Source organism: Sturnus vulgaris, chromosome 5 (assembly GCF_052056855.1).
Source record: "Sturnus vulgaris isolate bStuVul1 chromosome 5, bStuVul1.hap1, whole genome shotgun sequence".
Lineage (NCBI taxonomy): Eukaryota > Metazoa > Chordata > Aves > Passeriformes > Sturnidae > Sturnus > Sturnus vulgaris.
In genome coordinates, this window is record NC_142247.1 from 38,265,860 (window position 1) to 38,337,948 (window position 72,089).

Below are 72,089 nucleotides of genomic sequence, written 5' to 3' on the forward strand. Positions count from 1 at the left end.
CTTTTAAACAAAGTCCACCTTTGGCACACTAGTATAAATTAGGGTGAAAGCCCCAGAAAATATTAAGACACACTATTAAAATCTGCTGCAAAATACAGTAAAATATGACTTAGAGTCGTGGGAGAATGCAGCAATAGCAGTTCTTTCATATGTATTAGATATTTTGGCAGGCTAACATTAATTGGTGTAACTTCTTGCGTTCCCACAAATCTTCAGAGAGGTGTTTGAAAGTTCTTTATTCTGCTATGCAAGCTATGACAGAAAAGAAAAATAATAGTAAGAAACATGTACACAGTCTATATTTGAGTCTGTGTAATGGTAGATCCCAATGTGGAGTGTGTGTGATGCATGAGAAGCACACGGCTTCATGCCAGATTTAGGTTCTCTTGGAATTAGGGTTGACCCAAACATCAAGTTAAAATAACTTGTCCTTTATGTAAGTTGCATTTGGTCTAGCTACAAGTCAAAATGAAACTAAGGAAGCATTGCTTTCTGAGCAAAATATGTTGTACTTATTTTTATCTACCTCCCCAATATGTATTTTTTTGGTAATCTATGTTGCAAATATCCGAGAATGTCAGATGACCTCAGGCTTTTCTAAAGAGGTAAATCCTGGGGTAGCAGTGTCTTGTGATTAGAACAAGTAATCACTTGAAAGACCAGTGTAAAGTCCATAGAAATCAAAAGAAATCTATTGACTTCAGGGAATTTTAGATCAAACTCTGGAAGAACTCGGGCATATAACTCCTCTTGCTCATCACTTCATTCATCTACTCAACAACTACAACTACCTACACATTTTGTGACAAGTGAGAGTCTGTCAAGTAACTCCCACGGCATTTTCCCTTTTCATCTTGTAAACTCCTTCATTAGTGATAAGCCTCTGTGCCCTGGCATCCATGTACCAGCTGAAGGGAGGAACCTGTTTGTAAACCAGATGCTTTGACATAGTTGGAACTTGGAAGGGAGGCAGCAGTACTTGGCAAACAAACTTGTAATAAGTGCACTTTGCTTGAAATGTTTATAATTTGTTCTTGAAAAATATGCTGAGACGATGGGCACTAGACATCCTGCTCAACTTTGAAGTTCAAGTTTGAAGGTGGGGATCCTGAATACCTCCCAAAGAACATTTGAAAAAAAAATAGCCTGGTGCTCTATAAAGTAAAGAATATACTTGAGGAGAGGCAGCAGAGAATGCTAAGTCCCACTGTCATGCCCCAGCAGAGAAATTACCAAGGTCCAGTGAAAGGCAGCTTCATTTATGAAGCAACAGATTCATACAAAACTCTCCTAATTTGCTGGTAGATCTTTAATAGGAAGCACACAGGTACACCAAACACCCCTTCCAATCCATATGAATACTTTAAAGCTAGTAATACACTTTAAAGTTAGGCAAATTTGTAAACAGAAAAGCAGTCTCATTTTCTGCCTTTTGCTCTCTTAAAACTGGATATATAAAGAAGGAGTTACTTGGCTCACCTGAGATGTATGTGATGCCCACTTATGATCCACAAAATGCAATTAACAAGGAAAGATCAGCATCTGGAGGTCCTCCAGGACATGTCTGATCAAGGAGGATATAAACTTCAGGTGCTCAAAATGTGAAGACCTGAAGGTTTCTTCCCTTTTACAGTGTCCTTTGTTCTGTGGACAGAGAAGATCTGCAAGTATGGAGGGTAACCCGAACAATTTTCTGAAATCAGGCTCAGCAAACTTACTGACGTTTAGAATTTGGGTAAATAAAAAGGGGGAAAGGCACGGCACTTTTATAGCTTTTATCTTCATGAACAAAGGAATTCAGCTCAATATCTAAAGCTGGCAGGGGACTCTACCACATGAAGGGGAGTTGAGGGAAGTTCAAAATCCTCAGGAGTATTAAATCCTCATTACAGCTCAATTTATTTTCCCTCTGTACCTACCTTTACTGCTTTGCACTATTTTAATGGCAGAAGACCTGCCTTTCCTGTAAGTCTGTAACAATCAGTGTGAACCAGAAAAGACAGAGGGACACGGAACTTGTATAGCAAGTGGCTATCCAGACAGGAGATACCTCCTCAACACAAAAGCTGGTTGGTTGTGCAGGCATCTGTCTTTGAAGATGCTGTGAAGCCCTGAAGACGGGTGGAAGGCAGGAACCTGGCATGAGCAAGGTGATTTGACTGAGGGTGACTTGATGGGCAAAGCAATAAAGAGGTCCAGAGGGCTTCTCTTGGGAGGTAACTGGAAGGATCTGGGGTAGGGCAAAATTGGAAAGCTGGACTGAGGCATGTTAGCTGGACCTTGAAATGAAGTTTCATCAAGGAGAAACAGATTCTTGTACTCCAGGCATGGTCAGCGTGGCTGAAGGTTGGGGACCTAAAATCCTACAGAAAAAGTAAAGAGCTGAACTGCAGTGACTCAGGATTCACTGCCTTCGAGTCTAAGTCAAAAGATAGATAAGATGCAAAGAGCCAAGGAAAAGGATACCTAGGGATTAACAGTTGCATAAAAACCAAAATAATAATATCACAAAAAAATTCTGTGTTAAATTAAGCATGTGACTAGTTTCACTAACACCTAGTGGGACTACATGAGTAAAAACAAATGCACTAAAAACCTAAAATGGGAAATGGAGCATAAAACTGGGAAGAATGAATACAAAATAGGAAGGGTTGAGGAAAACAAAAGTGGAGAGAGAAGAGCAAACACAATTTTTAAAGAAAACAGATGCAGAAAAAGAAGACACTTTATTATTTTCTACTGATGGTTTAAATATACAAAAATATATTTGATACTGATAATGCTTTTAAAGGCTCAACGTAAAATATGTTAAAGAAAGTATATTCGGCTTCCCTGGATTAGTAAATCAGCAAGACTTGCATTGATCATAAGTGTCCAGATCATGCACTGTCTCAGGCAGGGTTAAACCAAACCAGAAAAAATGTCAGGGTCAGGGCCAAGGCAGCTGCCTGCACGCCTGTTCTGTCTTTCATTGTTTGCTTTGTCTTTCTGGACTTGTAAGCCCCTCAGGCCTGGAGCACTCCCCATTGGGCCTGGGCAACCTCCACTGCCTTTGGTGGGCACCGAGGAAAGCTTTGTTTGTCCAGTGTTTGGCTCAGGAGAGTCAGGGCCTGGCTGAGACTTAAAAGTTAATGATGTAATAGCAGCAAAGTATCATATACATACTGAGATATGGCTGTGCTTGAATGTGTTTTCTTATATGGGAACTCCATGCAGCCATGAAGTTGCATCCATGTAAAGCAAGTCGGTATTGGGTTCTTTGACACTATTGTGATTGGTGTGATTTCACTCAGGACAGGTGAAAAGGCAGTTTAAAATCTGCTTATTTTCTCTCAGTTGTGGTGACAGAAGCTCTGCTGCCACTGGCACCATGGAGCAGCACTCAGAAGAGGAGGGTGTCTGGTGACTCTCGGTGGGTGCAGATGAATTCCTGTCCTGTTTCCACGTGCCAAGAGAAACTCTGCCAACACCCACACCCGCAGCCTGCCGCTGGTAAACGCTCCATTCACACTTGACCGAAGGCTTAATGAACGCATCTCGCCCGCGGCACCCTTCAGACAGCTGTTCCCTTCATTCACTGACTTGCTGACGGGTTAGGGTGGAGCGGAGATGCGACCCTCGACCGCGGGGCCCTCAAGGCTCCGCCGGGCCCGCAGGACTGCGCTGGGCCCTCAGAGCTCCGCCAGGTCCCCAGGGTTCCGACGGGTCCCCAGGGCTACTCCGGGCCCGCAGGGATGCGCCGAGCCCCGCTGAGCTGAGCCCTCAGAGCTCCGCCGGGCCCCCAGGGCTGCTCCGGGCCCCGCTGAGCCGGGCAGCGCGGGCAGCGCGGGCAGCGCGGCGCTCTGGTGCCCCCGCGTGGCCGGCGGCGGAGCAGGGCGGGAGAGAGGGCGAGAGCCGCCCCGGGCCCTTCCCCGGTCCCGTTACCCCGCGCCGTGTTAGCGCAGCGGGGCCGTGTATCCAGGTTGGGCCTGTGCGAGGCGTGCAGAGAACCGTTCCGGGATTCAAGAGCACTTAAAAGAAGGATTCCTGTTTGTGTTTCCCCGAGGGACGAGGCTGGGCGGGGTGGCGGCTGTGCCGCAGCCATGGTCCCCGCGCAGCCCTGGACAGAGGCGCAGTTTCGGCTGGAGGAGGTTCGGGGCAGCCCGTGGTGCCCGGAGTGCAGCAGCCGAACTCAGGACATCTTTTAGAGTCCTTGGTTGCAACATTTCTTTTAACATTGTTCCTGAGATCAGGAATTGCTTCTAAAATGTTGCCAATCTAGAGAATAAATCTCAAGGTAAATTTTTACTTCTGGAATTGGAAGAGTGTTGATGTGAATCAGATCTGTGCCACCTAATTGGGTGTTTTATCTGGAAGCCATGGACATAATGTGTGGTTTGGACCGTTTCTCTCCATTCTGTTTATTGGAGTAACTTGTATCCGAATAAAGTGTGTCAGAGAAACTAAGAGTAAGCACAATGCTTGCTGGAAGTGTGACCCGTTATTTTATGATGCATCTGCAAAAAGAGTAGCAAAATCTTCTCATAGTGCAACCATTCACCTTTTTGGCCCAGCTTTCCCTCTTCGTTTGTGGCAATTACCATCTGAGACGCAGTATCAACCTCCTTTTCACAATTAGGGCATGCAGACGATCCTGTGGACAGCTGGTTAAAGGACCAGAGCGCCCAGAATAGTCTTCATTGAGTCTCTATTCTTGGACCTCTAGAGTTGAAACTTAAAGTCTGAATTCCTACTGCTGGAAGTGATATTTCAAGTGTTAATCCCTGTGTGCAAATACGTATAATGTTAAGTGTAATTCAAGGTTGCCTTTACTGGTGTTTTCTAGGCTTAGTTTTTTCTTTTTTCTTTGGTTTTTTTTTCCTATTTCTAAAGTATACTTTGTGGCTGTGTGCAAAATTTATGCTCTGAATTTAAGAAAGCACACTGCAATGCTAGAACCAACAGTACAGTGTACTGCTTGAGTATTCGGACAATGCTGTCAGGCACTTGGACTGATTCTTGGGTGCCCTACACAGGGGCAGGAGTTGTACTCGATCCTGATGTATCCCCTCCAACTCAGCATGTTTCTATGATTCTATGATTCTATGGTTCTATGATTCTGTGATTCTATGAAAGTAAAACTTGTTGGGAGTTCAGTGATAAATTTCCTCTGCACCCAGGAAATTCTGATCCCATTGAAGGCAATGGCAGAAATTGTAGTGTTTTCAAGAGTACAAGAATTTCCTGCTATCCTTTGTTTAAAAGAAAGTGCTCAGCGAGAGTGACAAACACTGTAGAGTTTTAGAGCTGTTCTTGGAAATAAATTGTTCAGAAACCCACGGGTATGTTATGTGGTCCTTTGTATTATTTCAACTAATGAATCAGCTTTGGGACTGCAGAAAAAGGCTTTATATGCTTGATCCTAAGGTTAAAGTCAATGTATAATACTATACAGTAGTATAAAGGCCATATACATCTAATTTATGAACAAAGTCACTTTTTCATAGCAATGGAAAAATGCATTAAAAGTTTCATATTGGAAAAAAATTCAAACATTGCAAGCCAAGAGAGAAAGAACCAATACCATGTTTTGCCTCCAAGTGGAAGACTAGGACCTGTCATGTTCTGGAATTTAGTGATGACCCATCTTGCATATCTGAACATCTGCACACTGCTTAGAGCTGGCATTAGCTGAGTCACTTGCTACTTTCAGTTATAACTCCCTCATAGAGAAGGTATATTAGAAAAATCAATAGAGAAATCAATACATTTTACCCAAGTTATCAGATGTGCTCTGGATGCTTAAGTTGCTAAATAGTATTTGATTCAAACAAAACGGATCTCACATCCTTTCTATTAAACTGAGAGTTGGCATATATTTCTCTTCCCTGCCTTTGCCATTCCCAGTTGAGAAGCATTTGCACTCTGGCACCAATTTATGTGGAATTTCAATGTGATTTTGAAATAAAATTGGTTAACGTTTTCTCTTCTGAAAACCTGTCTTAACATCATCCCAACAATTATGGGAAATTAGATTGTATAAAAAAATACTTTCAGTTTATTTCCCAAGTAAAGTAATAACGCAGCATAATGAGGGGTTGCGCAAGGGATCTCTAGGAGTACTTGGAAAAAGCAACAGTCAGTGAAGTAGAAAAATGAGGGAACAAAGACTGGATTTCACAGCAAACTGTTTTCATTGGATTTCATCTCTAGATATTACATTGATATTTTATGTGCATACAAATTATGTTTCGTGGGAACACTATGGGGTGAATTAACAGTGCATTGCACATGGATTCAGGCATGCAAATGACAAAAATAGGGGAAAAATATGAAGAAATTGTGTCCCTAAACCACCATGTACTTAACTGACTGACAAACAGAAACATCAGTGAAGAATTTCAGGGCATACTACATTTTGCAGGAAGACACATAGCTTTTGCTAAAGGTGCTGGTAATGCTGTTATTTTTGGTAATGCCCTTATTCTTCAATTCTCTTACAATAGCATTAACCTTTAGTGTAAGACTCAAAAGCTTTTTTTTTTTTTTTTTTTTGAATTTTTTTTTTTTTTTTTTTGCGGGGGGGGTGCCAAACCAATTCTTATGGCAGATATATGAAAAAAGCTAAATCCAGGGACTGCATGGTTTCAGGGTGGTAATGGGACAAAGTGCCTCTCATGTAGGTTAGAATCATACCCTGGCACCCTATCAGTGAACTTCCAGTGAAGTGACAATTGCAGTTATTTCCAAAGCTTCATAACCACGTCACCAAAGAAGCCCACTGCTACAGTTTGCAATGAAGACAACCTTTATCGACAGTTCTAAGCAAGTCACCAACATTTGAAGGAATAGAAGCACTAATGCTATGAAACTCTGGGGAAAGGTTGAGGTTATTACACTGCATGTGCAGTTTTCCCATGCAATATGAATTACATCTGTTTACACAGATTTGCAAGAGAGCAGGAGAAGGATTATTTACAAGGGCATGTAGTGACAGGACAAGGGGTAATAGCTTTAAACTGAAAGAGGATAGGTTTAGATTTGATATTAGGAAGAAATTCTTTAGTACGAGGGTGGTGAGACACTGGAACAAGTTGCCCACAGAAGTTGTGAATTCCCCATCCCTAGAAGCATTCAAGACCAGGTTGGATAGGGCTTTGAGCAACTTGGTCTAGTGAAAGGTATTCCCTTCCCTGACAGGAATGTAGGAACTAAATTATCTTTAATACTCCTTCCAAATCAGATAGTTCTATGATTCTGTGAGGTCTCACAGAGTAAGCTCTGATTTAGGCTGCTGTTGACATAGATTGCCAACATCGCCCACTATCTTGTTTCAGGCACCGTCAATGCACAAAAGGGTTTCATCTTTCATCTCAGTCTCTTGTGTCAGTCTTGTGTCACTTGCCTCTATGAAGAAGACTGATATAAGGCACAACTTGAGATAGCAGGATGCTACTAATTCACTAGACCCAATCAGAACCACAGAAAGATTGACCTAGCATCCCCTCTTCAAACCTATTGCCAACCAACCTTCTGCCTCTGAAAATATCTCATTTTGAGCTGAGTATCACTGCTGAGAGGACTGAAAAGCATGATTGTACATGCTTTAATTAAAGGTCACAGGTCTGACAGGCTGTGACGTTATCTAATATATAGCTTTTCCTTTAGAGTTGCAGATCACCCTTTTGTGAGGCTGTGCTTTTTTTGAGCTCTGAGCACTGCTCCCAGTTCACTGACTCACGCCATTGACGTGACGGATCCAAAGTAGTGCTGAAACTTTGTGAGAATGCAGTAGCTCAGCTCCTGCTTGTACCAGGTCACTGCCACTCTTTTTTTTTCATTTCCTCCTGACTGAACCAGGTTTTTGAGAGGCAGCTGGAGTCTGTGATAAGTCAGAGTGAGAAATCTCTCTGATTCAGGAATAAACAGACTTTATGTCAGAGCCTATCACTCTTCACCCCATTGTCTGTCTTCTCCTTGTTTGAACAAGTGGCCCTGTCCCTTCCACATACTCATTGTGGTGACTTCATCTGTGTAAAATCGTGTTTTTCAGAAGTCCTTATTTTTCAGTCTACAGTTTTCCTTGTACTGGTATGAAAACTGCATATTAAAAACCAACAAACTGTAGAAGCTTGTGGAGCCTTCCAAATCCAAGTCCAAAGTAAAGAGAATTCTCAAAGATACCAATTCAAAAGATACAGAAGAAAGGGGAAAGGCTCTTCCCCTTCTCAGGGCCTCTTTGGACAGGTAGCTTCCAGAGAAAGGAGGCAGAACTGGAGTCCTGCCATGGCACAGGAAAAGGCCAGAACAGGACAGGAAGATTCTAAGTCAGATGATGAGATAAAATAGAGGAAAACTTTAGTGAGGAATATGTAACCACATGCTGCTGTTGTCTTCTCTATCTCTTCACTTCAGCATACCTGGAAAGTCACATTAACCTGATCCTTACTGGCTCCCGTTCTACAAATTTGGGAGCATTTCTTTTGTTATCAGCCTTCAATATACATGCTGTTCTTACTTCTACTTCCCTTGTTATGTGTCCTTTTGACTCCTCCAATCAATCAGTGTCATTTGATGCTATTAAAAGATTCTGACCTGATCTAAAATACCTCTAAGAGGCTGGGATAATAAACGGCTGTTGGATGATCTGCACTGAACCAGAGCTAATACATTTTGAATTCTTATTTTATTCAAAAGTATGGTATTGACATATTTAGGAACATGGAGATGGTGTGTTTCACTTGTCAAATGAAGTATTTGTCAAAAAGCCAGGTATATTGGATGTGTTGGACAAATTTCTGCCACTTAGTTAAGAAAATAGGCAGTTTGACGTGGCAGGTACAGGAAGCCCTGCGTTTAGTCTGTTTCTCTTGTAAATCACAGAACATAAAAATTCATAAAAGTATATTTGAGGCTGTTGTCTTCACTCATATAGGCACAGAGGGCTATATTTTTTGTCCGTACTGGCTTGCACTCTTCAGTAAATCCTGGACGCCATTGTTTTGCAATAGGTGTGCATAGGTACTTTGCCTGGAAGAGTCAATCATTAATGTGGAAAAGTCTTAGGTATTTTGTTAAGATACTACAGAGAAGTTTTCCCTTCTGCAGACAAAAGGATAGTTTTCTTTTCAGAGTAGTTGCTGTAATAGTTTTCTGGAATAAAGTTACTTTTAAAAAAATTCTGCTTTCCAGTAGAATTAAAATTTTGTTTCTTCTTTCAGTATTTGCCTCTTGTAGGGTACTAACTAAATCACAGCATAAATTCACAGTAACATCCACTGGCCATGTTAGGGCATATTTCTTCCTTGGTCTTTCAAGTGACAGTATTCTGTTGAAGTGCAGTTAGAAAAATTAGCCATTCCCATTGCTTTTCATGTGCATACATCAAACTGCCATTCTAGGAAACAATTCACTGGCGTGCTGGATGCTGGAAACTTGCCTTTGCTTTTGTTTGCTAATAGATTACTTTATTAATTCCAAAGGTTTAGTGAGCACCTTTTTTTCTTTTTCCAGCAGAGTTTAATTAATCTGTTCTCATTCTACATGATAGACGTCTTCTGGTCACTGAAACATAGGACTGTGCTTTTACATTCATTGCCCATACTAATTATTTTAAATGTTTGATACCCCAAATGTAGAAACTGTCATTGGTCTCTGTGGAGTTTGTCAGATTGTGCACTGATGGTGGATTTTAAAAAAGCATTTGGGCATGTTCTGAGTCTGTAAAACAATGTATTTATTCACTGTAACACATTGAGCCTGTTTTCTACTGCCTTTCACAGTCATTTACATTGGCACGAAAGGTATAGCTGATGGCCATAAGTTAAGAGTCATGCTATTAAGGAAAAAATAAATCAAAGTATGAATTTGACAAATGAAATTCCAGTAACACTCAAACATTCAGAAGTCAGGTGCCTAGAGGACCAAAATATTGTCCTGAATTTGATTATATTTTGAAACAAAGAGGAAAGAAAATTGGAGAAAGGAGGAGTGAGAGTCTGTCTTTGTGGGTGTGTTTATGAAATCCATTTGAGAGGCAGAAGATCTCTTATCTGGCCCCTGACATACCATGTATTTGGAGTGAATAGAGAAGGATGTGCTGCAGCAGGGACTGCATTTTCAAACATCCCTCCTTGCAGGAATCTGCCATGTGCTACTGGGCTGTAGGAACACACAGCTCACAGTCAGTAAATGTTTAGCTTTTACTGACTGTGAGTTCCAGACCTTTGCAGAGGGAACAGCTTCTGCAGGAAGATCAGCATGCCTGGGAAATATCCCATGACCTGCTGGGTGGTGCATCTTCCTTAAACTGAGGTTTAAATCTTTTGGATATAATAGGAATACAGTTAAATGCTTTGAAATTGGTGGAAAACAGTTTTGAATTTTAATTTAAATGTATAGACACCAGAAAATTGCACTGTTTTTTTATCTTACCTTAAGGTACAACAGGTATACCAAAGTCTTACTATCTCTATGCTTGTGATGCACAGTACTCATCAAGCTGGCTGCTGAATTATTTCCTTATAAGATCATTTAACTTCAAAACTTCATATTATACAGGTCACGTGCTCTGGTGATATTCAGAAGGGAATTGTCACTCTCAGACAACTAATATCAGTCATTCTTCTATCTATATTTGGATTGCAGGCTCAGGAAAGTGTGATGGCAGTTATTAACTGCTCTCAAGAAATCCACTTGCAAGATGGATTTATTTCTTGATTAATGATGGAGATTATTCAAGTATTAATTCCAGTTTTTTATATCACAAACTTGATATCATCCTTGTTCTCTCCACCCTTAAAATTACTATGATTACTCTAATTGTTAGAAAGCTATTATTTGATTCAGATTTGCAAAGTAATTACCAGCTAGTAGCACATCTGCCATTTCTCACTAAATTTTGGTATGTATTGTTGTATCTCAATTAACAAAAGATCTACTAACTGAAGCATTGCTGTATGAATTCTAGTAAAGCTTTCAAGCATGACATAAATTTTGTCCTGATTGATTCTGACTCTTACTGTGTGCTGTTTAATTTGTTGTTTTGCATTTCAGAATTGTCTGTGAACCTGGTGCTTGATGTTTTAAACAATGATTTCTTCATCTGCAGCAATCAGATGTACATCTAGAGGTTTTAACTGATGGAGTATCCTCTATGACATTATTTCTACTTCTGCTTCATGAGTTGTATTCTCTTTATCTTTTCTCTTTGATTGTGTCACAGGCTACACAGATTAAACAGAATTACAGTTTTTAATCTCATCTTTGAGTTAGTACTACTAAGATGATGGGATAATTATCTGTACATATCTAGGTTTTCTGCCATGAATATGAGGAGCAGTGGAGGCAGCCAACGTAGCAGCTATTAATACTGGATCATCATTGTGCTTTTTGCACCACCTGCCGTACTTACTATATAGATTTTTAAGTTGTTGCAAAGTTATGCCATTTAAAGATGAGATTTTGAGCACTCATAAATATGCACAAGTGCTTGTGTGCACACCCAGAGACACACACACATATACTTCAAATGTCTGAAAATGTTTCTGTATTAGATAAACAATCTTAACAGCCTACTATTGAGCTGCTTAAAATATGTATTGTACTGCAAATATACTTAGTTCAGTTCATATGCAACTTGGTTGGTTAACACTGTAAACTCCTCTGGATTACCAAATTCAGTTGACGTATGTTTTCTCTAAAAACACTCTCATAATCTTTTTTAGAAACTATTATTGAGTCAAGTTTACTATAGGTTGAGCTAAGAAATCTGTCAGGCATACAGAAAAATTAGTGCAACATGGTCTTATGATAGAAATAAAGCCTGGAAGCTCAGTCTTATTTACTTTATGATTTGTTGCTTTCCATGAAATTAGTTCTTTTTTTCATGGCTGTTGATAGAATCAGAATCAGTAGCTATAGCTTCTTTCTATATTGTTCTTTCAGGAGTTAAAGTCTTATTCCAGTATGTTGACATAAGCATCATTTTGGCTGTAATGAACTGGGAATACTGGGATCCAAGGTCCTTCTCTGACAGTGTTAGCTGAGCCATACATAAGAAGGGAACACAGTAGAGCAACAGGAAAACTTAAAGTGGGAAATTCAGATTGGAGCTGAGAGACAACAAAGAAACACAGAAGCAAAAAGCAAAAATGCTGAAGGAGCACAAGGAGAATGAAAGGCCGACATATAAAATTCCAATGACCAGATCCTCAGTTGTACTGGGAACAGATAAGACACATAAGAGGAGTCATTCAGGGATATCATACTTAATGTCCTATTAAACATGGTTTAAATACAGACTAAAAGAGTTTTAAAGATCTCAGGAGAGTCTGACCTCCAACTTTTTCAGTCACATCATCTGCGTCAACATATCACAGGAGCAAAGGTGGTCTGTGGCTTCTATGGAGGCTTTCAACCATTTCATAGCCTCTCCCAGGACATTTCTCACATGCTGGGATGCACCTGGTCAGGAGTTGGTATCGGCAAAAAGGTTTGAAACTTGGTCTATGGTACAAACATTCTGTAGTTTGACTCATGTCTGCATGATCCATTTGGCATGACACTACCCCTTACACAGAAAGAATTAAATTTTTAAGTGTTTTTTGCTATTTCATGTGTAATATAGATCAGAAACATTTTTTTCTTTTTTCTTTTATTTTTTCAAATTTTTAACATACTCAGAGCAGATTATACCAATATAGGAAGAATCTAATTAAAATTGCACTTCAAATAAATTAAAAGAATTAGCTACAGGAGGGCACTCTTAAATCAATCAACCACGTCTGTGTCTTTTATTGATCCCAAAGAGTTTGGACATTTTAATTTTCATAATCTTATTTCAGATTACACCATCTCTCAAAGAAGGTTTGAGTGTTTTCTTTTTTTTCTTTTTTTCCCTCATGGTGTCACTACAGGCCAAACCTGACAAATTCTTTATGCATCCATGTACCTGAGCCTCAGCACACTGGATGAGGCATTTCTGTTCTGCTGCCTCCAAAGATCATCTTCAATAACCTGTTCAGGGGGTACAAGAAATGGGTAACTGTTGGATGAGCATAAGTGAGTGGTTGGAAGGCTTGTGGGCTTCCTTTCAACAAAGCTTTCATTAGTGCCCCTGGACAGTGGCTATTTTCGGCATGAAAGAGGACAAGTCTCAGATTCAGAAGTCTTGCTGGGCAGCAAATGTATCAGAAATTAAACTGCATACTAAATGTCTGTGCTTATCAGGCAGAGCTATCTTTAAACATTAGTTTTAGGATAAATGTTTGTATAATCTCGTGAAGGCCAAATGCATAGTTAGTTATTATCTGGCTTAAAATTGTTACCTGTGTATTGTTACCTGAATAAAAAGTTCTCATGTTCAGGCCCTGTTCTCTTACTGCTCCTCATTAAGGCATAGTTTATTTAAAGTGTTAACAAATGTTCAAAATTTTGTTTAGTGCAAAAAGAAGATGAAAGCAATTGACAATTTTTATTTGTGAAAGCATATGTGATCTCCATCTCAGGTATCTATGTCATACACTGGCATTGCATTTGTGGACTCCTAAAGTAGATCTGCTGTAAAAAGATGACCTCTGTCTTATTTACGGGTATAAAGGATTATAGTGAAAATGCTAAAATTCTGGTTTCCTGACATTTTTATCAACCCCAGTAATACATTTCAGCTGGAAAATGCTGAAGTTGTCAACATGCAGTTTTTAGACATTGTGTTCCTGTTGGATTTTCTGTAATTCAGCATCTGTAACTGTTGGTTTTGCTTCTTAAGGAGTCTCTTATACTATAAGTACTGCCTCATAAATTCCTGTACAAGCATGTAATTAATCCGTTTAATTTTCAAGAACATTTCTGTCTTCTCATTAAATGGTAACTTCCTGTATCAGAAATCTGATGTTCTCTCGAATCGAAGGATTATATTTCTAGATTAGAAAATTATTTCTTTTTCTATGCTAAGTGTATTTGGGGGTTTAGATTTCAGGTAAGAATACACAACTTGATTTTTTCTTTTTTTTTTTACAATTTTTACTTCAAGTTCTTTTCAAATAAGTACTTCGACATTTTCATCGCAAAATTACATACTAACCCTACTCCTTCAGCTAAAATAAAAAAACCAACATTATTAAGATTGCAATATTGAGCTTTCAGGCAGTAGGGCAGGGGAAAAATAGCATCTTTTCTCAATAGTGTATTTATAATTTGGCCCTTATCCCAGTTGAAGGCATTAAAATATTGCATCTAGTTGTATGAAAAAATCTGGTATTTTGCCGTATTTCATATCCAAGGTAGGCCTTTTTTCTACATTAATTAAAATCATGCAATGAGGAAATGATGGGTATTGGTTGTTAAATAACTTCAAATTCTATTGAGGTTTACAGGAAGAAATTGTGTTTTCTATGTTATGGCAGTTGCAGCTTGCCTTGGAGATACAGATTTGCCTCTTTCAACTGCTGCAGGACAAGTTACAGAAATTGGATTTATCAAGATGGTCACGTGTTTCCATGTTGCTTTGTGCCTTGGGAAGATTCCAAACACTCAGAGCTGAAAGCCAGGGCAATGGGAGCTCAGCTGCTGGGCTTTGAGAACAAAAAGTGCTACACAGTGATGTCACACACCTGATGTCCAAAGTGAATGTGTACAATTGACCTCAGACTTTTAGGTCTGTGCTTCAGGATGTTCCTCATCTCTCAGGTTATTTTCAAAGTAAATTATATTATGGCTTTGAAGGATAATGATATAATAGTGATTGGGTAATTTTGTTTTCAGGGCAGTATTTGAATTATGCACGGTTAGAAAGCAATGGATACCTACTGAATGATGAGGCAAAATAAATACTTGCATATTACTTTAAAAGAATCCTCCTCCAATATGGCATGAAGCTGCTGTACAAACCAACAAAAATTTAAAACAGATTGTAAAAAAGCATATGGACAGCTACATAATCATAGTGGAAATATCTAAGATGGGAGTTTTCATTTTATGGTATGTATATCACTAGTGGTATGAAAACAATTTCAAAGTGATCTTCAAATAAAATCTGAGCATCTGAGCAGAAGAATGTCTCCTTCATATTGGTTACTATTATTACATTTCCACAGGAAACTGGAACAAACTGGAAGCTTATGTAGGGACTGGTACATGCCACATTTCCACCATCATCACTAATTGGTAAAATACAATTCTTTTTCCCAAGCAAACTAAAATGGTTACTTCAGGCATAAAGGATAACCTGGTAAGAGACAGGTCACAATAGCTCAAGCAGTGCCATGTTATACACTTTAATACCCTTCTCCAACTCTTACTTAGCAGAGAAGATGAAGTTAAATGACATCGTGTCATTTGGGGAATATCCTCAGGTGTACTTCACAAGCTTTTGCCAAGTAAGCCCAGCGAGAACAAACAGGAGTAACTTGTTATCTTGTAAAATTTTAAAGTCATTTGCTGACAGCTAAAGAACTATGAATATTAGTTTTTATCAAATACATAAACTATAAAAGGCAGAGACTTTTCCCACCTACTGCTCATCAAACCTGCCCTGACTCTTATCCCTAGCTTTCATTCTCATATGGTTATAATTGCTGGGCATTCACAATCTGTGTTGCTTAGGCTTCTTACAGCTCCTTGGCCAACATGTCTGAGTTTCTTATCCCAACTCGGGTTATCTCTCTTTCCTCTAGCCCATATCCCCATCCCACCTTCATCCCACCTTCCCCAGCTTTGTCCAGTTCTCAGGTTTTGTCCACACACGAGGGCATTTCATGACTGAGGCACTGCAGTGCCTTCATCTGCATTTTCTGTGAGCAAGCGTTTCAGAGGACGTACTTCTAGTTTTATAACTTAGCACAGCTGTGTTTTTTCACAAAAATGCTTGTTACACTTCCCCGTGTGAAACTTCAAAGTTTCTGATACCATAAGGTTGCTGGATAGATACACACATTTTAAAAATGTATTTAGATGAGCACTTTATAACATCATATACTCTGTAGCTGTGCACATAAGTATGACTATGTAAACTAAAAATATAGATATAAGCCTAAGCAATAGACGAAAATATCAGAAAATGAAAATTTATTAAATGGATTATACCCAGGTAATGGGTAAACTGGTAATTAGCTGTGTTGCCTTTAAGTAATCATTTAAGTAGGTTAATTAATATGTGGCTATGCATTTAAAAAGCAGATTTGAACTTAAAAATATATTTTAGATAATATTGCAATCCTATTTCACTTGAAATATTTATTAATCTGAACAATTATTCAAACAAGAACAAGTAACAACAGTTAAAGATATATAAATCTACTGAGATTTTTTTATCAGTACAGTGCATCAGAATTAATAGTGACAAGTGACTACTAACCAATATATAATATTAAATGAGTAGAAGAATAATTCAGTATTGCCAGCAGTATGGGAGGTGACAAGTATAATTTCAAAGACATTTTCAAATGACAAAGGAAAATTTTATTAATCCTTCCTATTCAATATAATGTAAAAGTAAATACATGGTTGTACATATTTGAATATATGGCTATAAATACACATACATGTGTATTAATTTGAATCCAATAGAGCAGTAGTATACAGTAATACGATTAATACATAACAATTAAAAAATAATGTCATTGGGCAGTCATTGTGAATGCTTTTATACTGAAATAATCTATGCATGGCCATTGGCTAGCAGAATTATTAAAAATTCATTATTATGATTTCAAAGCTAATACACTTAGGTAATAATCGTGGATAATTAGTGTCTTATATAAGTAAGCAAGCTCTTCTTCTGTCATACATATATGAAAGTTCAAAACCTTGCAACATATATATTATATCTTAACAGAGTCTCACACTGCCTGAAGTTATTCAAGCACTTCAAATCTTTCTAGTACTTACAGATGTGTCTGAATGCTTCACTTTGGTCCTGTTTTTGAGAAAAGACTAAAAGGGAGTTAGGGAAACCTGGTTGAATATTTAGGAAAATATTCTGTTGCACAACTGAAGTGGCTGGAGATCCATAAAACCAGTCTCCAGAAGTGCCATGGGGTTTGTCAGTCCGTACTTGAGGTGAAAACTTCCCCATGATTAAATCACTGCTTACATTTTGGTATGCACGCACAAACTGCAGTCTGTCAGCATACAGAAGTTTCCACAGTGGATCCAGAAAATAATGTGTCTGGTAAAGCCAATTTGGTGCTGGGCAGGAAGGATAGTGTCCCCATGGCATGAAATAATTCACAGCAGGGCAGTGCTCTGCCTCCTTTTGGCGCCCTCGCTTTCGTGACCTTCGATGCTGTCTGAAGTCCCCATGAACAAAGTCATTCAAGTTTGATGGGTGGATACTCCAGTAGTTTCCTTTGCCATCCTCACATCTTCCCACCTTGATGAAGCAATCATTTAGTGAAAGGTTGTGCCTTACACTGTTCCTCCAACCTCGACCTTTGTTCCTGTAAAAAGGAAAATTATCTTCAATATACTTGTAGATAGCAGCTAAATTCATTTTATTTGTGGGGGAAGAAAGTATTGCCTTTGCAATCAAAGCTATGTATGAAAGAGGTGGTTTATCCAGAAATTTTCTTTCATCCACAGTCATGGGAAGATGCTTTTTGGCATGTATGTGAGAGCTGGTAATTTGAGGTAGAATCCCTTGAGCCAGTTTTCCTTCTTCTTCTTCTCCTACTGTACAGATGTCTAGACTTCCTTCATTGTTTTCAGAAGAATCTTCACTCATTATAGCAGCCTGAAACCCAGCATTTATTTTAAGCGTTCTGATATTTTACTGCAAGTAGCCAGTTGAATAATTGGTCCACGGAATATAACCAGCAGGCTGCTCTCACGTGCCCAGATTTCTATTTTATACTCTGTTAAGTCAACATCTTTAACAACGAAAACCTAACTGCCTATGTTTACAAAAGTCAAGGTGCAAGTCCTAGCTGAATGAAAAAAAAACCAAAATAATTATACTATGTTAAGTATGAAGATAAACACACTATGACGTTAGCCTCTCACTTAATTACAATCTGAGAAAACACCCTTCAGTGTTCCCCATTGAAACATAATGATTAATGAGAAATTTATGGTGCCTAGATAGGGTTGCGAAAGGATCAGACTCTCCAGTGATATGCAGAACAAACTGAAACCAACATGTTGGTTCCTGTGTTCTACACTAAGTCAAACATGCTGTATTTAGTACAATAAACATTTGTTTTACCTGCTAATAGCAAGTACTGTGTGAAAGGAAACTACCTATCAAATTTTATAGCTGCAGTGTAGCTATTCTTGGTGAAATTGAACTAAAGCAAAAAAAAAAAAAACCCAAACACAAATTGCTCCCCTTTTTTCTTTTATTGCTCCCCTTTTTTTCTTTTTAACTCTCTGACAGCAACTAGCTTTCATGCTGAGTTTGTGAGAGACCAGTTCTGCCAACCCAAGAAATTCCTTGAGAGAGCAATTACCACTCAGAGTGCTCTGTGCTCTGTCACCCCCAAAGCACAAACTGTCACTTGAACTTTGACATGGCCCTCAGCCTCCTGAGGTCTGACACTGTCAAGGAAAAGACAGTCACTTCATCTTGGAAAAAGGTTGCTCTGAGAAGCTGTGGGTACTTCCTCCCCTTAAGTGTTCAAGGCCAGGTTGGACTGGGTTCTGAGCACCTTGGTCTAGTGGAAGGTGTCCCTGCCCATGACAGTGGGGTTGGAACCCCAAACCTTTCCATGATTCAATGATTCTATGATCTCACAAGATTAATCTAGGAAGGTTATTAAATACGCTGAAATACATTCTAAAGCAAAACGAAACAACATGGTAGAAGTTTTGAAAGAGGATGTAACTTCTTTTGGGTCACTTTTGATGCTCAAAATATGTATTAAAAAATGAGGTCTGTGTTTTGAGGTATCAACAGAGATTTAACTTTGCAAGGCTGAAGTTGATGCTGTTGTTTAGGCTCTTTTGGGTTCTGAAAATAACCCTTGGTTGCTCTTTTCAGATGCTAGTTCTGTTAAAGAGAGAGGGACATCAAGATATTTATTAAAATGATCCCTTTCCCCCTGATCTTGAAGTTCATACCCTGACTGATCATCTTGGCTGGGCCCTTGTAAGCCTTGCCTCACGGTTTCAAATTGACCAATTAGTGTTTCAGTTGGTAGCCTGATGTTTTCAGATTAGAAAACAAGACTCATAATGCAACGCTATAGGTCACATGGGTTATCTAAAATTTCTGGGCCAGAGTAGAATTGCCACCTGCTTGCTTGCAAGATTTAATAGAACACTTTTCCAGTTATCATTGTGAATGGGATGTACCTGGTATTTTAACAGCTTTGGCTGTTCAAAAATCCTAGTGATGACATGATGAGTTATCTATCTTTTTTTTTCTTGGTCTTCAGCCTCAGCATCATTTCTTTTGAAAGCATTCATTTGACCTGCCCTATCCCTACTAGAAATTATCTGCCTGGGACATCCTAAAGTTGCCATTATCTTTCTGTTACTGATACTTTTTCATAACTTTCTGATGACTCATTTTCTCAGTTTATTCTCCTCCTCTCTTATTTGCAGCTGAATGGTTGCCAAGTCATAGCAAAAATTACTGAGATTATATCTGAAATGTGTGATCTGGCACTTTAGACTATTTATAACAATCATACAATTTTTGTCGTTTCAACTTTAAGCAGGTTATATCTAAAGGGGTTCCTACAATAACAATATAAAAAACTCGATTTTAATTCACATTACCAGATTCTCTATATTAGATTATTTCTACTGAAATTTGTGTTTTTATGAAACACTGCAGCTGTAGACTGGAGAACAAATGCTGCTCACTGTGGAAAGGACTGTGTGTTCTTTCCACCGTATCTCCAAGAAAGAAACATAGAATCAACCACATGTTCTGATATTTTAGTAGTGACTTTGTAAATTGAAGGATTGTAAAGAAGGACAGGGCACAGAATCCAGATTTTGAGTGCCTACAAATATCCAAATTAAATTTAGACTAAAGAAAGCAATCTTACTAGTGTTTTCAATTTTAAGGAGAGGCTCTCAGAAACTGAAGTTATTAAAAGGAGCCAGTCTGAAGAATTAGAAATTTAAATGCAGTAAATGCCCAAAAGTCAAATGCATGATACTTAAACTCAAATCGTATATAAAAAGAAAAATTGTGTTGAAAGGTCTCCATATCTGAACAGACGAACAGTTCTTTCAATAAGTAAAGGAACATCCTACAGGGAATGAAAGACAAAAGGGTAAGTGAAAACCCCTACATTTGGAAGGGCTGCAAGTCCTGATCTCCAAGATCACAATTTTTGTTTTTCAGATATGCCACCAAGGAAAATATTAGTCCCATACTCCTATTTTGCTTGTTCCTTCTTTCTGCACATTATTTCTGGAGTTAGCTTTTATTTTCCTCTGAGTCTTGTCATTAAAGATGAAAATTCCTCTCTTTGCCCAAAACAAGATTCTGTCTAAAAAAGTAAAACAAGTTCCCTGGTTCATCCTTAGTCTTTGTGGGAACCCTCTTGTCATTGCCTGAAATGTCTGCAAAGCTCTCACATTAGAGGAGCAATCTTCACTGGCTCAATGTCCAGTTTTATTGAAAAGAATGAGAGACAAGGAAAGCATACTGTGTATTCTTACTATGCAGACTTTTTCCAACCCAGGGAAGCATATTCCTCTTCAAATGTCTGCACACACCTTATTAGAAGCATCATTTTTGCTGCCACATTCTCTTCAAGTCTGCTAAAACACTGCATGGTTAGAAGTCTGAGATTTTCCACAAAGCACCATAGAAAGAATGGGTTGGATTTATCAGCCAGACTAGTTAAATAGTTTATCCTGTAAATTTGTCAATAAATATAAATACATTTACAAATAAATGATGTATTGTTGAAAAGATGAATGAGCATAAAAGAGCATTTGGAAATTCTTTTCCAGTAATGTAATCTGTTCTGGATTTTCATTGTACAAGGATTTTTTCCTCTGCCCTTAATTTAGGTTAAAGAGAGCTTTTTAATGTCTTATCTTTGACTGTATGAATCCAGGCTATGCCCTTACAATAATTCTAATGTTTCTTTTTCTAAATATAGATTTAGAAAGCCTGCAATTTTTCTGCTTGGTACTGTGAAAACAAGCACATGTTTTAGGGAGTGGTCTGGTTTCTACTTTGGGTCACAGAGTAGAGCAGTTGCAGTCATAAGACAAAATTTTGTTGAAAAGTCTGACAGTGCATATAATCTGTAACAAAAAGCAGAAAACAATTGAGGGCAGCCTTTGTCTTCACTTAGACTTTATTAGTAGAATTTAACTACAGTCATTTGGAATTTAGAAGGAAAATATTGCTTAGGTGTAATACTGTCTTTTCTTCCTTAGCTCTACATACTTTCAGAATTAATTGCTGTTTCAAAATACTTCTCAAAATATGCCACCAGTGTTTCTCTCTAAAGTTTATAACCTTTAAAATATTTCTTCTACCTCTGGTTCAGCACTTTTGACCATTCAACAGGCAGCTAGAACAGCATTCTCTGAAAGGAGAAAATGTATTTATGCCTTATCCTAATAGATTTATTTAATAGCAGTGCAGAAAGTAATACATCTCATTTATTTGCACTATTTGCTAAAGAAGTGCAGTTGTCTAGGGCACTGAGGAATACAGTGTTAGGAAGCCAAGTGGAACCAGATTTTATACTGCTCATCTTTAGTCCATTGTCAAGATATAATTGTTTTCTACATGATGCAAAGATACAGCCTCTTTTCTTCCAGTTAAGGCAAAGAAAGATCAACTGGTCAGTGCTAATAATAGATATGACAAAAACATTTGACTGTAATTTTTTTTGCTCTGTTGTCTGCTTAATCAGGTCCAAAGACTGCTAATTATATAATGTTTTTCCCTCTAATGTTTACTATGCTGTTCAATAGAAAGGCTAACCCATATAGAGCTGTCTTATTTTTTACATATTTTTAATTCTACCCGTTGTTACTTAAACAGTATTTAAGAACACCTGGAAACTATTTGTCTTGATTCAATATTTGGTTCAAAGGAATGAGGCTTCAGTAAAGAAGTCATTAAAGAAGTTGTCCCATTAAAATGTTCTAAAATGACCTGCTGTTGTTATACTTTGAAAGGAAATAGCTACTCTGTCATCTGATTTAGGTAGTTTAGGACACCATTTTAAAAGATTCAGAGAACAAATGATATTATTTTTCATTATTTTATTTTCACAGTGTTAATGCAATCCTTATTAGCATATGTGTGTTTGATTTGGTGTAACTGTATTTTTTTGATAAAAATATGTGGACTTCTATGAAAAGTTTAACTCAGTGAAAACTGTTCAGACAAGAAATTAAATGGACAACTGACATGAACCTCTTCCCCTCTGCACTGAAGAAGATGAAGCTTGTAGATAGGACATTGTTTTCAACAAGAATGCGGTCTCCCTCTGTTCTCTGTTGTGTTTGTTGGTCTCCCTCTTTATAACCATTGGAATTTCTTTCTTGTACAAAGGCAGAATCTTTTCCCTCTTTCATATTATTTCCTATACAAAATTTTTCTGTTTCCTATTTTAACTGCTCTTACTAAGTATATGCTCACTCTCCAACTAGATAATGGCATGAGACTGAAGATTTTGTCAATCAGTGGAAGCACTTAGACTAAACTAATAAATACACCTTTTCTCACCTTTTCTTCTCATCTCCCATGTTTATTTACACCCCGAATAGAAGTAAAGGATTTGAACTGAGTGGATGGCAAGATGGATAGAGAGGTACAGAATAAAATTAATTAAAGTCACTGACAGTAATTGATTTAAACAAAAATATGTCTTTGAGTATGTCTTTGTTTTCAGAACATTTTGCAACCTATCCTTCCTTCCTAAGCAGTCCTTGTCACAGCATGATGGAATGCAGTGATTTGTTTGTTATCTTGGGCATAATATCTAGTCTAATAGCTGCTGAAGCCTATGGAAAGGTTTTCCCTAACTGAATTAATGCGGGACTGGACCAAGACAAATCACTGTTTGGTTTCAGCAAGCATTAAGAAAAGAAAAGAAAAATGGCAACAACATTAATCAACAAATCAAAGCTCTCCTTAACCAGTTTTTAACATATTTTCATGCAGTCTAGAGGCAAAACTAGTTTCCATGAGTTTTCTTTTTCTATTTTTCTCATTCCGTCTTCCTAGAAATTTATCTATTCTCAAAGTTTGCCTTGGTCCAAGATGCACCCAAGCACAGCAGGTTGGCAGCCCTCCTCTTGCCTGCACCTCTAGCCTCCATGTCCCACCATGCTTAACTGGGGAAGGTACCTTCCCATTTACAATTGTCTGTGTAGCTCTTTGTAAGGAATATACCAAATGCAAAAGAGGAAACAGTTTTTCATAGAAATAGGTGTAACCAATAAGCTAATGGTGTCATAAATACATGATTCTTGTTTGCATAATTACTACAGTAATATTTTCTTAGATTATTTTGACAGAAGAAATTGACTTCCCATTAGAGTAAGAAGTTTCATTGTCCAAGCTGTGCCTAATTCACACAGTACAAAGTCAAAATGGGCATGTAGCAAATTAGCTAAAGCTCTCTGCAGAGCCATATCCAGGAGCAGGTAGACGCCTGGATATTCCACTGAGAAAGACTTTGGACTCTTCTGTGGGGAAGTTCTGGAGATCTCACTCCTCCTTTAGACAGTCATAAACACGACTGGATAGCACTACGATCTATATTTAAACAAGTAGCCTTGAATGTTTTTATAGTTACTCTTGTTAAAAAATGCAGCATTGTAAAGCACTAGCTCAAAGTCAGTAACATCCCTGGAGTGTAGAAGTTATGTAGTTTATGGTAAAAACTATTTTTAAAATCTCTTCTGATATTTTATTGTCTCAAAGTATGATCAGGGAATCAGGAATATTTTTGCAAAGCAGATAGGATGGCTATTGAAGGGTTTTGATGGAGTGTTGGTAAGACTTGGAGATGTTCGTGTGGTGCAGGGGGAGATGCTTCATCAGAAAAGATGATTTGTGGTAAGATGTCATTTACCTTATTTCCTGGAAGTAGACATACCCAGATGAGCTTTAAAGTTACCAGTGGAATATAACAACAGGGAGAAGGATTCAAAGTGTTCTGCTTGAAAAATTAGATTTCTAACCTGTACTGAAGTCTGTGATGATGCTACAAATGCTGTCAGTCTCTGTCATGGTTAATTTCAAGATAGTCTTGCTATATATCTTAACTTGTACTGTACTGTTAGATTACAGTGGAGGCTTACCCTTTGATCTAGGCAAGGGAAATAGGAAACATTGAATGATGTGATAGAAAAAGGTGACATTTTGAGTTCAAGGTCTTTGTTCTATAAAGACTGAATCTTTCCATGCATGGAGTGTCATAAAAGTTAAAGTCAAATGCTATCTGAATTAGTTGATTAAGAAGTCATTGTTTCATTTAATATCATAGGAATCTGTCCTGCACAAGGTTGAACACCCTTTAAGAAGTTTAGTGTCTTTCTTCCTCCTGTTTGTAGCTGTGTGAAACAGGTTTGTGTTTCAGAGTTGGCTGCTAAAGTTAATTATTTCAGTTTCTTTTCTCTCCATTTGGCTGGATGATGCTAAATGCAATTTAGCATAAGATGATTTCATAGTCTAATCAATGGTGAGCTCAGCCATATTTACAATGGTATATTACAAGTTCATTTCCAGTGTACTCACCTCAATGTTTTATTGTATTCCTGGTTCATTGAAGGGGTGATGGCCAGCCCTTAGCTAGTAGAAGCTGGCATAATCCTAGTATCTGGCTCACTGAGTCTGTATGGTATAAAGTCAGGGCAGAATGTGACATTGCATTTAATATCTGGAAATTTTGTAAAAATGGCTTTGAAAATATATATAGGAATATTTTATCAATATAGAAACTATTTGCATGATAAAGTACACATCCTAATCAGAGATTAATAGTTCCTCATTAGTGCAATATGATTAATTTTTTGTGCAACATAAGTTTATCATCTTAAAATAGCTCTGTGTAATTTAACTATGCAAAGAAGACTTTGCAAAGACTCAAAAACTGTCTTCTTTGCATAGTTAACAAATAGATCCACATAAAAATAGGGAATACAATATCTGAAATGTATCACCGAAATTGTAACATCTAATACTGTCAGATGGAGAAAGGCCAACATAGCTTGCACACCATAACATCTATTAATAGACCTGACTCCCTCCTGCAATGTCAACTGTAACATTAATCCTTGTTTTAAATCATAGTATCTCAAATAGCAGCTGGTACTAGTAGTACAGTTCTCTTTCAGTTTATATCAGAGAGCCCAATGGAGTCTTTTGAAGGACCTAGTCAGGTTAACAGGGCTAACTTATTACAAGTCCCCACTGGAAATGATTTCTCTTCAGAGGATGAAGATGCTAACGCTGACGTTAAACTTCGTTTCTCCCCACGTCCCCGAAGACGAAATTCTTCAGCTTCAGAGGAAGAGGAGGCAGAGACTCCCACCAACATCTCAAGAAAAGTTTCATTTGCTGATGCATTTGGGTTTGATCTTGTGTCTGTTAAAGAGTTCAATATCTGGGAATTTCCTAATACAGGAGAAGAAAATTATGTAGAAGATGAAGTTTTCCCTCAGGATGAATATTTTTTGTCCCCACAGTTTACATTACCTGCTTCTCAAGAAGAAGTTTTACAAAAAGTGCGAGAGCAGAAAGTAATGTTGGAGTCAGTCGTGCTGCTGCCTGGGATTGCCTGTATGAACGGCATTATACGAGTCCTGAATGTATCCTTTGAAAAACAGGTGTATGTTCGAATGACACTGAATAACTGGCTCAGTTATTATGACATCCTCGCAGACTTCATGCCTAATGCTTGTGGTGGTGAAACGGATCAGTTTTGCTTTAAGATTTCTTTGGCGCCTCCTTTCCTGAAAGATGGAATTAAGGTGGAATTCTGTATACGCTACGAGACATCAGTTGGTACCTTCTGGGCAAACAATGATGACAAAAATTACACACTAATTTGTCACAAGAAAGAAACTGTTACCAAGGTGGATAATAAACCCCAGAAAGAGGTTACAGATAAGTGTCTTAAAGGATGCTTAAAGACAACACAAAGCAGGTGAGGTTACACCTTAATTTTTGGTAATTTACAATATAGCTGGATAATTCTGACTTTCCATGTGTGCTTACTAAAGTCAAGACTGCCCATGTTATTTTCTTCTATTTTACTTTTTTTTTCTAAATGAAAAATTAGACCAGGACTTGTTTTCAGTAAAGTGTTTTCATATATCAGCCAGTGGTTTTCTGCAGACAGATTAGTTGGGATCATAATTTTATGCATGCCATTCATTTAAAAAAGTAGTGTGAAGCTCAATAAATCCTCTGTGCACTGTGTACCGATTCTGATCTCTGGATATAAACTGACCTGACATCAATGGGATCTTTTTTCCAGACTAAGGTAGCTGTACAGTTAAAATAATTTTCATCCACTTCCTTTGTAAGTCAACAAAAATTTAAAAGCAAAACAAAAGCTGGGTTTTCCCGCAATTTATTTCATGTTTTTTTTTCTCTATACACAATTACTAAATCAGAAATGACACTAGTGGTTCATGAAGCAGAAGCAATTAGAATCCAGCAATTAAAATAGCTGGTACAAACTTTTCTGCAAGTGGTTGGGCTATTCTGCAAGTTGTATATTAGGGCTATAATTCCTTTTCTCTGCCACTGGTTCATACTTCTGTTTTACAAATGGTGAAATGAAGTATGTTTTATTAGGCAGAATCGGCAATATATTAAAGAAAAAAATATATAGAATATATCTTCTATATACTGTTCTGATTAAATATAGACAAGTAATATGCCAAAGTGGGAGTTGTTGACTTATACTTTAATCGCATATAAAGAGAGACATTTATTAGTAGTAACTTCTGGTATCCCACTGTTTTTAACCTGTTAGCAAAAAAAAGTTGCATACAAAAATTTAATTCTCAATTATTTTCCTCCCCAAATTTACTATACATCAGTTGGACTTTTGCAGAATTAAATCTGTATTTCACCTGTAATGTCCTTTGGATGCCAGAACTAAGTTAATGTTGGCGTTTTGAACTTATATTGTGGTTTTAATTTTTATACTCTTTCCAGTGCTGTTTGATTTCACTGGCGCTCTTTTGCTGGACTGAAGTGGTAGGGAACAGAACTGCAGCAGTGGTGGGAGCTTTAGGAAGTGGGAGACAGCCAGGGCTTCCTCTGTGCAGAGCCTTCAGTCCCAAACCAGACTTGCTGTGCTGGGAACTTCTGCCAGCCTTAATCACGCATTAGCCCTGTGAGGGGATATGCACAATATGGATTAGTGCTTGTATTAACACCACAGGGTAGGAGCCACCCCAAGGCTACCCCAAGACCTGGTTCATAGCCAGTCCACAAAGCTCTCCTGATAAGTGTCCCTTGGGCCAACTCTGGAGCCCTCATGATGATATTTCCATGAAGGAACATCCCAGTATGTTAGAGCAGAGGGAACAATGCTTTTGCATGTTCTGTGTTAAATTCCTGACATTTGTGGCTGGTTTTATACATAATTTCTGTATTTTAAGGAGTGTCACATGACCCATTCTGGATAGGAAAGATAACCTGGGATACCCTGCAGAAGGGCTGTGATATCAAACACCATAGGCATGTGCAGGCAGTATTACTCCAGCCCGAGCTGAGGTAGCCCACAAGGAAAAAAACGATGGACATGGAGAGCTGAGTCTCAATTTAGTGAGCCCTGGGCTTCCAGATGGTTTCAGGGACAACCTGAAAATTTAGGTTCCATTGGCATCTAAGGTCAAATAACTCCTATGTGTTTAATTCCCTAAAGTTTCTCATGACATGCATAGTGGTAGCAAAAGCTGTAGAAGCCTTCCTTCTGGTGGATACTCTTTTACATGGATATACTAAATGATTTATGTGTAAGTCAGACAGAGAGCTGTTTTACAAAATGGGAAAGGAAATAATGTGTCTTCTCAGTATAAAATTACTTTGTCTCTAATCAGACTATAAGGTTGTCTCCCTCTATGTCAGACTGAAGAGGAATGCATATGTGTGCATGTGTTTATACATACATGTATATGTATGTATACATTAATGTGTATATTTGTTCTTATACACGCATATGCACATGTGTGTTTAAAATACTTAAACCGAAGTGGTCAGATTCTTGTCTACATTAGGATCTACTACACATTTCTGTCAAACAGTTAACAAGCATGCACTTTCAAGACTCTCTTTAGTGGCAGAAAAATGTACAGAGATCTTAGAGTAAATGCAAAAATGAGTTGAAAGTATCTTTGGAATATTGTTTGAGTGGTCACCAAGGCTTTTGAAAGTTCTGGGAGTATGTAATCCAGGACTAATTTTATGCTACAGGGACTTCTTTGATTTCACAAGAGTCACAGCTTTTGCCAGTGTAAATGAGGTCAGCATCAGGGCCTTTTGTTTCAAAAGAACTAAGATGTCAACTTCCATTGCTCACTTGTTTTTCAAAGTGTCTTTGTACACGTTGCCCCTTTGAGTGAGGAGGAACACCCTGCAGACATCTGCAAAAGTACCTCATTATTCTCCTTCAGACCCTCATTAAAATTCCTTTGCTTTGATATCTCAAAAAAAAGCACAAGAAAAACAAATCCCCCAAAATTGGCAGAGTGAGGCCGCTGATGTGCTGTTACTCCTTCATCTCATGTTGAGCAGTGCTGCCCATTTACCAGCTCTCCTCCTCTAGCCTCTCTCTCTCTCTCTCTTCTTGCTGTTAGTTGGGATGATGAACTCTGCAGCATTTATATGTGCTGTGCTGGGTGTTTATAGAACTTTTAACAAAGTTGGAGGGGGGGGCGTTGTCAAACGTAACTAGCTTGTCCTTGGAGTTGCAGCATTGCAAATAGATAGTAAAAGCAATTTTATCTATGATTCTCACAATAAAGTGACAGGGAAGGAATATTGCTATCCATACCCATGAGTTGGACATCTTAAATAAAAGATTTCTTTATAGCAATCTGAATAGAAGGATAGTTTTAAAGGACACTCATCACTCATCTGTTTCAAATTTAGAAACTTGTAATAACATTTTATTTTTTTTAAACTCTTGGCTCTGAGATATTTATACTTTCTCTTAAAATGTGCAATTTACCTTTGCAGTTAAAAAATAAGACATGAAAGGATCATGTTTTTTTAAGCAGAGAGTCTGATCCACACTATGGCATACTTGTGTGGCTCATTAAATGTCATTAGCAAGGATTGGTTGTGTTAAGTAAAAGGAAGAATGTTCACTTTCAGAGGAAGTTACTGGGGAAACACAATAATTTGACTATTTCAAGTTTCCCTCAAGAAAATGATCCAGGACTAAGAAGAGTGAATGAGGGAAATAGACTGATTTCTGACACCATTATTAAGAAATAAACTTTTAAAATGAACTTAACCTTCAAAAGTTGCACCTGAAAAGAAATTTATAGTAAAAAGCAAAACTACATCAAATAATTAATGCTAAAAACTGTCTATATCTGGATATTCGGGACCACATCACTTAGAAAGCTGCCTCTTCATTTTATGTTTCATTTGCTTTTGCTTCCATGTCCAGGTATGAACAAATAGTCTTCTCTTAAAATTTCATAAAGTATTTGGTGTTAGGTATATTTTAAGAGCCTAAAATTATTTCCTCGTAAGCTTTAACCATTTTTGTGGCTTTCAAAAGTCTTCAAAGGATGCATAGGGACAAAATACAGTTTGGGAAAATAATGTTTAAATTAATTAATTTATGCTTAGGTCTATATGAAAGTGTTTGCTTAACTTGTATATAGTCATAAATATACTTCAGAAGAAAAATTGACTCCTAAAATCTTAAGACTCGACTCACTGGAGATGGAAAAGTTTCTACCAATAAACAGGGCCTAATTTCCATCCTATTTATATAAATATGTGCATGTAAAAATTTTTATTTATATATATATATATAAGTCAGGAAAATGTAAATTAATTGCATTAGCTCCACTCTTTTATCTTTCTTTGACTCTCATGATTTTGGGACATGGATAACAATTCTGAATGTGAATTCTTCCCAGCCCTCAGATTTAGACCACATGATTATATTGTGGACACCAAGCTCCTGCACTGGCCTGATCAGGCAGGAACTGGTTGGGTGTTGCACGAGGCAAACTCCTGCAGATCATGCTGAAAGTGAAAGAGTTATGGAAGCCATGTCCCCTGTCACTGGGGATGCTACATCCCATTTCTGTGCTTGGCCTTGGTTTGCCAAAAAATGGCTGATAAGCATGAGAATCGTTTCACAGAAAGGTATCGTGTGTTTGGACTCCTGTCCTCCAACAAGGAAGAGGAAGGCAGGTATAGCTCTCTGAGCCCATAAATACATCACTCTGAACTGGTACACAGTGTATCACTGTGACCCAGATGATATTGATCTTATGCTTTTTTTTTGGTAATTGTTAAACTGTACCTTTTTTTGAGTAATAGTGCATCAATTCCCTTCCTTCCGTGACTCCACTTTAAAACACAACATAGAATGTGGCAATGGCTCTTACAAGAGCTGCTCCATGTACAATGCACAATGAGAAAGAAGAGATTAAAACCCATGTCTGTGGGCTGCCAATGCCAAATTTGACAGCACATATACTGAATGGTCTCTAAGCAACTGTCAGTGAGAAAATTTCTTCTGTGCATGAGTACCTTTCCTTCTTCAGCTGCTGATCATCTCCTTTCTAATGGGAGGCAAAGGAGGTAAAAGCTGCTGAAGATGCAGCTTGGCAGGACTGCACTGTGCTCAGTCAGTCTTCCCAGGCAGATGGCAGACCAGTGTCTAGGCTGTGCTGAGAAATGCAGTTTTGCTTCAGCTCCTCTTGGCCTTTCCCACAAGCTCATGATGTGATTAAAAAAAGAAATCAAAGGCTTCTGACAAAGATGTTTGGAAATAGTCTCTCATGCTCTTTGCTAGGAGGAACAACTGTATCATTCCCATTTGGTTCATTTAAAATATGGCATTTAAATTACATTCCCTTTTAATCCTTGTTCTTTTGGTTGTGTGTCACCACAACCAGGAAGGGAAAAGAAGAGCAGCAAAGGTGTTGAAACACACATCTTTTTGTGTACTTCTATTTAATCTCAAGGTTGTTTCTGGCATTTTAAGTCATGGGTTACATCTTGATCAGCATATAGATATGGGATTTGACTAAAGTTTAATGCTATTAATAGGAAGTGACTGCAGTCACTGTTTTTACCAGCAGAGCAGCTGCTAGAGAAGCTATCCATTCAAAGGGAGCCAGCTAAGAGGAACACTCTTCTCTCTGTGTTTAATGTGACAGTATTCCCAGACCTTCTCTTGCCTCCTGGTCATTGCCAGTCTTTCTCAGTTTTAGAATCAGGTAGGACTGGCATCAAAATAAGACTTTTCCATGTACTTGACCATGATTATCAGGGACACAGGATAATTATTTAACGTGCTCTAAAATATATTACTCAGACAAGCAGGATAAAAGCAAGCTGTGGAACTGAGTTTGTCTCAGCATTAGGAATGCCTCTTAACAACAACTCTAGGGTTATCTTTTGAGGAAATCGCTGTAGCATTACTCTCCAAATTTAAAACAATTGAAAAATATTCTATAAAGAAAAATCCTACCTGGTCAGAAACTACATTCAATGGGTTTTTTTTCTGTCTGTTTGATCATAATATTTCAAAATCTGGGCTTGTGTACTATTTGAAACTTATTAAAGACCCTAAAGATAGATATTTCGGTTAATGGTTTAAGTCTGAATGCTATCACAGAAGTGTTAAAGAAAGAGATGGAAGATATGGATGAGAATGGCATGCACAGAAAAATACACACATTCTTCCTGAACTTGTGGTCTCCTAATTGGAGAGTACCTGAAAGCTGAAAACCTGTCATATTTTTGCTTTTTTTGTGCCACCCATCTGCCATCCATTTATTGCACTAGAAATATTAAAAGAAGCTTCTAAAATTTAAGGGAGCATCACATGAAAATAACATGTTGCTGTACTAGCAATCCTAGCATAGTATTTAAACTGGAATTTATTAGTATCAGTGGTCTCTCATTTATTTCCATGATCTACTTTAGAAACTGCTCTTACCAATGCTACAGAACAGAAATTTGTGTTCTATTGTGTGAGAAATATTGGTTGCTACAAAGCCTTTTCAGTTGTTTGCATGAAATCATATAAAACCAGTGCTCTGTAATCTGGATGTCATTTCTCAGCCATGATAAGTACTTGTATTATACATGCATTGCTTGGCTTTACACTTGTAAGACTTTTTACAGTTACTACAATTTCATCAGCTTATTTAAATATGCCAATACTGTAACACTGCTATGACTGACTCTTAGAACTTTTTAATTCAACAACTGGCTTGATCCTGCAAATAGACACAATAAATAATTTAATGGACATCAGGAGTCTCACTGAACTTTGTAAAATTCGTCATGTGTAAAACTATCCTTGAATGTTAATATTTACAGGACCAGATGCTCTGTCAGATTGCTGGTTAAAGGCCTTTGGAAAAATAGACATACATTGCTAAATGAACTCCTGTATGTTCAATGATTATTTTGTTTAGGAAGACATCTATTTTGCAAACTGAATGAGGCTGTAAGTAACCATTTCAGTTCTCTCTCCTGTCCACCATTCAGGTACTATAGTTCATAAATGTTCAGTTGGAAAAAAAAAATGTTCCATTACATTAACCTTGACTTTGCTAAATGTTAGTCTTGAAAAGATGTTTAAAGTTAGCGCAACATTAGCTGAGAGCACTGGAGTCATATTTAATCATTGCAATGACTACCAGTGTCATTTGAGCTGTTTATTCTGATTATGAACTTTAAGCTATAATCCAGTCCCAACACCACAACTGAAACAAGTTCTGAAATTGAAGCAATGTATTCACCTGCAGTGTAGGTCCAGAAACCAATTGCCCATGGTATTTTTAATATTAACTATGGATTTTCGTCTCATCTACAAAAGGTGGAAAAAATGGTCCAAACAAATACTTTTAAATTTAAATGAAGTCCCTGCCTTAGGGCAAAGGAGAGGGTAAGACCTTTTAAACACCGTGGGAGAATGTTAGAAGTGGCCATTTGATCCCTAGACCTTCAGTGACACGCACTAGAAGTATTAGTTGACATGCCAAAGCATAATAGGGGGCTTGGTTTTCTGAGTGTCTTTCCACTCTCCTCCTGATTCGTGAAACCAGCTGATACTCTAACACCAAACCTGAAGATTTATTACTGGTGGTTACTAACTGTAGTCCTAAAGGGCACGGGGCTACACAGTTGAATGTGAACTAGGCAAAGCTGGCAGGTTTTTCTTACCTTGCACTTAGGTGCACCGAGTGGATTGGCATTTACATTCTGTTTTGATGCAAAATTGTTGTCCCTGCAATAAATTTATAGATGCTGGGTGATAACCATAAGATATGCTAGGCTGAAACCTGTTATGGTTGTGGTTCATCTTATGGTAGAGGGTTGAGGAGTTTGTCAGTCTATGCAGCTATGCTAGTACATCTGAACCAGTGTCTCCTAGGTTTTTTCCATTACTTCTTGATAGAAATATTGGTACCTATCACACATCTGCCTTCTTGCTATGCAGTAGTAAGCATGTGAAAAATGAAAAAAAATTATAAAAGTCTCTTGCCATGATAACACCTGGAATTTTCATCCTACCGAGACACTTACTGAATTTACAATTGCTTTCCAAGATATAGATCTTAGTTTCCCTCTCTTAAGAACAACTGTCTAAGGTTTTTTCGTGTGGTCACTCTTTCTGTTCTCCTCCCCAGGAGTGGTATCTTAGACTCACCTGACTGCCATCTGTCTCTCTACAGTCTATCTAAGACACTTACCACCTTCTTGAATACATGCCTCAGCACACTACAGGCAGCCACTCACAAAATACTCTCTTTTGACACGCCAGAAAGAGACTGCTCCTTCTCTGTTTTTCCCGTGTGAGATTCAGAAAAAGATAAGAGGCAACATAGGTTAGTGTTTTTCTCCTCTCAGATTTATGCAAAATAGACAAAACTTGGAAGTTTCTCTCCTCCAATATTTTAAAGCAGTGGGAAAAAGAAGTAGGAGAAGACCAAAGGGACACTACCCCAGCTCCTTTCTACAAAACCATTTTGATATTTGATCATGCCTTTTCCAGACAAAATAGTGACATATGAAGCATATCCTCTTACATTAGGCTAAGCCTAGCTCTCAGAAAACTTGACTGCTCACTCATCATTTCCTCTTTATCAACAGCTTGGCCCTGGAGATAGATAGATATCCAAATAGAAAAGTCCTGAAATACTAATTTCACAATGGATCTCTCAATAGACTTTCTAACACTGCCCTGAAGAATCTTTTTCAAAGAGGTTCTCTGTTTATGAAATACTTAGCCCATTCTGTCAAAGTACTCAATAAATTTTCTGACCAATCTGCATATGAAACAGCTGTGTAACACTTCTGAACAGGTACTGCTTCAACATTCCTACATGGACACCACAACAAGGTACAACAATAATGACAGAGCTATGAAAGGATCTGAAAAAAGTGGAGAGTTCCTTTTTACAATTTCTATAGCTTAATTTGAGATATAACTGACTTATTATGCAATGGGCTATTCTGCAGTCTTCATACCTATAGTCATGAGATTTGGGGATAGACAGTGCTATATTAAAGGTTTGCCCCTGGCACCAAACTGGTGTTGGGCTCCTGGTTCAGATTAGATGTCACCAAAATCCTCAAATGGACAGATATATATCTATACTAAAAAAAAAAAAAAGAAAAAAGTATGAATGTTTTGCTATTAAAACTCAAGGTCTTTTTTAATGAGCTAGAAAATAAAGACTAATTTCTTGGGACTTTGTTTGCTTTGAGGCAATGATTATTCTCATCCCAAGTCAGGCCAATGCATTTTGTTCTGTGCCACCCATGTCCCTGCTTCAATCATAAACTAAGACCGAAAAATGAAAATATTAGTAATTGGAAAATATAATCCCCTGGATAACACCAATCCAATAATCTTAATAAAAATAGATTTATTACAAACATTGTCAGAATTCTACTGGGAATTATCTTTGCAGAAAAAATGCTTAAATTCCCTTACAGCTGCTCTCTTGATCAATTGTCCCCCTTGATACTATTAATCATAATGCCATATATTGCTTATTCTGAGCATCTATTTCAACTTCACTTTCCAAACTTCTTTTCTAATTTCTCCATGTGTAGAAGTTACTGACAGTCCTTTATTGTCCTTTTTCAGGCTCGCCTTTTCTCCTCTTCTGGTAACAGCCCCTTTTCTTAGGTGAGAAGACAAAATCTAAGGGGTATTTCCTCAAGGCGGAGAAATACCACAGGTTAATATTATCTTCCTCAAATTTCAAACATTTAAGTAGAGGTTCTTTGTGTCTCTGTTTTCATTCAAAATGCTTGTGAAGTTTGTTTGACTGACTCTCCTGGAAGTGAAGTCCCGTATTCCCAGGGTGGTTTCCAAACAGCAGCCGCAGTGCCAGCCTCCTTTGCCATGCCAGCCAGCAAATGCCCTCACCTCCTGCTCTAATAACGAGTGCACCACCCCATCTCCTGCCTCTGTCCTCTGCTTCCTGACTATCAACAAGGAAGCTAATTAGTGTCAGTCCCATTTATTGGGTGACACCTATTTACTAAGAACTAGGTTGAGCCTTCTCTAACACTGCTGGTAGTTGAAGGTCATACAGGAAAATCAGTCTTGCCTAGATTCATAATCGGAGCTCCTATTTTACATACAGCATCATTTTAATAGGATCAGTTGTAATGTAATATTTCAAAATATTATTCGGTTATTTCTGTTTAGTGTTCACACAGCTCTTCATTTATAGATGTTGATTTTTGTCTGCAGTTTTTGCTTCTGTATCTTTTCCTTTGTGGTCTCAATCAGTTTTGAATCGAACATAATTTTAATTTATGATTTCCTGCATGGTTTACATTAAATTATTTTTCTGTTGTGCTTCTATTTTTTAAAATACCTTCTGAAAGAAAGTAATAGTATAAACAGAAGGCCATGATACTGCCACACATGACATATAATAACAGTGTTATGGTTCAGGCATGTATAACATGATATCTCCACAAGGAGGGATCATTTGAAGCCAAAATGCTTTTAGGTGGGAATTGGCCATATTTCCCGTAAAGCCACCTGAGAAGTCAAAATTCAGGAGTGTGCATTAGAAGCCCAGAAGTGAGGAATGGTGCTGGCTGAGCTTCAGGTGTCCTCTGTTTTGTTGTCAGCATGGGCAGCAGTTCTCCACATGGCACTGGCACTGCTCTGTGCAGCCTTGGTCTGTCTCTAATCGGTGCAGCTGTTGGCTGCTGCTGCACCTAAATTCCAAGGCAGATATTTCAGCCTGGGGATGCAGTCACTGCCCAGGCCCACAGCTCTGCCACCTCCCCAGCTCTGCTGCCCAACACCTCCCTGAACCTCAGTGCAGCTCCATCAAATTCCAACACAGCTCTGACACCCCTACCTCTTACTAAGATCACCCTTTTTAACAGTATGTAAAAGCCTGAAAAACGGCCTAGAGCATTTCCTTGAGAAGTGTTTCAGATGAATACTTAGTTTCCTTGCAACTTGCTTTCAGAGCCACTTTAGAGCTTTTTCCATCTACTCCTGACTAATAGGTTTGGTAGTTTAGAACTCACACAGGCTGCTCACACCGACTGCCCTTTGCTGGTTGCTGCTTTTGCTCTGCTGCTCACTTTATCCTCTCCTTTAAACACTGGGAAGAACCTTTCTTGTTCTGATTTTATGCCTTCTTGGACAGCTGTAATTCTGTGTCCATTTGTTTAGTGCTCTCCCTAAGGTCTAATATTAGAATTTTATTTTCTTTTATCCTTACATCTTGCCTTAAAAAAAACCCAAACAAAAACAAATAGAGGACTGTTTAACATTCTCAGGCAGTAATGTCAATTTTCTTGCATTTTCTTTATATATACCACAGTTTATTGCAACACATCCTCTTGTAGGGTGCACATCTTTTTTTAATGCACCCTAATCTTCATACACTACAAATCTGGTTTGAGTTATTGAAATTCTTTAGCAATAATCGCAATAACCTTTCTCTGTATTTAGATGATTTCTAGGAAAAGAATATATTCCCTTAATTTCTGGCAAATTCTTATCAATACCTTTATATACAAGTTACTATAAAGATTAGCTATTCTTTTCTAATTGTTTCTTGGAGTTTAAGACTGTCTCAGCAGGAGTTGCTGAGGGATGAAACTTCTAATGATGATTTAAAGCAGTGAAGTGTGTAGGCTGAAACTGAAATAATTATTGCTGTAACCCTCTAAGCACTCCACGTTCCTCAAGAGAAAATACTTTGTTCAGAACAGACCCTGAACAACAAAATGCGAAGAAAGTAAAATAATAAAAAAAGCCTCCAACCCTTGGAGCGGGATGATAATTTAGAAATGGAATCAGTATAATGTGAAGATGTTCTCAACAACTGCTCACAAATGCATCAGACATCACAATTAAAAGGAAATAATAATTATGGCCCCATTCTAAAGTATGGAATATTCTATTCCATTCAATAAGTCATGAACACTTTAAAACCATCAGTGTAATCTACAAACCTATATTTACAACATTAAACTGGATGTTCTGCCTTTTCAATAACTGTCATCTCATCTCTATTATTTTCACCTCAGACTCTAATTGTTTCTTTTATAGGAGCTAACCTACCAGTGTCCTTGGCAGTACAGTTTATGGCTCATGCATTTACAGTAATTGTTTGGGCAATTTGCCACACAGTATAACAATCTTCACATCACAATCGGTTTTTATAATAAACAGCATTAGTTGTGAAAAATACAAGTGATGCATGATTCTTATGGTGGATAAAGGGCACTGAAGATGCCCTTTAGAAAAAGAAAGGAAAACGCTCAAGCCTTGAACTACTTGAGAAAAATACTGATGTCACAATAGAGCTAATTAATTTGATGGTACAAACAAGAGGGGGAAAGGGCCTTGCATTCATTAGTGTCAATTCCAAATGAGAGCATACAGTTTATAAAAATATTATTCTGCCTTCATTTAGATGAAATATGCAGGTAAACAAATAAGAAGCACCAGGTCTGACAATAACAATGATTTTTCTCCTTAGCTTCATCAAGGCTCTTTCTTTTCTGTAGACACAGGTAGTTCAAAGCCTGGGCAGATACAGCTTACAGGTAGAGCTCTGGAGGATCCAGATCCTCCTGCCCAGCAGCTGCAGTGAGGCCAGCACTGCCAGGCACCACGGGCCACTGGAGCTGTGCTGGTGTGCTCCTGAGAGCTGAGCGTGTGCCTTACGGCTTCTCTCCATGGCACACAGGTGGTGGCACTTAAATGTGACATGCTGCATGACATGCTGCAGACATCTTGTGGCCTCTCAGTTTTCAAGAGTCCTGACATAGGAGGTCAAGCACTGATCGGTGGTGAGGCCATTGGACACACCTCCTGCAGGCAGTTTTCTATGTTAGAAATTCTCAATTTAAATCACTGGGGAGACTTGTCCCTGTAGTGAGTTTTGAACTGAGCAATATGGAGGCAAGGAATGAGTTTGTCTTTACTCATTGGATATTTAGTTCATATATCCAGTCAGTGAGATAGAATAAAATTAACTATGGATACACAATAACAAATGAAGTCAAAGTCTACACTTTGAAGGTCCACATCAGGATCCATGGTGGCTCCTGAACCAGAATGAAGCTCATGTTTTGACTTGCTTTTTTTTTTTTTTTCTTTTTCCTTCCCCTTTTTGCATTTTCCTCTCAGTGTGAATCAGTTTCGAAAATATTTTCTCCCGTGTCCAATTGGTATTTTAGGGCCAATTAGATTAAAATAGATTAATAATAAAATTTCTCAATTAAAATAGGGCAATATTTTAAAGCAAGAGAACTGTTATGGGGGTTATGTTAGTAAAAAAAATATCTTGAATTCTTATTCTTCTGAGCCTTACAGACAATTGAATAGACCTTTAAAGATCTGCTTAGAGTATTACATATACAAAATCTTCCTTGATTCTTTCCAAAATTTCTTCTTCCTGGGAAATTAATTCTTGTTGCATTTTTGTGGATTTTGAATGACATTGCATACAATACTACTGAATTTTAGAATTACATGTGGAAAACCCTTTCTCTAGTTTCTCACCCAGGTCTTCAATGCATTTTACAAGCTTTCTGCTTTTGATGTATACATAAACATTTTAAAATAACTTTTGTTGTTGCTTGTTTAAATGCAGATATTTCCTTCTCTACTTCCTTCTAAAATTACTGCTGCTAATGATACAAAAATAACCGAAGTAAGCTGCCTGCCCTTCCTCCCCACATTCCCTTTCCCAGCTCTGTGGGGTTACAGTTCTGTGCAAGATTGCCTGTTTGGCTCCAGTGACAGCTCAAACAGGAGTACTTAACTGCACTAATTTACTTTTTGCCCTTCTGCTTCTCAGTAAAACACTTCTGACACATGTAACTACTTCATTCCAGGGATCTCACATGTTGTTTACATCCCAGTGGCATCGTTCTTCGGCAAGGCTGGCTATTTTTGGCACTAGATCCAAAAGCACTAGTTATATTGAAGTCTGCTGCTGTATGAGGTTGCTCTTAGGCTTAGAAATCTGTCCTGAAATGAAAATATAACTATGGTTTGGTTAAGCAACTTCAGTCTTGCCAGCTCTTTTCATGAGGACATTTTAGCTTCACCTCAATTTCAACTTCAACACATTCAATTCTACCTTCAGGATAGAATTTTGATTTGTTTTGATTTTAAATCTACAGTAAAATTCAGAAGCATGAAAGAATCCACAAAACCTAAGACTATTTTTAAATAAAATAGTGTTTAAAACTTTTTTCCATTTTACATATTTTAATCAAATATCTGAGAAATATGTTCTTTGAATACTTTAACATCCTCATACCTCTCTGAATTTCAGACTAAATAATATTATCCCACGTTTTCTTTTAAGTATCAGATGGTGTAAAATTGATCAGGTTGCATTAATTTCAGACTTTTTCAAGTATGTTTTCATCTCTCCATGCTCTATGATCCAATAATTCTAGCCTTTTTCCACATTTAAAAAATAAATATTATATTATTTAGACAGTAAGACTTATCATAAGGGGATATAGCACAGAACAAAGTGAATGGTACCGTGAGTTATACAAACATAGAGACACGACTTTAGTCCAAATTTTGGTGTGTGAATTAAAATCATGACAAGCTATGATAAACCCCACCCATTATGAAGAAGTTTGTTACTCCTGGCTATACTCCCAAACCTATTTCAATCCAAAATATCTCCTGCTCCATAGTGAAAACTCCTGCAAGCATGTATCTTTCAGGGCATATAGCTGCACAGGAGCATTTGAAATAGGGCTGGATTGCAACTATGGGATCCTGAAGTCTTATTCCCTTGGGAAATGTGTGCATAATCTCATTCACAAAAATCTATTCATGCTTCCATACTGAGACCTTCTCAGTTTCTTGTGTCTAATACTTGCACTGATAATCTACAGGATATACTTTTCTAATGCTTACAGATCTTCTTTTAAGTTTTCACAACAAATGTTTTTGTGAACTTTATATTAATGCATAAACAGTCTTGCTGCTTTTTTTACCCCTTTGCTATATCAATAGCAGGGATCCTCTCAGACTTTATTTTGTTATGCTGCAAATAGAACTACTCAATCTGTCTCCTTGGTTAATATAGACTTTTCATCCTGCCAGTCTTCCTCTAGTCCTCTTCTGAATATGTTTCAGTTTGAATCAATCTTTCTTGGACATTGTAGATAAGTGTTCTAGAGGAGTTCTTATTGATGCCTGGTGCCACAACATGAGCATTTCTTGGAAATCTTTCATAACTGGGACTACCTTCCCTGAGACGTTACTGCTGAACTTGGTTTGCCTTTATATCACAGTATCTATCTCATCTCACGCCAGTGGCTTGGAAGTGGTTTCTGGCAAAGAAACCCTCAGATCTTTCTTGTTCACCTGTTTCTTCCAGGTTCTGAGGCCTAATTTTGTGGCAGAAATTCTTTCTAGTCCCTAAATGTATAACCTGACACTTTATAATTTTGAATTCCATCCCTTATCTATTATTCTGATCCTCCAGGCCACCGATTTCTCTCAATCCTCCTCTGTGTTGGTGATGTCTCCCAACTTCCTCTCTGCCACGGATTTAATTTAGCTTTGACTTCTTGTGCTTTGGTCGGTAATAACATGACTGAGTAAGTCTGATTGCATGACTTGTCCTCTCTGATTCCCCAGCGACGCCTGCTAGCTGCACAGCCCAGCTCCAGGGACCCTGCTTGGCACTGAGCCCCTCTGCCACCGCCCAGCTCTTATGCTCAGCTCCCTCTTCTCCCGTTTAATTAATAAATTTCCCATGTGGCTGCACAACAAATGCTTTAATGAAGTCCAGATAACTGATTTTTAGACAAGGGAAATATAGTAATCTTATCAAAGACAGATATTATCAGGTGAGTCTGGCATTTTTATGCCATTTTCCATTTATCTGTATTTCTTCTCTCATTTTTGTTTTAAGTCTATTGTGAAAACTTTTTGAAGACACCTGGGCCTGCAGTTGCCTTGACATGATTTCTCTTATTTTCCTAAATATAGCTCCTACTTTTTCTACTCTTCTGACATTGTTACAGTATAGTACCACTTGAATAGTTCTGAATAGCAAAAGTTTTAAACCAATATGTGTTTTCCTCTGTTGGGTCTCTCATATTTGGGTTGGAGATTATCTGCCTCTCTTAATTGGAGCATATTTAGACAAGTTCTGCTCCCAGACTGTATGAAACAATATAATTTTCTAAATTGCTGCTCCTATGCTCCTATCAGTTATGCCTCGCAAGATTTCTCTTCCTCTAAGAATCTGCCCCACCACTACTATATAGTAGAAGAGTTTATAAGAAGTCTTTTGTTTGTGGAGTTATATATAGAAATTTTGATGAAATCTAACTTCTAAAAAAATTCTTATTTAACTTAAAAGGGCTAGTTCAAAAGCCTTGACATGTCTGAGTTTATTCCAATCCCTCATGAAGTCAAAGAAATATTGTTTATTGGTTAATTTTTTTCTTGTCACTTAGACATTTGCTGTCTACTCTTCACATCTTTAGGGTTCAAGTTTAACATTTCCTCTCTGGCATGCCAACTCCACATAACTTTGGGACTTCTGAACTCCTTCAATCACATTTTCAGTCCTCTCAGTCCTACTGACTTCATATTTGTTCTTTCTAATGCAAAATTACAATGCTAACCTGTTTCAGTCCTGACTTATATTTATAACTCAATGCAAGTGTGTGATAATTTCATCAAGAATTAATCATATGAGCATAGGTTTTAGGGTTTTTAAGCTGGTAGAAATTCTTAAGTTCCTGGTATACTGTATGAAGATGAGCCCCATTCAGCTGAATGAGAAAAAACAACAAAGCTTCTGCAGGTTTGTGGCTACTTATGCTGGAATGGAGTGGCATTATCTGACATAATGGATTTTTTTTCTAGCTTGCATTGTTGTCAGAATACCTGCCTCACTTAAAAATAAAAGTAAACCCTTTTTAACAGAATACAAATGTGTCTCTCATCATGTAGGAAAATTTAGACCACGCTTCACAACAAAGTGCAATAATTAATTTCTGAAACAAAAGCCTTATTAATATTCTAATTTAAAAGTCTGCTCATGGAATTTTGATACTGTTCTAGGACTTTTTCAGGGAAATATGGAGAAAAATCTTATGAACTAGACAGACACCTTCTAATTGCCCCTGTTTGATGAAGGGGCTAATTTTTATTGGCTTTTGGGAAGTATTTCAGTCCTTAGGATATACAAATAGGTCTGAGATTGTTCTGTAGTTATATGCACCCGTAGCCTCAAAATATCATTTCTTAAATTGAAGCAGTGATACAAGTTACTTTTGTTTTATTCTCCTTGTGATCCTCAAACACTGTAGTATCAATATCCTCAATTTAAGCAAATTTTAAATTTCCCCTGAGAAAAATTATATGAGGACAGATATTTCTGATCTAAAATTAAATTAAGTAAAATAACTTTTACATTGACATTCCCTGTACTCAGGTATTTGCAGGGCAGGTGTGCACAAATATTGGGCTATAAACCAGAAATCTTTATAAAATTAAGTGCAACAGGCAAAAAATTATGCTACAAGCCCTGCAGTCTAGCTGTGTTATCATTGCCATTTCTTAACTGTGTTGCTGTTGTGAAAAGAAACTTGTGGACCACGGCTCCAGATGCTACTAGAACAAAAGTTAAGGTAAAATTCAGCTCTAATCACAGCAAAACTGAGGGGCTCAGATCACACATAAATTGAGTGTTACTGTCCCAGCCACTAAAATTCCATAACACTACAATCCAGTTTGAATTTAGAGTTACAAGGTGAGAGAACATGCAGCTTTAGATAATGGCCAAAGATGTAGGTTCCCTTTGTGGTCAGTCTCAGAGGTAAAGAAGTGCCTTACTCATGATTCCCGTGTTAGAGGGAATGAATCTCCTTTTGGAAGTGATAATCTCTCACCACTGATAATAGGGATGATCTACAGGACTGCCTGAACACAGAGGCTTAGAACAATAAGGCTAGATAAGGTAAAAATATCCTGGCACACACCCATAATTATCCATTTTGAAGCATCTTTATTTAAAGGTTTATAAAATAGGTACTCATCCTTAACATCCTTATTCAAACACTGTGTCTGTATTTTTAAACAGAAAATTTCTTAATCAAAACAAAAAATATTCACTGCATAGGTGACACAGGAAACAGGGCAGAATTCAGTTTCTCCTTTGGCCAAGGTATGAAAATTAAGCCAAAGAGTAAGGATCCTGCTTGTACATCCAGCTCCACTAGAAGGAAAATCTGCCATCCAGCTTTTCCCCAAATGTTCTGTATTCTGGTAATCTGGGTATTTTTTGCATTAATGATGTGCAGTAGGGTTTTTTATCACGAGGATGTGATAGAAGCTGAAAGTGGCACTGCTACTTGGATGCCACAGTAGTTGCTGTGGACTCTAGCTAGCAGTAGAATATTAGACTAGATAAAGGAATTGACAGCTCCCCTTCTTCTGGGAATGCTTCTTGAATGAAAAAATTGTCAAACTTTTGTTCCTTTAAGAAGTAGGCAGGAGTCCCTTCTTGCAGAAAATGGTGTTGCCATTCCTGCTTTCCAAGAGTTGTGGCATCCATATAGCTGAACACTCTAGATAGTCAGCTGTGTTCAAAGAAATGTAGATGCTTTAGGATGCTCTTTTTTTCCCTGCTGGAAAGCAGTAGAATGCTTCCTTCTGGGCCCATGTTGTTTTGGGATCATTGTTTTGGGGTAGTGATTCAGTTCATGTGTTATACATGTCTTGGCTTCTAATCTGGGGGTTTTGCAGATACCCTAATAGCACCTGAATGTTTTGATGTATCTGTATCATGGTTAAACCCCAACCTGCACAGTGCCTAGATTTATGGAAGCAGGTGAGTGAAAAAGATGCAAAAGGGCAGAAGAAAACTGGGAACTAGATGTAACACTAAGCCAAGCCTTTGAACAGTAAAAAAACCCCAACCATCCAACAAACAAAAACTAACCATCTTCCCAAAACCCCTATGTATAAATAGTAAGCACTAATGATTTACCTTAAAACCTCCACAGATCAACTGAAAAAAGGTGGATCTGCCACCTTTGTCAGAATGAAATGCAGATTATAGCAACTACAGTCAGGGGAAAGTACGACTCAATGTGAGTAGAAGAGTCAAAAACACATGGAGGTTATGCACATAGCGGAATTCAAGAGTGACATGACATTCATACAGATTGCCAGAATATTTAGCATTATTGCAATTAATGGTGAAAAAGAATTGCTGAGAGAGCATAAATCTTGTGCTTCAAGGACAGCTTCTAACAAAAAATGGTCAAGAGGAAATTTAAGAGTGCAGTGCAAATTACTCCAAGTATTTTCCTGCAACAACTCTACATCTGCCCCTAAAGTATCTGATAGTGGCCAGTGTCAGAGATCAGATTCTAGACTGGCAAGAGCTTCTGTGTGCTTAGGCTGGCAAACTCTATAAAGACTAGTTTTTAAAAAGTTGGTGACAGTAGATGCCTACGTTCTTTTAATAGAGTATAAATTTAGCATCCTCCTTCTGAATTAAGCATTTAGGTGGCAGAGTTAATGTTATATCAATTCAAATGAAAGACACTAGGAGAAAATAGAAGGGGAAAAGATTAATATTTGAAAATTAGAAAGTAATTTTCAGTAACAGAGGTGGACGGCTGGTTGAAAATCACATAAATTAAGACGTACAGAAAAAAAAATGCTTCTCATAGAGGAGTCATTAGGAGTGATATAATAATTTATATTTTACATAAGTGACATTCTCTTAACATTTTTTTCCTTTTCCACTAAAGGTTAGATCCCTATAAGCCCACAACTCGAATTGCTAGGACTTGGCAGTTCGATTGATATCAATTGATATTGATGAGGACGGCAGGCACTCAGCATCTCTCTGTAGGTGTTTTTTGTGTTGAACCTGGCCTTTGTTTTCACAGCCAGCAAAGCAACAGAAAAAATTGCACTGGCTGAGGGAAGCAGAATTCATTCCTGCTGGCCAGGCATAGTTTAGCAACAGGATTTATACTGTACACATGCAGGGAGAATCTTTTGATTTATTTCAGGTAACAAAGATACCTTTTCCCAGCCATCTCTGTAAACATACAAATATTTGAAAACACAAGCAATAGAGTGCCCGGACACATATATCCTTCCAGACCCTTGCCTGACCCCAAAATTATGCTCTCCTGTCACTGACCCATCTAATCACCTTTGTGATGCTTTCTCAGAAAAGGCCTGGGAAAACCCATCAGATTTGCAATGTTATCTGAAGGTCAACACATTCTCATTTTCTTGGCCAATTCTTTCTTATGACCAAGCCTGAATATCAGGTCACTCAAAAAGCACTATATTTTATGTAGCTGTTATTTTCAGAATTTGAAACAGCATTCCAAATGTTGTGTAATTAACTAGTAGTCTTTATATTTGAGTGGAAGGGGAATTAGAACAATAATTTTTGCAGAATAACACAAGAAGTTTCTTTTTGTTTAACAGAAAAGAAGAAATATTGCCAATGTCTGATGATGGCACATGGAATAACTCAAGGACTTCAGGTACAACACCCCGTTTAATTAGTTCTTCCTTACTTTACTGCACATGTTAATTAAAGATAGTATAGCAACCAACCTCATGGAAATTATTCAACTGTTTTTTTAACTCTTCAGACACAAACATCCCAGAGATTGTTTATTCACAAGCAGAAGACAAAGACACCAAACTAGCTAACGAAAATATAAAAGCAAAAAATGCAGAATACAACCAGGGTGATCACAAAGATGACGAAAAAGAATTAGAGTTGCTGGTAAGTGTTATACAATTATATCTACAGTATTAAATGATTTGAATCCATTTACGCTTCAAAGCTGGTGAAATGCCCCCTTTTAGCAGAGCTGACTGATGTACTAATTTACAAATGTAAAGCCTTGGTCTGTACTTACACTGAATCTCTAACTGATTCAACAATAGAAGGTGCTTTGATTTCGGTATAGTGCATCAACTTTTTCTGGTCTTAAATTAATGATTTCTCCCTTTTACTTCTTTACCAGAGGCTCTAAAAGACAGTTCTAAGGAATTAGAATGGTAACATTTAAAAAAATCTCCCCTCCTAGTCTCTAGGATGGGAATATTTTTAAATACATGCTTTCTATTTGTAAAATTGTTATATTTGTAGTACTGTTTATTTATGAGATTTTTGAAACGATAGCTATATGAGCATAGTAAGAATATATAGATTTATGTTAGCAGATTCTTCTATATCACTATTTTACATTATATTTTTTACAATGAATTTCACACTCAGTGAACATTCAATCAATTTGGATTTGCGTGCATGCATGTGTGTGGTTTGCCTTGCATTTTTCAGTATGAAAGAAAAAATGGCAATAAACGAGACACATACAGCAATCTATTATTCCCAGTGTCTGTTTTCAGCTCATATCATTTGGGTGCACAGATTCATAATCATAGATTATAATAGCTATCACCTGTGAAAATGTGAATGCTGAATCAGACAAGAGAGGAAGATGGGAAACCATTCTTTTTTTCTTGTTCATAGAGAGAAAAAAAATCCTCTCATTTGAATATAAATTTTTCTTTTATTTTACTTTAAAAAGTTGAAAATTGTTGCCTATTGTGGGACCTTTCACTGCCTGAAAGTCAACATTTTGGTTCTTTTTTCTTTATGGTGAAACGTGCAAAGGAGGACCTCTAAAATCCCTTGTTGTTCTCAGTCCACCCTTTTACAAAAAAGAGGATCAAATATAACCATTTGTTTATCAATTGCCAGACTTGTCCATACAATAAATGAAGGGGGAGCTATAATTTAGATGTTAATTTGCACTCTGCGCTCTTTAATGAATTAAACAATGAAGGCTTATAATACATGGAAATACAACCAAATCTTTGAAACACACAGGCATTGGCTCACAAGACAGCTGTGCAGTTGACAAGTAACGTGAGCCTTATGTGAGAAGAAGGGGAAATCGTAAGATTTGCATATAATTATTGAGATCATGCAAATGTCAGTTATGAGGAGGGGAAAAAAACACAGGCATCTCACTGTTAAATCCTGACAGTTGGCATCACCGAAGAACTCAAATACACTTGAGCACTGGTTGGCAGAGGGTCATTAAAACAGAATTTGCAGAGACATTAGCTCCCTCACTTTTCTTTGAGTGACGTTTTACTATTAATAGTTTGCAGAGGCTTTGCAGAAAACATATTAATAAGAGAAACTGTAATGGGGGTATCTACAGCAAGTGCAAATGTATAAAGGGGTGCCCAAGCAGCTAGCCTCTAATTGATCAGCTGGTGCTATCAGTGTGACTGCTAAAGTGAGAAGAGAGTGCAATGACAAGCAGGCATAGCTGAATAATACAATATGATATTTGGAAGCTGGAAGGGAGAATGATTGGTTTCTGGCCTTTTACTTTGCTAATCTCATTTCCAACTCATGTCTTACCAGATTGTCTAAAAACAGTTCTGGTTTGAAACCCGTAAAATGGTCCCTGAGAGAAATATAGCACAGATAATCCTTACAGTATTTGTCAGTGTGAAACGTGTCTTTGTTTTACTGGACAATACTGTACATTACTGGACACTGATGTACTGTATAACTGCCCTCGTTTAATCACTAATCCCCCTCCCCTCGCCCCACAGCTTCCTCTCTCCAAATCTAGAATCAAACGTATAGAGAACAAATTAGCCTGCCTTTAAGGGAATATTCTCTTCAGATTTAATTTGTGTAAAATCCACTAGCAGCTTACTGAACTCATGAATAAAGAGAGAGGGTTCTGAGCACTATTTTATTTCCTGCTCCTTTCAGCACCACCATAAAGCTCATTACCCATGTTAAAAAATACATGCAATGCAAATTTTGCAAATGGTTTGGAACATGTTTCCATAAAAGCTTTGTTACTGAAAACAAAACTTTCCATAATGAAATCCTGCCTCCTTCATTTGGCATATTTTTGCAAAGCACTTTTTGATCATTCTTTTCTATTCTATTGTTTCAGTTAAATCAGCACTTCACAGGAGCTAGAGGTACCTCTTCCAGAGATGAAAGGAATTTATATACAACAGACCCAATTAATTTTCCAAGTGAAACTGAAAGATTGGTGAAAAAGCTAACCTGTATAGAAAGAAGCAGTGACTTGCACCCTATGCCTATCAGTTCCTCATCTGAAAACACTTCACATGCGATAGGAGAAGAATTAAAAGATAAAGCTAAGTATTCTGTAAGACATTATAATAATCAGTTATCAGGGAAGGAAGCCACTGCTGGCTCAGTAAACAGCTATGAGAGGTCTTTGGAACATACTGGTACCAGTGAAAGCCTTTTATCGGCAAAACATTTTCCTCTGACAAAGCAGAATGAGGCTATCAATATTATGGCTACTGGCTCAAGCCGACAAGAAGAGAGGCACACAGATATTTCAAAAGGTGAAATAGATAGTGCCTCAGGAAGTAAGATGATGGAAAGGTTATTCATCAGTGAGGATGCTGCTGATACCTCAAAAGGGGCCTGTGAAATGAGACCAGAAACCATTTTACCAGAGCAAGATGAATCCATGAAATTAAATGCATGCATGGCAAGGACACTGGATGGCAATGCTAATCCAGCTCTGGAGCACCAGGCACCACAAATGTCTCTCCAGACTTTGGATTCATTGTTGTCAGATGCTGATAAAAATGAAGGAAAAATCAAGATGATTGAAAGCAAAGTTCAGGTACATTTAAGAGGAGATTTATATGCTGGCACTTTTGCACATGCTGGTGTCTCAACAGATTCAACACAAATAAAAGGAGTCGGTGAAATGTCAGAAAAGAACACTGATTTAGGGAAGCAGAAGAAAGTCATTGAAGTAGCAGACTTGGCATCAATTGGTGAGGAGGAAGCTTCCAAGCCTTTCAAGCCATACAGGAAACACAATGCCAAAACCCTGAACCCAGCACCTCTGCCAGCTGAGAACAACAAGCAGGCACCCAGGGCCACTGAGGTGGATGAAAGGCGACCTGAGGACAATCAGGAACACAGAGGATTCAAAAGGTTAGAAGACAGAGAGAAGACAGACAGCACAACCTTCGCAGAGCAGAGGTGGCAAGAAACGGGGAGTGAGGCTCAGTGGAGAGTGAGGGGGAGCATGGAACCTCGGACCGTGACTTCCACAAAGGAGTTGTTTACCTGCCAGGAGGCAGAGAGTTGTGAAAAGTCTTCTGTCTCTGAGCAGGGTATTACAGAGAAAGCAGAGGCAGGTACAGCTTATATAATTAAAACAATATCAGAAAGTGCTCCAGAAAAAATGCCTGGCAGTGAAAAAGCAGTAATTGCTAAGCTACCTCGAGAGACTGCACTAAGTGACAGGCCCACAGAGGAAAAGGAAACAGCGTTTGATACACATGAAGGGAGAAATGATGGTTCACATTATGCTCTTTGTCAACTCAACACAGTGGGTGTATTATATGACACTGAATTTGAAAAGAAATCAGTTTTAGGTATTTATAATGCATGCGTACATGAAACGCTGCAAGGAGAAACGAAGTCTGTATGCAATAGCAGGGAAAAATGTGCCAAAGCACAAGCAGACAATATTCTACCTGTAGGAGAAGCAGTAAAGACTTCTGCTACAGGAAATTTGCAGGAGGGTTTATGTTCAGAAGTACCTAAAAGTCTCCTGGGCACTCAGAAGCATCTATACCATCAGAAAGCAGAAGAGCTCCACAGGGAAGAAAGCCATGGTGATACACTTTCCTGTTTATGTTCTAAAGCTGAAACAAAAATGCCACCTTCTGGTACAAATCCTGTGCCTAGTTACCATTATAAAATCTCTTCAGTGGCATCTTCAGAAGGGCCCGGTGCGGAACGAGGCTCAGAGCACCTGTATGGATACTTTGAATCCAAAGTCGTTGACAAGGCTGCTGCTGAGTCAGGGTACAATTTAAATCTAACAAGTGAAATTACATGTATTAACAAAAGCTTCTCTCCCGAAGTTGAAAAAGGAGAAGTACCCTCTGCTTCAGACACAGCAATTTCTGGAGAAGGAAGAGGAAGGAATATAGGTCAATTTTTCCATCAAGCAGAGCTCCAACAAGAGAAGTTGTGGAGGCCAGAGGTTTTAATTGATAAGTCTACCAGAGAGAATGGAGGAACAGACTCTCATGCTGACCATTTAATAACTGAGGGGGAAACACAAAGCTGGCTTGATGACTCACGGAAAGAAAGCCAGCATGCTTCTGATTCGGCAGATATTTCTAACCAGAAGAGTGAAGCACTTAAGTTACCTAGTGAGTCTCTAGGTTTAAAACATATTGCTTTCAAAATATTTTATTTCTTCTTGTTTCTTCTATTTGCTGCAACACTCTACCACTATGATTTGATGGTCTGCCTTGCACTCTACCTGTTCTCATTGTATTGGCTATACCATGAAGGAAGAAGAAACAAGGAGTCTATCAAGAAGGAATAACATTGACTGTCAACTGTGCTCAGGATCCATGGTCAATAATCTCCAATTTCAACAAAGCATTTTCAGTGTTAAAGAGTTTATTCTTTGTTAGAACCAAAGCAAGATTTTCACAGCAGCATCTTTTATTAAGAGATGGCATATGAAGTTGAGCCTTCATATAAGTAATTAAACTATGCAGGACCATTATATTTGGATCATTAAATACCTATATGAGTATGAGTTCTGAACCACGTCAAGTTAAAATGAAGTACAGCTGTTGCTTCTTAGCAGGATATGAAGAAACAATGCTTCATGTCTCTGTAGTACTTAAACCCACCATTTACTTGCTTTAATTTCTTTTGCATTAAAACTTGATATTTTTCCGGAAATTTTTTTCCTAAGATTCTGTGTGGTACATAACAACACAAGAAGCAATATAAAACCTAAGTCAGTATTTTGGTACTGACATTGCAATAGATAATCTGCTAGTGTAATTAGCCAATGCTCTAAGCAATGCATCTGTTGATAGTTTAATACATTAAACTATTTAATACTTTTATTTCATTATTTTGACTTAGAGCTTCAGCGGTACCCCTGTTTGAAAAATGTAAGGCTTTGACTTGAGTAAGGTCGTGTAACTTCCAGGATGTAACTACATAGCAGAATAGATGTGCTGTTTCCACCCTGCAAAGATTGAAGGTCACAGCCACAGGCCCCTTACTGATCACTCACATGCACAAAAGGTTTTGGGTTTTGCAAATGAGGACTGAGTAACATGACTGAGAATTTCACTTATTCTGGGCAAAGCCCTTGAGTGACATTTTTCGTCAGAATTGCTTGAGCATATCTACAGAACATTAAATAAGTTTTACAAAGGAATGCTAGAACTGTGTGGAGCATATCTGAATTAGATTTACTGCTTTTTTTCCCATGGCTTGCGACCTAGACCTAATCAAACACCAAGAGAAAACCCTGGCCATGACCCTGCTGTTCAGTGAGGCTGCTTTGTCTGGTTTGGGTGGGGCAGAAAAGACCAGTATCTGCCCTAAGGAGAGCCCAAAGTGATCCTGTGCAGCAATTCTGTGGGGCAGACACATGGGTAACTTTGCTGCTCCAACACTGCAGGTGTCCCACACAAGATCAAGCCCAAATTTTGTCCAGAAGGAAAAGAATGGACAGGTTATGATGCTCTTCAGCCATTTCCCAAAGGATCGTCACAGATGCTATCACAGGTAGGATATTAAAAGAAGCACCAAAACTGCTTAATGTTGTTGAAGCCATAGAAATTAAGAAGAAAAAAGGGTCGCTTTAAAGCTCTGTTTGTTTCACTTTCCTTACTGCCACTTTCAAATACCATAACTGTGAAAGTCTTGGTTGCAATATATGGCTGAAGCTATGTAATAGCAATATTATTTAGTTATTAGCTTAGCTCTGAAATAAATGTTTTAAAGTCCATGTAAAACTTATTCACATGTTTCAGGATAATAGGACACTCTGCTACAGGAGGCATCTTGGTGTTCCTGTTCTGCAGAGGGGTAAAACTTTGAAACGTTTTCAATCAGTGAGGTGAGCAAGTATGTGTGCAATCTATGGTTATGTGTTTTTATGGCTGGATACCTTGAAAACTTTTGACAGCAATCCATGAACGAGTTATAGAGATGAACTAGAGGCATTAAGGAGCTACATGGAAGGGTGTGTCCAGATGTTCAAAGGTATATATGAGGAAAATATTCATTGAGATAAAAAATTAATTCCATATGTATTAGGAGATGAATCCAATAAAAAGCTTAGGCTTAGCCTTGCAGCAGGATTGAAGTTAAATCAGTGTAAGTCCAAAGCAATGATTGCAGACCTTCCTTTATCTGGAGAGGAGAAATGCTGAAAGAACCTATCCTTTTCATGATGTTTGTACATACTTCTCCAAAGGCACAACATCACCTTACTTCTGGTAGTTCACTTCCTGCAGTGTGACAAGTCCCTGGTCTAAGTGGATCAGATTTTCAGCTTCACTGGGATAAAGACATCAGGTATTGCTTTACTTCCCTGTATGGTGGAAGCTCTGAAATAACGTCTAATCTATTCTGACAGAATCAAAGTCCTCAGATGGAGGGATAAAAAGTGAATCCTGAACCTGTCCTGCTGAAAGTGTCACAATGCAGTCAAGCAAGATTCCTCAAGTGAGAGAAATCAAAGACATTGGACACATTTCAATCTTACAGTTAAAATAACCATGGCAGAAATCAGAATCTTTAGATTCAGTTAGCTGTTAAAAGCCCCTACAATCTAATTTACCACATACCTCTTTAAAGTAAAATTAATAAATTTCAGAGCAAGGACCAAAGTCCAGGTTCCTGACCATTTAGGTGTAAGCTTTACACAATAAGTCACAGGTTTCAAACTCATGTTTGAATATCTTCAGCTTTACCAAAACTGGGCCTTTCATTCAGCAGAATGTACTTTAAGCACTGGAGGAGTATTATTGTGAGGAGGACTGTGGTCACCAGAGTTTGGCAGTACCATTGTACATAGATGGATTCCTACTTTCTTAACTGACTTAGACTGAAAATGCACAGAACAAAAGATACTTTTCTTTTCCATTTAAGGCTAGAGACTCATTTGATACTCCCATCACAGAGGAGTTTTCTTTTCCCAGAACTTGTAACATCCATTTTTTAGAGAGGCCTTAACCTGACATAGTCTAAATCCCTAAGCACCTGAGACAGCTAAAGAACTTTAAATGTCTTGGACACATGCCTTGTTTTAAGCATAGCTGAACAGTTCAGTCACCGTGGAAGTCAAAAAGCCTGGTTGTGTTTTTTTATTGAATCTTGGGGATTCTAGTGTGCATTTTAAGGATCCTTTTGCTCCTTCACATGGAAGCATAGACATCCTTGAACCATAGTACAACCATGCATTTGTGTGGTAGTTGTCTGTACGTAATCTGCAAGGTGAAAACTTTGTTTCTCATGCATTTCAACCCAAAATATTTGGTTCATTGTCAAGGGTTCAGCTCAACTGACTGGAGAGCAAGAAAAGGGGTTAGGGATGATTTATGAGCCCAGGACTATGGATGGAGGAAAGTCAATGAATTGAATCAGTCTCTGGACAATGGCAGAAAAATATTACAGAGCGCTCAGGAGAGTCAATATGACATGCAAAAAAACCCCAAACAAACCCAAAAAACCAAAACAACACTAAAAACAAACAAACAAACAAACAAACCCCAAACAAAAACAAAACAAAAAAAAGACAAAGCAAAAAAAACCACCAAAAAAACCAACGAAAGGATAAATAGAGAGAATCTATTAATACAGATATTCATTAAAAATTAGTGGGCTTTTAATATGTGTCATAATTTATTTTAAACAATTCCTAAATATCAGCTAACATTTAGCTCAATTACTTCAATTTCTACAGAAAGTGTGCTTTAAACAGCTGTATTCCTGTATCCAACAGGTTAAACATCTGTGTTTTCCATTTTAACATGTACAGTCATTTGGAGTTGGAATTTAGGGTAAATATTTGAGTGTTAGAATAAGCATATTTCATCTACACACAAGTGGAATACTGTTAGCATTTCTCAGATTTAGATTGGGATTTCATGTACTATATTTAAAATATTTAATCAGCATATCGTACCTTATGATTGCAAAACAGGACTTGACTGATCTGTGAGCACAGGTGCCCCGAACTTTAAAGTATGTATGTGCTTAAAACAACAAAGCAAGTAATTTTATCTTTTTTTTTTATTATTTATCATTTGATAAGCTATCTTTTAAAAATCCTCTTACTTTTGTTTCTAGTATGGAAGAAACACCTTTATAACATTGGCAAAATACTGGGTTTTACTTAGTTCAGGGAATAAGTGGTGTGTTGTGCTCTTGCAATGATTCATATTTAGCTTGCCTACAAGGCAGCAGTAACATATTTCTAGTTAATACTTTAATTTCTAGCAGATTCTAGTTATTTCTTCAAGCTATGCAACAGAAAGAAGGTAGGGTAATCCTGTGGTCACAAAGGGTTGGACTCTGGCGCAATATAGTGATCAAAACCAATATAATCACAAAAGGCTTCCTTGCATTATTGCAAGGTATATGTGGTGTATCTACATTCCATATCATGGGAGGTATGTCCCATGACCATTATCCAAATTGCATAGATAACAAATATATAAATTTTCATATTGTGACATGTCTAATCTGTTGAATTTGCTTAAATATAAATTCAGGACAGAAGAGAGAGGAGTGAGAAGAATTTCTGCGTTCAGATATCTTGCTAAGAGGTAGTCAGAAGAAGCTATATCATTAATGACCTAAGTACTTGTTGTTGCTAATTGCTTGCTGGTTCTTATCCATCAGTGACTTTTGATTCAACAGAGGATAGACTCTAAAACAAGGTACAGCCTTTAAAGGCCTAGTTAATATTGGAAATGAAAAAATAAAGAGGACAGAGTATGAACTAGATCCCTTAAGGAAGGTTAGTATGATAATGTTCTGAGTCACTATACTAAATTTTATATGCCCAGTGGTATCTACACCCCTGAATAAAACACTTAAACTCTCTAGTCATTGAACATATGAATTAGAATCAAAACAGACAATGTGTTAAATACGGAACTGTCAAAATTTTCTAATAAAAACCCCTGATGACAGAGTTAGATCTGACACCCTTGCCCTGCCAGTGGGATTTAGTTACTGCTGGGTGGCAGGGACATGCTTTTTCAGACCAGGTTCCATATTCCACAGCCCTCTCACGCACTGAGGTACCTAAGCAGCTGCCTTCAGAAACAGGACACTTTGAAGAAAACAAACATAGAGTTTTGGGACTGGAGAAAGAGAAAGTTTAACCCCTTAAGCCATTGATCAGAGAGGTATTTGGATATAAACTTTGTTTCAAGAACAACTCCTGCATTTTATGTGAAATTCTATTTAGATAAAATACAAAATCAATAGCAAGACCTTTATGTCTCCTCAGTGAGGTCTACTTCTTCCTTAGACTATAAATTTACCTTTTGAGGTCTACAACAGTGGCTCATGAACCAGGACTGGAGAATTGTTCTGGCCATGAACTGAATTTCTCTCTTAGACCTACAAAGGTGCTAAAATCCCAGCACAGTTCCACTTCAGGAAATCATGTCCTTTTGTGACTCCCAGCTGAGCTTTCTAAGACTTGCATCTCTTCTGAGAGCACTGTCTGCAAAGGAGACCCTAGAGCTATATGGATAATGACAGGACTCAGAATGTTTTTCTGATCTAGGAGGTCTTGATGCTGCTGAGGACTCAGAATTCAGGTAGGTGTCATGGGAGAATTTTTGGCCAAAACTACACATGCCTGAGTGAGAACAGTATTTGTCAAAAACATGAGGAGATTGAAGGGAACAGATAATTTCTGCAGTCATAGTAGGCATGAACTAGGTGAGCTATTTAACAAGTGTGATATGTGTGATTTGGTGGTACATACGAGATATCTGTGTTCATGCGTGTATAGGTGGCTTTAGGAAAAGGGAACGGAAAAGTGAGAACCAGATTCTACAGAAGAATGGAAAAGAAATAGTAAACAGAATGTCTAATTGGAAAGTTTCTGAACAGCTTTCTCTAGAGACGTGAAAGTTTAATAAGTTCTGAGTGGGACAGATAATACAAATATGGTATTAGCTATATAAAGTATAAAAATTGAAACACATGCTAACTTCTTTTTGTAACTTATCAACTGCCACTTAATGGAATTATAGTGGAGAATATCTTGCCCTTGACCTTAATATTCAATCAAGATTAGAGCATTGCTCTGAGGAAACACAGCCTCCTTCTCAGGATGTTATAACCCTCCGGGGGGCACAGCCTCAGGCTGGAGCCACAAACCTGCCTCATGGATGTTTATGCAGGTCACTCCCCAATGACATGAAGCTATATGTGTCAGGAGAAAACAAGAGTGTCAGCCTGTGCTTATTAGTGCAGAAATACAAAACTATCTGTAAATAGTTAAACTTCCATCATCCCTGTGTTGTCTGATATAATTCAGAGGCATGCAGGAGTTTCTTTGATTTTCTAGCAGTATACATGGCTGCAGGAGGACATTTAGATTTCTAATGACCACAGGACATGAGCATGTCTTGCATATATGTGATGACAGGGGATCATAGAGCACACAAACTCATTTAAGCCACTATACAAGCTGTATCTATGTGGAAATTTCTGATCCTCTCTACCAGTGATCTTTCTGGGGCTGCCAGCTGCTTGTGCTCCTGACACTACCTTCTCCAGTGGAGGACAGAAGGCAGCTTCATACTCCAGATTTTCCAGTGTCTCTGAAGGGGAAATGAGAACCTCTCAGGAAAAGACAAAAGTTACCTTATTAAGTAAGTCCCCTTTATTAGTGAGGAATCTTTTCTGCTTTCAGGACAACCATGGACAATTAGGAGTGGCCTGAACTCTAAAGACAAAAAACAATGACTGGCTTGGGGGAAAGTCCCAATTAAGCTCCTCAGAAGCTCCTTATTTACTCATACAAAGTACATGCCTGTCTGTCCCTCTGTGCCATGAATGAGCCAAGATCCATGACTGATAAAGGACAAGAGTAGGAGGCCTCTTGTGTAGGTTTCATACCTCCTTGAATGGTCTAGGCTGTTGAATGGCTTGGGGCAGCTAGGCACACTAAGCAAAGCCTATGGGAAATGTTTCAGCAGTCACAAGGGGTCTTGGCTTGTACTCATCATAATTTCGCGTTTTGGGAGGCAGAAGACAGGCTTTTATAAGAGCTTCATAAGGTTAGGTGTGAAAGAGAAATACTTCTTGATAAACTACTGGTTTATCATCAGTTTTATAGAATTTTGTGATGTAAATTTAGTGTCTAATCCCTCTATATAATGCAGCATTTTTGTAGAATTACAGCAGAATTACTAATAAAACTTATAGAATAGAGGAAAGAATGGAAGATAAAATTAGCTGGAAAAGAGAGGGAGAAAGCAAGAAAGTAAGCAAGCAGGCCTCTGCCTGCACTGTTCCATAGTAGACAAGAGATTTATAAATGGGAAAATTATATTTTTCTAAGTTCAGATTGAGTTTGTGATCACCACACCACTGTTCTTCAAGCCATGCTGCACTCCAGAAAAGGGCACAACAAACACAGACAAGAATTTTCATTTGCCCTCTTTGTATATCAGTAACAAAATAAAAATCAGTACTAGAAAGCCAGTTAATAAAGGCTTTGTACCTGGGGGCAGAGGCAATGCCTCTGTTAACCTTTCAGTGAGGTGGGCAGGCTGCTGTAAAGGCAGGGTTTGGATGCTGTGGCCGGGACGTGCTCACAGTCAGCTTTGCTGGGATTCGGCTCCGTGCGTTTCACATACACCCACTCACGTGGCCATTAGCAACCACTTAATCTGCCTGTGTCCTTGCCTTCAATCTTATGCTAGTCTGCATGGTAAACTGCATGTACAGAAATTCAATGTGTTATTCATTACGTGGTATATAATTTGGTATAAAGAAATGTTTAAAACAGCTTTTATTATCTTGAAATTATCAAACATTGGAAGACATTCAGTGTAAGAAATTCAACACTATCAACTGCAGTTGTGACCTTTTAGACTAACTGATCTGAACAGACTTACACCTGTAACTGTACATCATCCTTTAATGTAGACATATCAAGTGAGAAGCAAACATGGTGTTTTTTTATAAAGTGTGTTGTCTGATACTGCATAAGGCAATAGCATGACTTGCCATGTACTTTCTTTTTAATTCTGCAAAAGTCAAGAATTCATACATTTAATAAAATTTGATTATAAATTAGATTAATGACAACTGTAATCTCATTAATTATATTTTTAATAAACCAATGCTAAACTGTGTTCAATTGTGTGAATACAAAGCTACATTTTCTGCTATGCACTAGGCATCACAATTTTCTTGTTTGTTCCATGAGATATTTAAGCTGTGGGCAAGTTTTCTTCACAGTCCACAGGGCTTGAAGCAATGGACAGCTCAGGTGCCTGTCAGCTGGAAGTGCAACTCAGAGCCCTGAATAACATTTCTGTGCTCACTATCCAATGCAATGGAAAATGAGCTGTTTCAGAGTGACATCTCAGAAACCCACTGGATGTGGACTCATCCCACTTTTGAATGGAAAGCTACTCGATGAATTTAAATAAATTCAGAGTTAAGTAGAAGCTGCAGTCAAGTGTACACAGTGTGGCTGGTGTGCTAATACACTGGTGAGTCAGCCCTAGAGAGCTTCCTGCTCCAAACTCCAGGCTGGGGATGACTGTCTGCCCTACCACTCCTCTGCACATCTGCATTTCCTTCTCTGGGGTCACTGAGAGGAAATGACATCAGTATATGCCAGGTCTCCTGAATAGGGGGACCAGGAGACCATAACTTGGGGCACTCTGTGGACCCTGTCTTGCATAATTCAATGGATTATGACTTTGGCCTTACATTACTCAGATCCACTTGGTTCTGTTTTTAAGAATTTGAGACCTTTGTTATATTTAGGTTAATATTATTTGGCCTCAATGCATGAGAAGAGACAGTATTTTGAAAGAAAATTTAATGATAATCTAAATATAATTAGTAACAAAAACTTGCACCTACCTTTCATACCTATCTTGTCTCTTTTTTGACCTTATTTGCCTCTTATCTGGCATTACAGCTGTAATTAAGACAACTTCATTTTCAGATGCTCAGTTGGTGAAAGATGGCTGGGGATACAATTAGAGGAAACCAAGAAGTTTTATTCACATCCTAATGTATATTATAATGATATAGAAATTATAAAATACAGTTGTTGGTCCCTGGATGGAATGAAGCTGGCATACCTAAAACCCATTCCATGATGATTCCCTACACCACAGTCTGCAACCATAACACCTGCTGAGGGGGATGGAATGGAGGGTGGAGCAGAATGGAGAGACTGTGGCCAGGCTCTGTTAGAATCCTTGCAGGGAAGTACTTTGCAGCTGAGAAGTTGCATAACACCTGTGAACTAGGGGAGATAGGAGATGTCTTGCTGTTGAGCCAACAACTGTGGCAAAATCACTCTTCTCAGATTATACCTTAACTGTACTCTTAATACACACCTTCATCCCAAAGTTACCCACCTCCAAAGTATGACACCCCTCACTGGGCATGCACTCTGTATTCTTTATACCTTTAAAAGTGAAGCGAGTGAATTTTACACCCAGCAGTAAACAAAGAATTTATTAATTAAGTCACTCAAGCTCCACCTAAACCTAAAGAAATAGCAAAAAAGTAAGTTGACAATAGGGGGAAAAGTTAGGGAAGGCTTTATTGCAACTGCTGAGATCAATCAATGGGCTGAACCTGCCTTCCTCATAGGGATCCCTATTGGCATCCCTATCCACACTAAATAATTTTATTGGTGTTATGTGTGTATTGCTTTGAATGCATTTTTCCAGTCAGCTACTATCACTGACAATCATCGAACCTTAACCTGTCACAATTTTATATTAATAAAGAGTGTTACTCTGTTAGTGTGAGTCCTTCTTGAGCACTGACAGCTGCTGGCAGTGGGTTATACTCGAATAAAGAGGAAGACTCGCTGAGGGGTCATAAAGTGGAAAGACTTGCTGAGGGATCTCCCTTACGCTGTTGGTGTGTTTCCCTGACTAAGTCAGTCAAACCAGCCTCTGATCCAGCAGGACTGTTCAGGGAAGGGTCTCCCTAACAGAATCCTGACAATCTGGTTGGGCACAAGGGTCTTGCCTTTCCTGACAGAAAAATTAAATACTAAGGTTCAAGTAAACCTCCCCAAACTAAGAGTCCAGGAAATCTACCCTTTTTGTATGTCACCCATTCTTTAACTCCTATGGTCTTTAAAAATGTTCATATTCCACAAGCATTCCCATTCAATTTGACATTATTAAGACTGCATTTGTAGTTTTTTTTTTTTACTTCAGCTTAGTGCAAAGACATACTAATGCAAATATATGGCAGATAATTTACTTATATACAAATAAAACCATACCGTAGTACAAGTTACCATTACATTAATGGTAGGCAAATCATGGTTGAAAGTGGACAGCTGCAAGATAAAGTGGTGCTGGCAGTCAGGCAGACAGAGGTCTGCTAAACTAAGTCTAGATAGAAGTGACTAAAAAAGCAGAGAAATCAAACTCCTGACCCTGGAACACGTATGGGATGATTTATCTTCTAAAGATACAGTCCTAGAGTTGCTGAAGTTTTCAGAGAGAACTTCTCTAACTGCAACATTTAAAAATGCAATTCCCCTTTAAAAACCTACCTTACTGTGTTCACAATACTTTTCCTCATGTCTGGCATCACAAACAAAGCTGTTTATTAATCACTCTGTAATTGCCCCTCCTGGCATGAAGTCTCCTGCAGCTGTGCAGAGATGCAGGTGTGCCTAATCAGTGCCCTGCAGGCAAGAGGAGGCTTGGTCTGCTCATACGCTGGGTCAGCACCAGGCTGCTCTCCTGATGGGCAGAGGTGGCTGAACACACTGCCGAGCTTGATCCCTGGGATGAACTACTCTGAACTACTGAGCTGGGAAAGCAGTCTTTGGTTTGCACAAAGGATGGCACAATGAGCCCACATCTGCTTGGAGGAAACAAAGAAATATCTCATACATAAACTAGGTAATGGTGAAGGTGCTGAAGAACTGAAGGTGGATGGATAAAGTCAAGCCAAGCAAATTACTCCACGAATCCAAGTCTGAAATATATGAACTTTAGACAAATTCTTCACATAAATTTGTTCATAAAATCTTCATGATTTAATATAAATTTTTAAAAGTGTGTAAAATTTAAATTTCATTGTCATTTCACAATGCCACAAGTGCAGTTTCAAGAAATTGGTGAAAAAATCATAGTAATGCTAAGAATTGATTCACTCAAATTCATAGTGGAAAATTTTTCCAGTAAAAAAAATGGGGATTGGACACCAGTGATTAAAAAAAAAAAAAATCTACTTTAAAAACCACATGTCTAAGACACAACCTGTGGAGCACATTTATGTCACCTGAGACGGACATGTAACCAATGAATGTGCTGTCTTTCAGGTTTTTTTCAATACCTCCCAAAAATAACCTTCTCCATAACTTTACCAGGCACTGAAGTGAGACTCATAAGCCTGTAGTCCAGGGTTCTCCTTTTCCTTGAAAATCGGGACAATGTTTGCAGGTTTCCAGTCAGCTGGGATCTCTCTGGTTTCCCTAGACTGCTTTAAAAATCTTCAAGAGAGGTTTTACAATGACATCAGCAGCTCTTTGAGGGTTCTTGGATTAATCCCATCATGCCACATAGATTAGTAGGGATCCAGCTGGAACACCAGGTCCTGCACAATTTCAGGGTCAACTGAGAGCTGATCATTCTCACAGCCATGATCCTCCAGCTCAGGGCACTGAGACTCCCTTGGTCCCCCATCCATGTTGAAGACTGAGGCAAAGAACATGTTAAACATCTCTGCCTTGTCCATGTCCCTGTTTGTGAGGTCGCCATCCTCATCCTGTAATGGATCGATGTTAATTTTACACCTGGCCAATTGCCATTAATATATTCGAAAAAATGTTCTTATTGCCCCCACCGTTTTGGCAGCTTCAACTCCAGTGGAGCTTTGGCTGTATGAATTTTCTCTCTACAGTGGCAAACGGTGTCTCTGTATTTGTCCCATGTTACCTGACCTTGCTTCCACTGGGCATACACCTTCCTAATTTGCCTTATTTCCAAGGGAAGAATCCTGTTCAGCCAAGTTGACCTGCCTCACCTGCATGACTTCCAACACTTGGGAATTGCCTGTTTCTCTGCCCTTAGAAAGCGATGTTTAAAAAATTACCAGCACTGATAGGCTTCAGCACCTGCAAAAACATTTTTCCAGAGGATCACACTTACTAATTCCCAGAGCAACCTGAAGTCTGATCACACTTACTAATTCCCAGAGCAACCTGAAGTCTGCTCTCATGTCCAGAAGCTGAAGTTCTGCTTCTTTTCCTCCTGTCAACAGAGTTTTTAAACTCAGTTGTTTTGTGGTCACTGTGGTCAAGATGTCTGTGAACCACTCCTTCACTCAGGAGATCCACTCTGTTTACAAGCAGATCAAAGAATTGAGAGGAAAGCAAAAGACAGAACAGGGAAATAGCAGCAAGGAACCATCACAGCATAATCCCTCTGAACCTGAGTGGATTTCCTGGCAGAAATCCCTACCTGGCTTATAAATACTACTTAGGCCAGCAATAGCTTTCCTGTTCAGGATCTATCCTGCAGAGCCTAGAGGATACGACAAAGGTAGGCTGGATTTGGGTGAGAAATCCCGAGGTGACTGGCTCTGTCCTTTATTGAGTGGAGGCACATCCCCTAGTTATTTAAGTGACAAGCAGGTGTAGTTTGCCCCCCCAGCCAGACCAGCAGGGATGAGAAATACGTAGGGCATGAATGCAGTAAATTGCAGCGGAATTTGGTTCACTGCTTTGCAGCATATATGTAAGCTGTTCATGCTTAGGACTGCATTTAATTCAGAGCTTGAATATGTCTTGGCACACCAAGGGCCAAATATTCAAGTCTAAGAAGTAACAGCTGTGTTTTTAAAGGTAGGGATAGTGAAATCAATGAAAGATGCTTAAAACACCTCTGAATTTGGCTCTTAGATTTTAATTAAATACTTGCATTTTTTTTTCCTTTTGCAAAATACTTTCAGAGCAACTACTATATAATTTTCATTCTAACAAGTAAAGAGGTTTCAAGGTGGAAGGTTGTACTAGGGACAGTGTGAAAGCTTCAGACGAAATAGGGATAAATACCTCTAAAACTTGCTGACTCTTTCATCTGCAGAAAAGAGGTATTGCAGGCTGATGGCAGCTGACAAGAGCCACAGCTCAGGGATGTGCTATGTGACTGTCCCAGGAGCCAAAATATTCTCTGACATCTCTAGCAAAAAATTACCATCATTATTGCAATCTCTTGCATAGCACAGATCATGGAATTTCAAATAAATGATCCCAGAATAAGAGACAGTGTCTTTTTAAAACAGACTTACTCTTGATTTAAGGAGAGTGAATGAGAATGCTTTGTATCCTTTGATAGTCTGTTCCAGTGGCTAATTATTCTCATTGTCAAAAATGCATGTCTTTGTTCCTTATTTGGATGTATGCTAATTTCAAACAGGTGTTTTCTTTTGATTGTGCAATTAAAACACTGTAAAGAAATCTACAAGGCACTTCAGACAAACGGAAATTCTTAAAAACTTCTTTATTGTAAAACTTCACAATTGTATAATTATGATAAAACTGTTTTCCACTCTCCCTTTAGCTGGCTTGTAATGATTTTTCAAAGAATTTGGCATTTTAAAACTATAATTAGGATGTGAAGTTGTAAGACATCTTTATTTGTATAAAAAACATATAGATTTTACTTGTAATTAGGAAAAATACTTTAAAGTAGTAGTTTATTACCGGCTTAACTGCTATGAGGTTACATTTTTTCCAATCCAAATGGGACAGCACCGTGTGAGATAAACCATTCTGAACCAACCCCAATATAAAGCTAGTTTCAGAGTCTCACTTCTCAAGGAATAACAATGAAAAATTAAGTTATAATGATTAAGACCCATGTGCTGTTGCTACACTGAATCCAGAGTCAGTGCCTGATCCACCTCTCCATGGCCCATGATGCTCTTTCCCCACATCCATGGTCTTACAGCACTTCTTTGGCACTTGGGAGCGTGCTCTGCGTGCTCTTGGCAGTGCTGCTGCTGCCAGCTGGAGCACACCAGACACAGGCCCTGGATCCAGCTCCAGGGAAAAGGCAGCAGCAGAAAAGGTCGGTGCTGAAGGGCCACAAGGAGGCATGAAGATCAGCCAGGGGTGGCTGTGATGCTGGTGGTGGTTCAGACTAGAGCCTGCACACAGCTGGAGTAGCACAGGCCCATGTGATGGGAAACACATCTGGTGGCAGTGGCAAGGCATGGGAGGAGAGCACTATGGCCTCAGCCCCTGCCTTCCACAGGTGCAGCTGGGGAGATGAAAAGGTTTGGTGTGCTGTTTGATGTCTTTATTATTATGGCTTCTCTCACCAAAGCCCAGCCTTATGTCCCCAAGTGTATGTTCTAGCACATCTCACTGTATATTTCCTTTGTTTTTCACATGTATTATTAGCAACGAGAACTTGAAGCATCTCAGAAGACAGCAGAACTCTGAATGTAGCAGAATCTGCCTCTCAGGGTTAAAAAGAGTTCTGGACATATAGGACGGGTAGTTTGGGCTAAATGTAATTTGTATTCACCCCTTTCCTTACTGTTTCACAAGAGGTAGCAGAGAAAAAACAGCAGAATAGGAAGCCAAAATCTACTTGTTTAGAAGTATTTCTTTGGTTTCTTAAACTTCTCTGGCAGCTTAGATCTGCTGCAGCACAAAGTTTTACAGCAAGCTGTCAAGATGTGACTTTAAGCTGCCCAGTGGGAAGAAGTGATAGGGCAGCTCACAAGTGAAATGTCAGGAAAGACGCATAATATTTGGCACATTTGTGAATGTGCCTTGTGATTTGGGGTGCACAACTGAAATAGAATATGGGCCAGATATCTTTGATGGACACAGGAGCTGCTTTTAGAAATAGTAGCTGCAATGTCTCATATGTGCTGGTCATGTTATAGTCAACAGGGCACCGTGGGTCATGAGGTAGCACAGAATTTGCATGTGCAGTGTCTGCACAGAAGGATCCACAGATGTGCTATTCTCATACCTGTATATATCAATAGATTTTCCAAGATTTAAGATGTTGACTTGTATAAAATTAGAAACAAAAGAAGTTCATATAGTGAATAGTAATCCCAAAATTCTTGAATTATTACAGTTTGCACTGACACGACAGCATAAATTGAAGTGTGCATCACTGTTTTAAAAGCAGTTTGATATTAGTTATCACATTTGCTGCTGTGTCCAAAGTAAGTCAAGCTAAAGGAGAAAGATTTACAGATAGTTTTTTAATGCTAATTTTTCATTTATTGTTATTATTATTTCACAAATTATTGTCCCATGCTGCTGTGCTCAGAAAACTTATTTTCTAAAAGTATTGTCTTGTTATAGTGAGAGGTCTTTTTGAGTCACACTACAGCGAGAAAAACAATGCTATATTTGTCAGTCCAGGAGCACTGATGTAGCTATAGAATAGAGCTGTGTCCCAGGCACTGCATGAATCTTTAACAAGGCCATCAGTGCTCCACTTAGATGCTATAGTTATGGTCACATTAGGAATAACAGCTAAACCAGCTAAATGTGGCTTCCAAACCATTATTGCTAATGCTTATGTACTAGATTTGGCAGAAATAACACAAATTGAATTTTGAATGTCCAATACAGTCAGGCTGAGTTGTCAGTGAAAAAAAAAATTGCTTTTGACCTTGTAAAGTGAGCACATAATTTTCTTTTGTGAATTTATTAAAATTCTGAATTTAAAATAGCATATGTGTACCTAAAGTTGCCAACAATAAAAGTAAGAATGTAAGAGGAAACTAAGAATTGGTGGTATGGTAAATGACATAGGTTTCTGAGGTCTCAATATATTCCTTTCACAGTCTCACAACCATTACCTCCAGCTCTTTTTAGTTCACCACACCAGAGAAGAGAGTTAGACAAAGTGAGTAAGTGAATTCTCCATCAGTCTCTTCTTTATGTTATAGTGAGAATCAATAAATTCCCATTCAAAGGAACTGAGTTTAACTCACTCATTAATCCTGCCTCACAGAAATTCTAAAATATTATTTTCTTTTCTTTTTTGTCACATTTAAGCATGCAAAATGTGGCTTATGGAAAGTGGGAATTATATAGAAAAGAAGCTGATGGAAGATTAGGTGAGTGTTTATATGCAGAACAATCAGAATTCATCAGGCAAGTCTTTATATAATCTGTGGCTGGGCCACTTGTAGCATTTGTAGCTTGGAAATTTTTTTGCTCAGGGACCTGATTTCTCTCTGTGCTCATTTTTTCCCCAAGAATTTGTGTTGCTTCACAGACAAAAAAAAAAAGTGCATACTCGCATGTATGCAGCATTTAACAACATCTTTGAAATAATAAACTTTGAATATGGACAAAGGACTGCATCAGACCAAATTCAACAAACCCATTCAGAACAGCTCAGAATGACTTCATTCATGTATCCCAATACTTTTTTTTCCATCAATAGCTACCTTTTCAGTAAAGAAGGAAATAAACACTAAGACCCTCTAAACATCAAAGCACTGAGCAACTGTGGCAACTTTCATCACCTGTAACCTTGTGAAACATATTGCAATTCATTTATGTTTTCCCACCCAGGCTTTCAATACTGGGACTCACAGCAGTAGGTGTTCCAGCTCTTTGAACAGTACTGTACAGACTGGATATCAGGAAGGTCTGCTTCTGTTTGACTTGGTGTTTATTTTGGCAAAAAACTCTAGAGTTAATGTTTAGTACTCTAAAACAACTTTAAAACTTGCTTGGGAGTGGACCACTCAAGGTATGTACAAACATATACAGATCTGAGCTGGAATACAGCTCTGGCTTGGAACAGGGTAACTAAATGTGCCTGAGCTAATAACCTACCTTGGAATACAAATTAATTTTACGTAACTTGATTTGGCTTGTACCCATCTACTCAGATGTAAAATCAATTGTCACTCATACCAGGGTCTACCTGGAATGCCAGAAAAATAATTTTCTAACTGAACTCAGCTGACTATACAGAAATATACTCCATTATGAAGAGAGGAGGGAAGCTGGGACTGTGGAGAAAAGGCAACCTGCCTTTCCAGCAGCAATTCACTCTACAATCATCTACAACCATCAGCATGCACGCCTAAAATCTCATATATAGTGAATGTGCAATGTAACATTATAAACTAAGCATTTAAAAATAAATGCATAGAAGGTCTTAATGAAAATGTATTTTAATTTCCTTGAAATTGGCATTTTTAAAACCTTTAGGATTCCAGCTTTCCTAGAGAGAATTGACCAGAGTAGCCATGATTTGCATTTTATTTCTGTGGAAACTTGGTGAATTTGTAGGAAAGTCAAGTCACATACCCTAACTACCGAGTGATAGAGAAGTATGTATAGAGCTTCTTGTCTCGATAATTCACTGCAGTACCAATCCTATTCTGTAATGTTAATGGGATACTGTACAAGACCACAGTGTATAGGAAACCACTCTTAAATACATTCATCTCCTTTCCATCACAATCACAAGAGAAAGACAATAACAGGATGGATTTTATGTCTATTCAGTCACATTTTGTGCACAAAGAGAATACAAATATATTGTTAGTCTTGCTCTTTATTAATTGCCTCACTACTTATTGACTCAAGCCCAGGTGGTATATTTTCAAAAGCATTAATAACCTCTTTGTGTTCTAGGTCAGTCTTCCTCAGTCTTTTAAAGATGATAATTCCTTATTTCAAGTCAATATTACAACCAACCCTACATTGATTGTAGAGTAAGAGTAAAAAATGTTTATACATGGTAATACAATGAGCAGGTTTAATCCAGTGTGTGTTGAAAGAATGGTTATTTCCATGCCTGAAAATCAACCCTGAATGGCACGTCTGGTGCCTCCCTACCCTGACTGTCTCTGTATGGGATGTGACCTATCAGTGCCCTAGGAGGTACCCATCTCCCATATCCATACAAGAGACCAAGACAAATTGCATGCATCCAGCTCTTGTCCCAGTTTAAATAGTTAAAGAAAAAAAAAAAAAAAAGAGATTTGCACCCAGGCTGGAGAACTAGGAAGTGCTACACAGTTAGCATTTTGATTTTAGTCAGAAAACGCTGGGGACTGAAATAGCAAGGAAGAGTCAGTTGTGATGGTTGGGAGGAGAGGATTTCACAGATCTCAGGTACCTTGATGATTTTGACATCCCGAGAGTTATTCTGGGACTACTGTTCTTTGGCATGGGTTCTACGTATACTTTAAACTCTTTGCAGGCCCACTAATTTTGCAGTCACGAATTATCACAGCATGATGACACAACACTGCTGCAGGCAGATGGTGGCTGCAGGCTGAGGAGATGTCTGATGTCCAATTCTGTATTTCTGCTCCTACTCACACAGCCCAGCACTCATTTTAGAAACAACAAATACATGTAGGCTTTGTCACAACTGCAGTGCCTCATTTCTTCACCTCTCAGGCTTCAACTGGCCTTTGGATTTTGTGGAACCTCTGAAATTTTCATCTTCCAGTCCAATACTTCTGGCACCAATTCATTGCATTCACCTTGGCAAACTAATAATCTGTTTCTGCACTTGAATACTTCTCTCCCTGAAGGCATTATGGGGCAGTTTAGCCATTTGCCAATCTTTTAAAAGCTCAGTATCATTAATTCCACACAAAAGCATACTGGAGAAGTAATGGCTTCCCATCACTGAAATAACAGGCAACCAGTGCTTGAGGTTGTATTAAAACTCAGATAAAACAGCTGAAGAGACTAGAGGCACTGTGTTATCTGTCCAAGACAGATGACTCCAGATGGATTCACTGATTTTCTTCATGTTTCTGGACTTTCTCTGGCTCCCACAGAGCTAGGAAGGAGCTCTGTGCATCTGCCAAATGGGCAGGCTGGGCAATCTTCTGGGCCTGAGATGGTTTGTGTGACCAAATAGTACTGGGCCCAAATTAAAAGTGTCCTTGCAGTGCAGGTAAAAAGTACTGTGGAATATGATAAAATTAATGGAGCAACATGGAACCTCTTCAGACCCTACATGTCCAGAGCAAATAACTGTGGTAGGAGCCAGCTCAATTCCAGGGGGACCAACTGAGTGTTGCTGTCTGTTGTGCTTGTGATGTTTGTGAGTATTTCCAGCTCTGAAAGTGCCTTGCAGGTTTTCATGAGCTCATTCTCCATGGAGCCAACTAGACTTTTTTATTTCATCTCCAAGCCATATGGAGAGTAGTCACATTCCCAAAGCCACCTGCCAATGCTGGAAAGGGATGCTCTCCCATGCCTGCTAGACCAAAACTGTCACCAGCATCTAGGGCATGGAAAATGCACAGCCAAATTCTATCATCATGGATAAAAATACCTCAAAAAATTTCAAAAATCATAATTTTTCACGTTCTCTTTTAACTTTTATAGACTGATAAGTCCAAAGTACTTCAGGTATGGCTGCACAGTCTGTTTGTCTCAGTCTTGTATTTTCTAGTTTTTGGTGCTGTGTGTGTGACAGAGAACACAATTTAATATCTCTTTAGACTTTCCCCTATGTAAATATAGGTGCTTTTTCTTCAGGAAGGTGACTTGCTGAGACCTTTGAGAAAACTGGTTATCATTCATCTTTGGTTGCTTGGGATTTGCCTTTATTTACTTCTGCTGTCTTTAGAAACTGCAGTAAGTGCTCCTTGTTGTGGCCACTCAAGCAGCAACCCCAGAGTTTGCAAGACTCTAAAGACAGGTTTGTAGTGCTGTGCTCATGGTGTGTTTAAGTAGTCTTGGATTCTCTAACACAGGTTTCACCCATTTCTGGAACATTTCACCCAGGCATCAAAGTACTTAAAACATGATCTTTAAATTGGAAATACAGCTCATGGGGTGTGGTTTCAAAGGTAATTCCAGTTTTTATCAAGTCAGATGTTTAGTTTAGCACTGTGTTGCTCTCTGTAAGCAAAACTTAATATAGTACAGTGTAAAACAAATTCAGATATGGTGGAAAAGTACAATCACTGTTCTCAAGATAAGGAGAAATGCAGTTTCAAGTGCAATATTTGTACTCAGACCTATTTTCTACCTTTGAAAAAGCAGTAGGTTAAAAGACAGATAAAATTTCTTGAAGTGGGTAACTCACAGATCCTTTATGGTTATTATTTTCTACGTGGAAACACCATCATGAAGCTCATGCCAAAATTTTACATTATTTTGGCAGGCCTGCATGACAATTCTTCTGCTTTAGACTGAATAAAAATACTGACATTATTCCTTATTGAATTTCTTGATCACTGTAGCTAGGACTTAATGAAGAATGGTATCCCAAAATTAAAATAGAATTGTATGTTATAGAAAATTACTTGTCTAAAACGAGCTTACAACTATACAGTGTAGAGTATATATACTATATATATATAGTATATATACTATATATATATACACTGTGTATATAAATCTATATATACTGTATATATACACTTCCATCCGTATTTAAGTAGTTGCCATGACACATTTTAGATACCATCAACCAAGCTGAAATTTGCATTATGTCTCTAGGATATTTTAGAAAAAAAAATAAAAGTAAGTGCATGGTGCTGGTTTGGGGTTTTTTTCTATTTGATAGTCTTCTTCACATTAGATGGTTGTCATAATTAGGCTATAATGAGCTTTACATTATATATTTTCTGCAGCCAAAAGGCCTTCAGAATATATGGAGTTATAATGCAACAAAATAAAAACTGAACCACAAAATGTAATTGCAGTATGTATAGGTGAAACAGTAATATGCATGGAGAGAGGGGACATGAAAATTGTCACAAAATATGATAAACCCAGTTGCAAGGAAAGACCCACAAATGGTATTTCCTTAGTGAGATTTGGAGGTTGCTGCATGATGGAGGAAATCCTGTCAAATGGCTGCTCATTACATATCCTGTTTATTCACAGAGCATCTCTAGAAGAATGTCTATTTCCACTTAGGCTAGGGAAAAAAAAAGACTACCAGAAGATTTCCCAGAACTTTAATTTCTTTGATTGTATGAGCTCTTTTCGTTAACATGAAAGCGTGTCAATGCAAAAGTAAGAAAACCAATCAAAAACAACAACAAAAAAATCCTTAAACTTCAAACTCTCTTCATGTTTGCAAGATAAATATAGTGAAAGCAAGCTGATTTTAGAAGTTACTTAGTAAGGACAAAAGCAACATATCTGCATAATATCTGCTAGCTTTTCCAGCATCATGTTCTCAACTTCAAAGACAGGCATTTATGGCAGTATGGCCAGGGTGTGAATCTACTGTATCATTATGTGCACAAAACTGAAATAAACATCTACTTTATGTCTAGTAAGAAGTATTTTCCAATCAGTAAAACCCAATAAATGGTTAGATCTACTATCTACCATT

General features: G+C 38.1%; 1 protein-coding gene across 2 annotated transcripts; it reads left to right on the plus strand.

Annotated features, from left to right (window-relative positions):
* The first annotated feature begins 25,269 nt into the window (after nt 1-25,269).
* On the plus strand, nt 25,270-51,070 carry PPP1R3A (protein phosphatase 1 regulatory subunit 3A). Of its 2 annotated transcripts, XM_088166144.1 has the most exons (5): nt 25,270-26,063; nt 35,241-35,282; nt 46,104-46,162; nt 46,274-46,410; nt 48,623-51,070. In XM_088166144.1, the coding sequence occupies exons 1-5, from the start codon at nt 25,270-25,272 to the stop codon at nt 51,068-51,070; spliced, it is 3,480 nt and encodes a 1,159-aa protein (XP_088022270.1). The 2 variants fall into 2 exon arrangements, with proteins under 2 accessions (XP_088022270.1, XP_014743473.2); XM_014887987.2 differs by lacking the exon at nt 35,241-35,282.
* Nucleotides 51,071-72,089: the final 21,019 nt, after the last annotated feature.

Excerpts from the sequence above, each read along its gene's own strand:
- PPP1R3A (XM_088166144.1), top strand. The coding sequence starts at position 25,270 with ATGGAGTCTTTTGAAGGACCTAGTCAGGTTAACAGGGCTAACTTATTA. Across the intron at positions 26,064-35,240 it reads TTAAAGACAACACAAAGCAG|GCTCGCCTTTTCTCCTCTTC; the intron begins GTGAGGTTACAC and ends GTCCTTTTTCAG. Across the intron at positions 35,283-46,103 it reads GTAACAGCCCCTTTTCTTAG|AAAAGAAGAAATATTGCCAA; the intron begins GTGAGAAGACAA and ends TTTGTTTAACAG.